The sequence below is a fragment of the Parasteatoda tepidariorum genome, chromosome 1, assembly GCF_982258835.1.
Source record: "Parasteatoda tepidariorum strain Cologne lab strain chromosome 1, Ptep-v5.0, whole genome shotgun sequence".
In the NCBI taxonomy this organism is placed as follows: domain Eukaryota; kingdom Metazoa; phylum Arthropoda; class Arachnida; order Araneae; family Theridiidae; genus Parasteatoda; species Parasteatoda tepidariorum.
This window is the reverse complement of record NC_141755.1, coordinates 108,742,819-108,814,907: the sequence shown is the minus strand read 5'-3', so window position 1 is coordinate 108,814,907 and position 72,089 is coordinate 108,742,819. Positions and strand designations below refer to the sequence as shown.

Genomic DNA, 72,089 nt, shown 5'->3' with positions numbered 1-72,089 from the left:
CGATTTCGGTACTTAGAAAAATTCTGTTGATTTTGGTACTATGAAAATTTCTGACCTTTTCGGTACTTAGAAAATATCTGACGTTTTCGGTACTTAGAAACATTCTGCCGATTTCGGTACTTAGAAAACATTCAGCAGTCTTCGGAAGTTAGAAAATTCCTGACGTTTTTGGTACTTAGAAAAATTCTGTCGATTTCGGTACTTAGAAAAATTCTGTTGATTTTGGTACTATGAAAATTTCTGACCTTTTCGGTACTTAGAAAATATCTGACGTTTTTGGTACTTAGAAAAATTCTGGTGATTTCGGAACTTAGAAAAATTTTGTCGATTTCGGTACTTAGAAAAATTCTGTTGATTTCGGTACTTAGAAAATTTCTGCCTTTTTCGGTACTTTGAAAACTTCAGACGTTTTCGGTACATAGAAAACATTCCGACGATTTCGGTACTTAGAAAATTCTGACGATTTCGGTACTTGGAAAATTTCTGTTGATTTTGGTACTTAGAAAAATTCTGACGATTTCTTTACTTAGAAAAATTCCGACGATTTCGGTGCTTAGAAAATTCTGATGATTTCGGTACTTAGAAAAATTCTGCCTTTTTCGGTACTTTGAAAATTTCAGACGTTTTCGGTACTTAGAAAACATTCCGACGATTTCGGTGCATAGATAAATTCTGTTGATTTCGGTACTTAGAAAAATTCTGTCGATTACGGTATTTAGAAAAATTCTGTTGATTTTGGTACTTTGAAAATTTCTGACCTTTACGGTACTTAGAAAAATTCTGACGATTTCGGTACATAGAAAACAATAAGAAGTTTTCGGTACTTAGATAATTTCTGACGTTTTCGTTATTTAGAAAAATTCTGCCGATTTCGGTACTTAGAAAAATTCTGTTGATTTCGGTACTTAGAAAATTTCTGCCTTTTTCGGTACTTTGAAAATTTCAGACGTTTTCGGTACTTAGAAAACATTCCGACGATTTCGGTGCATAGATAAATTCTGTTGATTTCGGTACTTAGAAAAATTCTGTCGATTACGGTATTTAGAAAAATTCTGTTGATTTTGGTACTTTGAAAATTTCTGACCTTTTCGGTACTTAGAAACTATCTGACGTTTTCGGTACTTAAAAACATTGTGTCGATTTCGGTACTTAGAAAACATTCAGAAGTCTTCGGAACTTAGAATATTTCTGACGTTTTTGGTACTTAGAAAAATTCTGGTGATTTCGGATCTTAGAAAAATTCTGTCGATTTCGGTACTTAGAAAAATTCTGTTGATTTCGGTACTTAGAAAATTTCTGCCTTTTTCGGTACTTTGAAAATTTCAGACGTTTTCGGTACATAGAAAACATTCCGACGATTTCGGTGCTTAGAAAATTCTGATGATTTCGGTACTTAGAAAAATTCTGATGATTTTGGTACTTAGAAAAATTCCGACGATTTCGGTGCTTAGAAAATTCTGATGATTTCGGTCCTTAGAAAAATTCTGATGATTTTGGTACTTAGAAAAATTCTGATGATTTCGGTACTTAGAAAATTTCTGACCTTTTCGGTACTTGGAAAATTTCTGACCGGAAAATTTCTGACCTTTACGGTACTTAGAAAAATTCTGACGATTTCGGTACATAGAAAACAATCAGAAGTTTTCGGTACTTAGATAATTTCTGACGTTTTCGTTACTTAGAAAAATTCTGCCGATTTCGGTACTTAGAAAAATTCTGTTGATTTCGGTACTTAGAAAATTTCTGCCTTTTTCGATACTTTGAAAATTTCAGACGTTTTCGGTGCTTAGAAAACATTCCGACGATTTCGGTGCGTAGATAAATTCTGTTGATTTCGGTACTTAGAAAAATTCTGTCGATTACGGTACTTAGAAAAATTCTGTTGATTTTGGTACTTTGAAAATTTCTGTCCTTTTCGGTATTTAGAAAATATCTGACGTTTTCGGTACTTAGAAAAATTGTGTCGATTTCGGAACTTAGAAAACATTCAGAAGTCTTCGGAACTTAGAAAATTTCTGACGTTTTCGGTACTTAGAAAAATTCTGGTGATTTCGGAACTTTGAAATATTCTGTTGATTTCGGTACTTTGAAAAATTCTGTTGAATTCGGTACTTAGAAAAATTCTGATGATTTCGGTACTTAGAAAAATTCTGTCGATTTCGGTACTTAGAAAAATTCTGTTGATTTTGGTACTATGAAAATTTCTGACCTTTTCGGTACTTAGAAAATATCTGACGTTTTCGGTACTTAGAAACATTCTGCCGATTTCGGTACTTAGAAAACATTCAGCAGTCTTCGGAACTTAGAAAATTTCTGACGTTTTTGGTACTTAGAAAAATTCTGTCGATTTCGGTACTTAGAAAAATTCTGTTGATTTTGGTACTATGAAAATTTCTGACCTTTTCGGTACTTAGAAAATATCTGACGTTTTTGGTACTTAGAAAAATTCTGGTGATTTCGGAACTTAGAAAAATTCTGTCGATTTCGGTACTTAGAAAAATTCTGTTGATTTCGGTACTTAGAAAATTTCTGCCTTTTTCGGTACTTTGAAAATATCTGACGTTTTCGGTACTTAGAAACATTCTGCCGATTTCGGTACTTAGAAAACATTCAGCAGTCTTCGGAACTTAGAAAATTTCTGACGTTTTTGGTACTTAGAAAAATTCTGTCGATTTCGGTACTTAGAAAAATTCTGTTGATTTTGGTACTATGAAAATTTCTGACCTTTTCGGTACTTAGAAAATATCTGACGTTTTTGGTACTTAGAAAAATTCTGGTGATTTCGGTACTTAGAAAACATTCCGACGATTTCGGTGCATAGATAAATTCTGTTGAATTCGGTACTTAGAAAAATTCTGTTGATTTCGGTACTTAGAAAAATTCTGTCGATTTCGGTACTTAGAAAAATTCTGTTGATTTCGGTACTTAGAAAATTTCTGCCTTTTTCGGTACTTTGAAAATTTCAGACGTTTTCGGTACTTAGAAAACATTCCGACGATTTTGGTACTTAGAAAAATTCTGTTGATTTCGGTACTTAGAAAAATTCTGTCGATTTCGGTACTTAGAAAAATTCTGTTGATTTTGGTACTATGAAAATTTCTGACCTTTTCGGTACTTAGAAAATATCTGACGTTTTCGGTACTTAGAAACATTCTGCCGATTTCGGTACTTAGAAAACATTCAGCAGTCTTCGGAACTTAGAAAATTTCTGACGTTTTTGGTACTTAGAAAAATTCTGTCGATTTCGGTACTTAGAAAAATTTTGTTGATTTTGGTACTATGAAAATTTCTGACCTTTTCGGTACTTAGAAAATATCTGACGTTTTTGGTACTTAGAAAAATTCTGGTGATTTCGGTACTTAGAAAACATTCCGACGATTTCGGTGCATAGATAAATTCTGTTGATTTCGGTACTTAGAAAAATTCTGTCGATTACGGTATTTAGAAAAATTCTGTTGATTTTGGTACTTTGAAAATTTCTGACCTTTACGGTACTTAGAAAAATTCTGACGATTTCGGTACATAGAAAACAATAAGAAGTTTTCGGTACTTAGATAATTTCTGACGTTTTCGTTATTTAGAAAAATTCTGCCGATTTCGGTACTTAGAAAAATTCTGTTGATTTCGGTACTTAGAAAATTTCTGCCTTTTTCGGTACTTTGAAAATTTCAGACGTTTTCGGTACTTAGAAAACATTCCGACGATTTCGGTGCATAGATAAATTCTGTTGATTTCGGTACTTAGAAAAATTCTGTCGATTACGGTATTTAGAAAAATTCTGTTGATTTTGGTACTTTGAAAATTTCTGACCTTTTCGGTACTTAGAAACTATCTGACGTTTTCGGTACTTAAAAACATTGTGTCGATTTCGGTACTTAGAAAACATTCAGAAGTCTTCGGAACTTAGAATATTTCTGACGTTTTTGGTACTTAGAAAAATTCTGGTGATTTCGGATCTTAGAAAAATTCTGTCGATTTCGGTACTTAGAAAAATTCTGTTGATTTCGGTACTTAGAAAATTTCTGCCTTTTTCGGTACTTTGAAAATTTCAGACGTTTTCGGTACATAGAAAACATTCCGACGATTTCGGTACTTAGAAAATTCTGACGAATTCGGTACTTGGAAAATTTCTGTTGATTTTGGTACTTAGAAAAATTCTGACGATTTCTTTACTTAGAAAAATTCCGACGATTTCGGTGCTTAGAAAATTCTGATGATTTCGGTACTTAGAAAAATTCTGATGATTTTGGTACTTAGAAAAATTCCGACGATTTCGGTGCTTAGAAAATTCTGATGATTTCGGTCCTTAGAAAAATTCTGATGATTTTGGTACTTAGAAAAATTCTGATGATTTCGGTACTTAGAAAATTTCTGACCTTTTCGGTACTTGGAAAATTTCTGACCGGAAAATTTCTGACCTTTACGGTACTTAGAAAAATTCTGACGATTTCGGTACATAGAAAACAATCAGAAGTTTTCGGTACTTAGATAATTTCTGACGTTTTCGTTACTTAGAAAAATTCTGCCGATTTCGGTACTTAGAAAAATTCTGTTGATTTCGGTACTTAGAAAATTTCTGCCTTTTTCGATACTTTGAAAATTTCAGACGTTTTCGGTGCTTAGAAAACATTCCGACGATTTCGGTGCGTAGATAAATTCTGTTGATTTCGGTACTTAGAAAAATTCTGTCGATTTCGGTACTTAGAAAAATTCTGTTGATTTCGGTACTTAGAAAATTTCTGCCTTTTTCGGTACTTTGAAAACTTCAGACGTTTTCGGTACATAGAAAACATTCCGACGATTTCGGTACTTAGAAAATTCTGACGATTTCGGTACTTGGAAAATTTCTGTTGATTTTGGTACTTAGAAAAATTCTGACGATTTCTTTACTTAGAAAAATTCCGACGATTTCGGTGCTTAGAAAATTCTGATGATTTCGGTACTTAGAAAAATTCTGCCTTTTTCGGTACTTTGAAAATTTCAGACGTTTTCGGTACTTAGAAAACATTCCGACGATTTCGGTGCATAGATAAATTCTGTTGATTTCGGTACTTAGAAAAATTCTGTCGATTACGGTATTTAGAAAAATTCTGTTGATTTTGGTACTTTGAAAATTTCTGACCTTTACGGTACTTAGAAAAATTCTGACGATTTCGGTACATAGAAAACAATAAGAAGTTTTCGGTACTTAGATAATTTCTGACGTTTTCGTTATTTAGAAAAATTCTGCCGATTTCGGTACTTAGAAAAATTCTGTTGATTTCGGTACTTAGAAAATTTCTGCCTTTTTCGGTACTTTGAAAATTTCAGACGTTTTCGGTACTTAGAAAACATTCCGACGATTTCGGTGCATAGATAAATTCTGTTGATTTCGGTACTTAGAAAAATTCTGTCGATTACGGTATTTAGAAAAATTCTGTTGATTTTGGTACTTTGAAAATTTCTGACCTTTTCGGTACTTAGAAACTATCTGACGTTTTCGGTACTTAAAAACATTGTGTCGATTTCGGTACTTAGAAAACATTCAGAAGTCTTCGGAACTTAGAATATTTCTGACGTTTTTGGTACTTAGAAAAATTCTGGTGATTTCGGATCTTAGAAAAATTCTGTCGATTTCGGTACTAAGAAAAATTCTGTTGATTTTGGTACTATGAAAATTTCTGACCTTTTCGGTACTTAGAAAATATCTGACGTTTTCGGTACTTAGAAACATTCTGCCGATTTCGGTACTTAGAAAACATTCAGCAGTCTTCGGAACTTAGAATATTTCTGACGTTTTTGGTACTTAGAAAAATTCTGGTGATTTCGGATCTTAGAAAATTTCTGTCGATTTCGGTACTTAGAAAAATTCTGTTGATTTCGGTACTTAGAAAATTTCTGCCTTTTTCGGTACTTTGAAAATTTCAGACGCTTTCGGTACATAGAAAACATTCCGACGATTTCGGTACTTAGAAAATTCTGACGATTTCGGTACTTGGAAAATTTCTGTTGATTTTGGTACTTAGAAAAATTCTGACGATTTCTTTACTTAGAAAAATTCCGACGATTTCGGTGCTTAGAAAATTCTGATGATTTCGGTACTTAGAAAAATTCTGATGATTTCGGTACTTAGAAAAATTCTGATGATTTCGGTACTTAGAAAATTTCTGACCTTTTCGGTACTTGGAAAATTTCTGACCTTTACGGTACTTAGAAAAATTCTGACGATTTCGGTACATAGAAAACAATAAGAAGTTTTCGGTACTTAGATAATTTCTGACGTTTTCGTTATTTAGAAAAATTCTGCCGATTTCGGTACTTAGAAAAATTCTGTTGATTTCGGTACTTAGAAAATTTCTGCCTTTTTCGGTACTTTGAAAATTTCAGACGTTTTCGGTACTTAGAAAACGTTCCGACGATTTCGGTGCATAGATAAATTCTGATGATTTCGGTACTTAGAAAAATTCTGTCGATTACGGTATTTAGAAAAATTCTGTTGATTTTGGTACTTTGAAAATTTCTGACCTTTTCGGTACTTAGAAACTATCTGACGTTTTCGGTACCTAAAAACATTCTGTCGATTTCGGTACTTAGAAAACATTCAGAAGTCTTCGGAACTTAGAATATTTCTGACGTTTTTGGTACTTAGAAAAATTCTGGTGATTTCGGATCTTAGAAAAATTCTGTCGATTTCGGTACTTAGAAAAATTCTGTTGATTTCGGTACTTAGAAAATTTCTGCCTTTTTCGGTACTTTGAAAATTTCAGACGTTTTCGGTACATAGAAAACATTCCGACGATTTCGGTACTTAGAAAATTCTGACGAATTCGGTACTTGGAAAATTTCTGTTGATTTTGGTACTTAGAAAAATTCTGACGATTTCTTTACTTAGAAAAATTCCGACGATTTCGGTGCTTAGAAAATTCTGATGATTTCGGTACTTAGAAAAATTCTGATGATTTTGGTACTTAGAAAAATTCCGACGATTTCGGTGCTTAGAAAATTCTGATGATTTCGGTCCTTAGAAAAATTCTGATGATTTTGGTACTTAGAAAAATTCTGATGATTTCGGTACTTAGAAAATTTCTGACCTTTTCGGTACTTGGAAAATTTCTGACCTTTACGGTACTTAGAAAAATTCTGACGATTTCGGTACATAGAAAACAATCAGAAGTTTTCGGTACTTAGATAATTTCTGACGTTTTCGTTACTTAGAAAAATTCTGCCGATTTCGGTACTTAGAAAAATTCTGTTGATTTCGGTACTTAGAAAATTTCTGCCTTTTTCGATACTTTGAAAATTTCAGACGTTTTCGGTACTTAGAAAACATTCCGACGATTTCGGTGCATAGATAAATTCTGTTGATTTCGGTACTTATAAAAATTCTGTCGATTACGGTACTTAGAAAAATTCTGTTGATTTTGGTACTTTGAAAATTTCTGTCCTTTTCGGTATTTAGAAAATATCTGACGTTTTCGGTACTTAGAAAAATTGTGTCGATTTCGGAACTTAGAAAACATTCAGAAGTCTTCGGAACTTAGAAAATTTCTGACGTTTTCGGTACTTAGAAAAATTCTGGTGATTTCGGAACTTTGAAATATTCTGTTGATTTCGGTACTTTGAAAAATTCTGTTGAATTCGGTACTTAGAAAAATTCTGTTGATTTCGGTACTTAGAAAAATTCTGTCGATTTCGGTACTTAGAAAAATTCTGTTGATTTCGGTACTTAGAAAATTTCTGCCTTTTTCGGTACTTTGAAAATTTCAGACGTTTTCGGTACTTAGAAAACATTCCGACGATTTTGGTACTTAGAAAAATTCTGTTGATTTCGGTACATAGAAAAATTCTGTCGATTTCGGTACTTAGAAAAATTCTGTTGATTTTGGTACTATGAAAATTTCTGACCTTTTCGGTACTTAGAAAATATCTGACGTTTTCGGTACTTAGAAACATTCTGCCGATTTCGGTACTTAGAAAACATTCAGCAGTCTTCGGAAGTTAGAAAATTCCTGACGTTTTTGGTACTTAGAAAAATTCTGTCGATTTCGGTACTTAGAAAAATTCTGTTGATTTTGGTACTATGAAAATTTCTGACCTTTTCGGTACTTAGAAAATATCTGACGTTTTTGGTACTTAGAAAAATTCTGGTGATTTCGGAACTTAGAAAAATTTTGTCGATTTCGGTACTTAGAAAAATTCTGTTGATTTCGGTACTTAGAAAATTTCTGCCTTTTTCGGTACTTTGAAAACTTCAGACGTTTTCGGTACATAGAAAACATTCCGACGATTTCGGTACTTAGAAAATTCTGACGATTTCGGTACTTGGAAAATTTCTGTTGATTTTGGTACTTAGAAAAATTCTGACGATTTCTTTACTTAGAAAAATTCCGACGATTTCGGTGCTTAGAAAATTCTGATGATTTCGGTACTTAGAAAAATTCTGCCTTTTTCGGTACTTTGAAAATTTCAGACGTTTTCGGTACTTAGAAAACATTCCGACGATTTCGGTGCATAGATAAATTCTGTTGATTTCGGTACTTAGAAAAATTCTGTCGATTACGGTATTTAGAAAAATTCTGTTGATTTTGGTACTTTGAAAATTTCTGACCTTTACGGTACTTAGAAAAATTCTGACGATTTCGGTACATAGAAAACAATAAGAAGTTTTCGGTACTTAGATAATTTCTGACGTTTTCGTTATTTAGAAAAATTCTGCCGATTTCGGTACTTAGAAAAATTCTGTTGATTTCGGTACTTAGAAAATTTCTGCCTTTTTCGGTACTTTGAAAATTTCAGACGTTTTCGGTACTTAGAAAACATTCCGACGATTTCGGTGCATAGATAAATTCTGTTGATTTCGGTACTTAGAAAAATTCTGTCGATTACGGTATTTAGAAAAATTCTGTTGATTTTGGTACTTTGAAAATTTCTGACCTTTTCGGTACTTAGAAACTATCTGACGTTTTCGGTACTTAAAAACATTGTGTCGATTTCGGTACTTAGAAAACATTCAGAAGTCTTCGGAACTTAGAATATTTCTGACGTTTTTGGTACTTAGAAAAATTCTGGTGATTTCGGATCTTAGAAAAATTCTGTCGATTTCGGTACTTAGAAAAATTCTGTTGATTTCGGTACTTAGAAAAATTCCGACGATTTCGGTGCTTAGAAAATTCTGATGATTTCGGTCCTTAGAAAAATTCTGATGATTTTGGTACTTAGAAAAATTCTGATGATTTCGGTACTTAGAAAATTTCTGACCTTTTCGGTACTTGGAAAATTTCTGACCGGAAAATTTCTGACCTTTACGGTACTTAGAAAAATTCTGACGATTTCGGTACATAGAAAACAATCAATAGTTTTCGGTACTTAGATAATTTCTGACGTTTTCGTTACTTAGAAAAATTCTGCCGATTTCGGTACTTAGAAAAATTCTGTTGATTTCGGTACTTAGAAAATTTCTGCCTTTTTCGATACTTTGAAAATTTCAGACGTTTTCGGTGCTTAGAAAACATTCCGACGATTTCGGTGCGTAGATAAATTCTGTTGATTTCGGTACTTAGAAAAATTCTGTCGATTACGGTACTTAGAAAAATTCTGTTGATTTTGGTACTTTGAAAATTTCTGTCCTTTTCGGTATTTAGAAAATATCTGACGTTTTCGGTACTTAGAAAAATTGTGTCGATTTCGGAACTTAGAAAACATTCAGAAGTCTTCGGAACTTAGAAAATTTCTGACGTTTTCGGTACTTAGAAAAATTCTGGTGATTTCGGAACTTTGAAATATTCTGTTGATTTCGGTACTTTGAAAAATTCTGTTGAATTCGGTACTTAGAAAAATTCTGATGATTTCGGTACTTAGAAAAATTCTGTCGATTTCGGTACTTAGAAAAATTCTGTTGATTTTGGTACTATGAAAATTTCTGACCTTTTCGGTACTTAGAAAATATCTGACGTTTTCGGTACTTAGAAACATTCTGCCGATTTCGGTACTTAGAAAACATTCAGCAGTCTTCGGAACTTAGAAAATTTCTGACGTTTTTGGTACTTAGAAAAATTCTGTCGATTTCGGTACTTAGAAAAATTCTGTTGATTTTGGTACTATGAAAATTTCTGACCTTTTCGGTACTTAGAAAATATCTGACGTTTTTGGTACTTAGAAAAATTCTGGTGATTTCGGAACTTAGAAAAATTCTGTCGATTTCGGTACTTAGAAAAATTCTGTTGATTTCGGTACTTAGAAAATTTCTGCCTTTTTCGGTACTTTGAAAATATCTGACGTTTTCGGTACTTAGAAACATTCTGCCGATTTCGGTACTTAGAAAACATTCAGCAGTCTTCGGAACTTAGAAAATTTCTGACGTTTTTGGTACTTAGAAAAATTCTGTCGATTTCGGTACTTAGAAAAATTCTGTTGATTTTGGTACTATGAAAATTTCTGACCTTTTCGGTACTTAGAAAATATCTGACGTTTTTGGTACTTAGAAAAATTCTGGTGATTTCGGTACTTAGAAAACATTCCGACGATTTCGGTGCATAGATAAATTCTGTTGAATTCGGTACTTAGAAAAATTCTGTTGATTTCGGTACTTAGAAAAATTCTGTCGATTTCGGTACTTAGAAAAATTCTGTTGATTTCGGTACTTAGAAAATTTCTGCCTTTTTCGGTACTTTGAAAATTTCAGACGTTTTCGGTACTTAGAAAACATTCCGACGATTTTGGTACTTAGAAAAATTCTGTTGATTTCGGTACTTAGAAAAATTCTGTCGATTTCGGTACTTAGAAAAATTCTGTTGATTTTGGTACTATGAAAATTTCTGACCTTTTCGGTACTTAGAAAATATCTGACGTTTTCGGTACTTAGAAACATTCTGCCGATTTCGGTACTTAGAAAACATTCAGCAGTCTTCGGAACTTAGAAAATTTCTGACGTTTTTGGTACTTAGAAAAATTCTGTCGATTTCGGTACTTAGAAAAATTTTGTTGATTTTGGTACTATGAAAATTTCTGACCTTTTCGGTACTTAGAAAATATCTGACGTTTTTGGTACTTAGAAAAATTCTGGTGATTTCGGTACTTAGAAAACATTCCGACGATTTCGGTGCATAGATAAATTCTGTTGATTTCGGTACTTAGAAAAATTCTGTCGATTACGGTATTTAGAAAAATTCTGTTGATTTTGGTACTTTGAAAATTTCTGACCTTTTCGGTACTTAGAAACTATCTGACGTTTTCGGTACATAGAAAACATTCCGACGATTTCGGTACTTAGAAAATTCTGACGAATTCGGTACTTGGAAAATTTCTGTTGATTTTGGTACTTAGAAAAATTCTGACGATTTCTTTACTTAGAAAAATTCCGACGATTTCGGTGCTTAGAAAATTCTGATGATTTCGGTACTTAGAAAAATTCTGATGATTTTGGTACTTAGAAAAATTCCGACGATTTCGGTGCTTAGAAAATTCTGATGATTTCGGTCCTTAGAAAAATTCTGATGATTTTGGTACTTAGAAAAATTCTGATGATTTCGGTACTTAGAAAATTTCTGACCTTTTCGGTACTTGGAAAATTTCTGACCTTTACGGTACTTAGAAAAATTCTGACGATTTCGGTACATAGAAAACAATCAGAAGTTTTCGGTACTTAGATAATTTCTGACGTTTTCGTTACTTAGAAAAATTCTGCCGATTTCGGTACTTAGAAAAATTCTGTTGATTTCGGTACTTAGAAAAATTCTGTCGATTTCGGTACTTAGAAAAATTCTGTTGATTTCGGTACTTAGAAAATTTCTGCCTTTTTCGGTACTTTGAAAATTTCAGACGTTTTCGGTACTTAGAAAACATTCCGACGATTTTGGTACTTAGAAAAATTCTGTTGATTTCGGTACTTAGAAAAATTCTGTCGATTTCGGTACTTAGAAAAATTCTGTTGATTTTGGTACTATGAAAATTTCTGACCTTTTCGGTACTTAGAAAATATCTGACGTTTTCGGTACTTAGAAACATTCTGCCGATTTCGGTACTTAGAAAACATTCAGCAGTCTTCGGAACTTAGAAAATTTCTGGCGTTTTTGGTACTTAGAAAAATTCTGTCGATTTCGGTACTTAGAAAAATTCTGTTGATTTTGGTACTATGAAAATTTCTGACATTTTCGGTACTTAGAAAATATCTGACGTTTTTGGTACTTAGAAAAATTCTGGTGATTTCGGAACTTAGAAAAATTCTGTCGATTTCGGTACTTAGAAAAATTCTGTTGATTTCGGTACTTAGAAAATTTCTGCCTTTTTCGGTACTTTGAAAACTTCAGACGTTTTCGGTACATAGAAAACATTCCGACGATTTCGGTACTTAGAAAATTCTGACGATTTCGGTACTTGGAAAATTTCTGTTGATTTTGGTACTTAGAAAAATTCTGACGATTTCTTTACTTAGAAAAATTCCGACGATTTCGGTGCTTAGAAAATTCTGATGATTTCGGTACTTAGAAAAATTCTGATGATTTCGGTACTTAGAAAAATTCTGATGATTTCGGTACTTAGAAAATTTCTGACCTTTTCGGTACTTAGAAAATTTCTGACCTTTACGGTACTTAGAAAAATTCTGACGATTTCGGTACATAGAAAACAATCAGAAGTTTTCGGTACTTAGATAATTTCTGACGTTTTCGTTACTTAGAAAAATTCTGCCGATTTCGGTACTTAGAAAAATTCTGTTGATTTCGGTACTTAGAAAATTTCTGTCGTTTTCAGTCCTTAGAAAAATTCTAACGATTTCGGTACTTAGAAAATTCTGGCGATTTCGGTACTTGGAAAATTTCTGACCTTTTCGGTAATTAGAAAAATTCTGACGATTTCGGTACTTAGAAAACATTCAGATGTTATCGATACTTAGAAAATTTCTGACTTTTTCGGTACTTAGAAAAATTCTGGTGATTTCGGAACTTAGAAATATTCTGTTGATTTCGGTACTTAGAAAAATTCTGTTGATTTCGGTACTTAGAAAAATTCTGTCGATTTCGGTACTTAGAAAAATTCTGTTGATTTTGGTACTATGAAAATTTCTGACCTTTTCGGTACTTAGAAAATATCTGACGTTTTCGGTACTTAGAAACATTCTGTCGATTTCGGTACTTAGAAAACATTCAGAAGTCTTCGGAACTTAGAAAATTTCTGACGTTTTTGGTACTTAGAAAAATTCTGGTGATTTCGGAACTTAGAAAAATTCTGTCGATTTCGGTACTTAGAGAAATTCTGTTGATTTCGGTACTTAGAAAATTTCTGCCTTTTTCGGTACTTTGAAAATTTCAGACGTTTTCGGTACATAGAAAACATTCCGACGATTTCGGTACTTAGAAAATTCTGACGAATTCGGTACTTGGAAAATTTCTGTTGATTTCGGTACTTAGAAAAATTCTGATGATTTTGGTACTTAGAAAATTTCTGACCTTTTCGGTACTTGGAAAATTTCTGACCTTTACGGTACTTAGAAAAATTCTGACGATTTCGGTACATAGAAAACAATCAGAAGTTTTCGGTACTTAGATAATTTCTGACGTTTTCGTTACTTAGAAAAATTCTGCCGATTTCGGTACTTAGAAAAATTCTGTTGATTTCGGTACTTAGAAAATTTCTGTCGTTTTCAGTCCTTAGAAAAATTCTAACGATTTCGGTACTTAGAAAATTCTGGCGATTTCGGTACTTGGAAAATTTCTGACCTTTTCGGTAATTAGAAAAATTCTGACGATTTCGGTACTTAGAAAACATTCAGATGTTATCGATACTTAGAAAATTTCTGACTTTTTCGGTACTTAGAAAAATTCTGGTGATTTCGGAACTTAGAAATATTCTGTTGATTTCGGTACTTAGAAAAATTCTGCTGAATTCGGTACTTAGAAAAACTCTGTTGATTTCGGTACTTAGAAAAATTCTGCTGAATTCGGTACTTAGAAAAATTCTGTCGATTTCGGTACTTAGAAAAATTCTGATGATTTCGGTACTTAGAAAATTTCTGACCTTTTCGGTACTTGGAAAATTTCTGACCTTTATGGTACTTAGAAAAATTCTGACGATTTCGGTACATAGAAAACAATCAGAAGTTTTCGGTACTTAGATAATTTCTGACGTTTTCGTTACTTAGAAAAATTCTGCCGATTTCGGTACTTAGAAAAATTCTGTTGATTTCGGTACTTAGAAAATTTCTGCCTTTTTCGGTACTTTGAAAATTTCAGACGCTTTCGGTACATAGAAAACATTCCGACGATTTCGGTACTTAGAAAATTCTGACGATTTCGGTACTTGGAAAATTTCTGTTGATTTTGGTACTTAGAAAAATTCTGACGATTTCTTTACTTAGAAAAATTCCGACGATTTCGGTGCTTAGAAAATTCTGATGATTTCGGTACTTAGAAAAATTCTGATGATTTCGGTACTTAGAAAAATTCTGATGATTTCGGTACTTAGAAAATTTCTGACATTTTCGGTACTTAGAAAAATTCTGCCGATTTCGGTACTTAGAAAAATTCTGTTGATTTCGGTACTTAGAAAAAATCTGTCGATTTCGGTACTTAGAAAAGACTCGGAAGTTTTCGGTACTTACAAAATTTCTGCCTTTTTCGGTACTTAGAAAACGTTCAGAAGTTTTCATTACTTAGAAAAATTCTGTCGATTTCGGTACTTAGAAAAATTCTGTTGATTTCGGTACTTAGAAAATTTCTGCCTTTTTCGGTACTTTGAAAATTTCAGACGTTTTCGGTACTTAGAAAACATTCCGACGATTTTGGTACTTAGAAAAATTCTGTTGATTTCGGTACTTAGAAAAATTCTGTCGATTTCGGTACTTAGAAAAATTCTGTTGATTTTGGTACTATGAAAATTTCTGACCTTTTCGGTACTTAGAAAATATCTGACGTTTTCGGTACTTAGAAACATTCTGCCGATTTCGGTACTTAGAAAACATTCAGCAGTCTTCGGAACTTAGAAAATTTCTGACGTTTTTGGTACTTAGAAAAATTCTGGTGATTTCGGAACTTAGAAAAATTCTGTCGATTTCGGTACTTAGAAAAATTCTGTTGATTTCGGTACATAGAAAATTTCTGCCTTTTTCGGTACTTTGAAAATTTCAGACGTTTTCGGTACATAGAAAACATTCCGACGATTTCGGTACTTAGAAAATTCTGACGATTTCGGTACTAGGAAAATTTCTCTTTATTTTGGTACATAGAAAAATTCTGACGATTTTGGTACTTAGAAAAATTCTGTTGATTTCGGTACTTAGAAAAATTCTGTCGATTTCGGTACTTAGAAAAATTCTGATGATTTCGGTACTTAGAAAATTTCTGACCTTTTCGGTACTTGGAAAATTTCTGACCTTTATGGTACTTAGAAAAATTCTGACGATTTCGGTACATAGAAAACAATCAGAAGTTTTCGGTACTTAGATAATTTCTGACGTTTTCGTTACTTAGAAAAATTCTGCCGATTTCGGTACTTAGAAAAATTCTGTTGATTTCGGTACTTAGAAAATTTCTGTCGATTTCGGTACTTAGAAAAATTCTGTTGATTTCGGTACTTAGAAAATTTCTGCCTTTTTCGGTACTTTGAAAATTTCAGACGTTTTCGGTACTTAGAAAACATTCCGACGATTTTGGTACTTAGAAAAATTCTGTTGATTTCGGTACTTAGAAAAATTCTGTCGATTTCGGTACTTAGAAAAATTCTGTTGATTTTGGTACTATGAAAATTTCTGACCTTTTCGGTACTTAGAAAATATCTGACGTTTTCGGTACTTAGAAACATTCTGCCGATTTCGGTACTTAGAAAACATTCAGCAGTCTTCGGAACTTAGAAAATTTCTGACGTTTTTGGTACTTAGAAAAATTCTGGTGATTTCGGAACTTAGAAAAATTCTGTCGATTTCGGTACTTAGAAAAATTCTGTTGATTTCGGTACTTAGAAAATTTCTGCCTTTTTCGGTACTTTGAAAATTTCAGACGTTTTCGGTACATAGAAAACATTCCGACGATTTCGGTACTTAGAAAATTCTGACGATTTCGGTACTTGGAAAATTTCTCTTTATTTTGGTACATAGAAAAATTCTGACGATTTTGGTACTTAGAAAAATTCTGTTGATTTCGGTACTTAGAAAAATTCTGTCGATTTCGGTACTTAGAAAAATTCTGTTGATTTCGGTACTTAGAAAATTTCTGCCTTTTTCGGTACTTGGAAAATTTCTGTTGATTTTGGTACTTAGAAAAATTCTGACGATTTCTTTACTTAGAAAAATTCCGACGATTTCGGTGCTTGGAAAATTCTGATGATTTCGGTACTTAGAAAAATTCTGATGATTTCGGTACTTAGAAAATTTCTGATGATTTCGGTACTTAGAAAATTTCTGACCTTTTCGGTACTTGGAAAATTTCTGACCTTTACGGTACTTAGAAAAATTCTGACGATTTCGGTACATAGAAAACAATCAGAAGTTTTCGGTACTTAGATAATTTCTGACGTTTTCGTTACTTAGAAAAATTCTGCCGATTTCGGTACTTAGAAAAATTCTGTTGATTTCGGTACTTTGAAAAATTCCGTTGATTTTGGTACTAAGAAAATTTCTGCCTTTTTCGGTACTTTGAAAATTTCAGACGTTTTCGGTACTTAGAAAACATTCCGACGATTTCGGTGCATAGATAAATTCTGTTGATTTCGGTACTTAGAAAAATTCTGTCGATTACGGTACTTAGAAAAATTCTGTTGATTTTGGTACTTTGAAAATTTCTGTCCTTTTCGGTACTTAGAAAATATCTGACGTTTTCGGTACTTAGAAAAAATGTGTCGATTTCGGAACTTAGAAAACATTCAGAAGTCTTCGGTACTTAGAAAATTTCTGACGTTTTCGGAACTTAGAAAAATTCTGATGATTTCGGTACTCAGAAAATTTCTGACCTTTTCGGTATTTAGAAAATTTCAAACGATTTCGGTACTTAGAAAAATTCAGACGATTTCGGTACTTAGAAAAATTCCGACGATTTCGGTACTTAGAAAATTTCTGTCTTATTCGGTACTTAGAAAACATTCAGAAGTTTTCGGTACTTAGAAAATTTCTGACGTTATCGGTACTAAGAAAAATTCTGACGATTTCGGTACTTAGAAGAATTCTGGTAATTTCGGAACTTAGAAATATTCTGTTGATTTCGGTACTTAGAAAAATTCTGTCGAATTCGGTACTTGGAAAAATTCTGTTGATTTCGGTACTTAGAAAAATTCTGTCGATTTCGGTACTTAGAAAAATTCTGTTGATTTCGGTACTTAGAAAAATTCTGTCGATTTCGGTACTTAGAAAAATTCTGTTGATTTCGGTACTTAGAAAAATTCTGACGATTTCTTTACTTAGAAAAATTCCGACGATTTCAGTACTTAGAAAATTCTGACGATTTCGGTACTTAGAAAAATTCTGACGATTTCGGTACTTAGAAAAATTCCGACGATTTCGGTACTTAGAAAAATTCTGTCGATTTAGGTACTTAGAAAAATTCTGTTGATTTTGGTACTTAGAAAAATTCTGACGATTTCTTTACTTAGAAAAATTCCGACGATTTCGGTACTTAGAAAATTCTGACGATTTCGGTACTTAGAATATTCTGACGATTTCGGAACTTGGAAAATTTCTGACCTTTTCGGTACTTAGAAAAATTCTGACGATCTCGGTACTTAGAAAACAATCAGAAGTTTTCGGTACTTAGAAAATTTCAGTCGTTTTCGGTACTTTGAAAAATTCTGATGATTTCGGTACTTCGAAAACATTCAGACGATTTCGGTACTTAGAAAAATTCTGTTGATTTCGGTACTTTGAAAAATTCCGTTGATTTTGGTACTTTGAAAATTTCTGACCTTTTCGGTACTTAGAAAAATTCTGTCGATTTCGGTACTTAGAAAAATTCTGTTGATTTCGGTACTTAGAAAATTTCTGCCTTTTTCGGTACTTTGAAAATTTCAGACGTTTTCGGTACTTAGAAAACATTCCGACGATTTCGGTACTTAGAAAAATTCTGTTGATTTCGGTACTTTGAAAAATTCCGTTGATTTTGGTACTAAGAAAATTTCTGCCTTTTTCGGTACTTTGAAAATTTCAGACGTTTTCGGTACTTAGAAAACATTCCGACGATTTCGGAGCATAGATAAATTCTGTTGATTTCGGTACTTAGAAAAATTCTGTCGATTACGGTACTTAGAAAAATTCTGTTGATTTTGGTACTATGAAAATTTCTGACCTTTTCGGTACTTAGAAAATATCTGACGTTTTTGGTACTTAGAAAAATTCTGGTGATTTCGGAACTTAGAAAAATTCTGTCGATTTCGGTACTTAGAAAAATTCTGTTGATTTCGGTACTTAGAAAATTTCTGCCTTTTTCGGTACTTGAAAAATTTCTGTTGATTTTGGTACTTAGAAAAATTCTGACGATTTCTTTACTTAGAAAAATTCCGACGATTTCGGTGCTTGGAAAATTCTGATGATTTCGGTACTTAGAAAAATTCTGCCGATTTCGGTACTTAGAAAAATTCTGTTGATTTCGGTACTTAGAAAATTTCTGCCTTTTTCGGTACTTTGAAAATTTCAGACGTTTTCGGTACTTAGAAAACATTCCGACGATTTCGGTGCATAGATAAATTCTGTTGATTTCGGTACTTAGAAAAATTCTGTCGATTACGGTACTTAGAAAAATTCTGTTGATTTTGGTACTTTGAAAATTTCTGTCCTTTTCGGTACTTAGAAAATATCTGACGTTTTCGGTACTTAGAAAAAATGTGTCGATTTCGGAACTTAGAAAACATTCAGAAGTCTTCGGTACTTAGAAAATTTCTGACGTTTTCGGAACTTAGAAAAATTCTGATGATTTCGGTACTCAGAAAATTTCTGACCTTTTCGGTATTTAGAAAATTTCAAACGATTTCGGTACTTAGAAAAATTCAGACGATTTCGGTACTTAGAAAAATTCCGACGATTTCGGTACTTAGAAAATTTCTGTCTTATTCGGTACTTAGAAAACATTCAGAAGTTTTCGGTACTTAGAAAATTTCTGACGTTATCGGTACTAAGAAAAATTCTGACGATTTCGGTACTTAGAAGAATTCTGGTAATTTCGGAACTTAGAAATATTCTGTTGATTTCGGTACTTAGAAAAATTCTGTCGAATTCGGTACTTGGAAAAATTCTGTTGATTTCGGTACTTAGAAAAATTCTGTCGATTTCGGTACTTAGAAAAATTCTGTTGATTTCGGTTCTTAGAAAATTTCTGCCTTTTTCGGTACTTAGAAAATTTCTGACTTTTTCGGTACTTAGGAAAATTCTGCCGATTTCGGTACTTAGAAAAATTCTAATGATTTCGGTACTTAGAAAAATTCTGTTGATTTCGGTACTTAGAAAAATTCTGTCGATTTCGGTACTTAGAAAAATTCTGTTGATTTCGGTACTTAGAAAAATTCTGTCGATTTCGGTACTTAGAAAAATTCTGTTGATTTCGGTACTTAGAAAAATTCTGACGATTTCTTTACTTAGAAAAATTCCGACGATTTCGGTACTTAGAAAATTCTGACGATTTCGGTACTTAGAAAAATTCTGACGATTTCGGTACTTAGAAAAATTCCGACGATTTCGGTACTTAGAAAAATTCTGTCGATTTAGGTACTTAGAAAAATTCTGTTGATTTTGGTACTTAGAAAAATTCCGACGATTTCGGTACTTAGAAAATTCTGACGATTTCGGTACTTAGAAAATTCTGACGATTTCGGTACTTAGAAAAATTCTGACGATTTCGGAGCATAGATAAATTCTGTTGATTTCGGTACTTAGAAAAATTCTGTCGATTACGGTACTTAGAAAAATTCTGTTGATTTTGGTACTTTGAAAATTTCTGACCTTTTCGGTACTTAGAAAATATCTGACGTTATCGGTACTTAAAAAAATTCTGACGTTTTCTGTACATAGAAAAGACTCGGAAGTTTTCGGTACTTAGAAAATTTCGGACGTTAACGGTACTTAGAAAAATTCTGACGATTTCGGTACTTAAAAAAATTCTGGTGATTTCGGTACTTAGAAAAATTCTGTCGATTTCGGTACTTAGAAACTTTCTGACGATTTCGGTACTTAGAAAAATTCAGACGATTTCGGTACTTAGAAAACATTCAGAAGTTTTCGATACTTAGAAAATTTCTGACGTTTTCGGTACTTAGAAAAATTCTGACGATTTCGGTACTTAGAAAAATTCTAATGATTTCGGTACTTAGAAAAATTCTGACGATTTCGGTACTTAGAAAATTTCTGACCTTTTCGGTACTTGGAAAATTTCTGACCTTTTCGGTACTTAGAAAATTTCTGACCTTTACGGTACTTAGAAAAATTCTGACGATTTCGGTACTTAGAAAACAATCAGAATTTTTCGGTACTTAGATAATTTCTTACGTTTTCGTTACCTAGAAAAATTCTGCCGAATTCGGTACTTAGAAAAGACTCGGAAGTTTTCGGTACTTAGAAAATTTCTGACGTTTTCGGCACTTAGAAAAATTCTGATGATTTCGGTACTCAGAAAATTTCTGACCTTTTCGGTATTTAGAAAATTTCTGTCGATTTCGGTACTTAGAAAAATTCAGACGATTTCGGTACTTAGAAAAATTCCGACGATTTCGGTACTTAGAAAATTTCTGCCTTATTCGGTACTTAGAAAACATTCAGAAGTTTTCGGTACTTAGAAAATTTCTGACGTTATCGGTACTAAGAAAAATTCTGACGATTTCGGTACTTAGAAGAATTCTGGTAATTTCGGAACTTAGAAATATTCTGTTGATTTCGGTACTTAGAAAAATTCTGTCGATTTCGGTACTTAGAAAAGACTCGGAAGTTTTCGGTACTCAGAAAATTTCTGACGTTTTCGGTACTTAGAAAAATTCTGACCCTTTCGGTACTTAGAAAACATTCAGAAGTCTTCGGTACTTAGAAAATTTCTGACGTTTTCGGTACTTAGAAAAATTCTTACGATTTCGATACTTATTAAACATTCAGAAGTTTTCGGTTCTTAGAAAAATTCTGCCGATTTCGGTACTTAAAAAAATTCTGTTGATTTCGGTACTTAGAAAAATTCTGTCGATTTCGGTACTTGGAAAATTTCTGCCTTTTGCATTTGTAGTTGGCAGAGGAAGAGAAATTTTTACATTTTGAATTCATAATTTCAAGTTAAAAACCCAGATTGTTGATAGTCAACCAGTCTTATCACAATTTGTTTACGTATAATCTTTATCTCGAAGCCAATTTTGAATTAAAAAAAGTATTCTAAAATGATCCGTCAGAGAATTTATGACTTACTTTATTTTTGATGTCGTTCACTTATTATAATAAGTGATATACCTTAACGCTATAGCGTTAAGGTATCCTACTAGTTTCGACAACTTTTTTTAAAAATATTTACATAATATTTTAAAAACTAGTTTATTTGTTCTATGTGTAAAAACATATAAAACTGGGGAAAAAATATTATTTTTATATGGCTATTTTTAGGTAAAAATAAAGCATTTTTTCTTCATATTCGCTAAACAGTGTAAAGAAATCGCCTAAAACCAAAATCCTTTGAGGATTTTATTTAGAATGTTATAAACTGTTTAGAACTATTATCTTAGAAAGTGCATACACTACTGAATTAAAGATCAATGTTGTTAAAAAAGCAAAACATTTTTGAGTGAAGACATGCATAAAAAATGAAATTCTTCTTTTTTCTTAGTATGTAGTTCAAAACATGCGAGATACGGTCTCCCTAAGGGACATCACAAAAGTGACCTTCTAAGCGGGGTGACCTTTTTACTGATTCATTAGCAGTTCGTAACTAAGCACGTAAATAGTACACATTATGATTTTTTAAAAATTGTAATACAAATGAAAACGATCGGCCATAAATTAAATATTTAAGTCAATAAATTTTAACAGAATTAGTAAAGAATTAAAGAAAATAGATTTTTTAAGAAAATTTAATTTGAAATAAAGCTGTTTACAAATTTCCTCAAAGTGTACCTACATACATTACATCTCGTTTTTGGTTTCATTTTTCGAACAATGTGTTCTAGATTTTGTAACTTCTCAAAATGTTCCTCAGCTCCCTCATGGTTTGTAAAAAAAATTCGTATGACATTTATTGCATTGAAGGCTTCCGCTTGGGTTACAGCTACAGTCTGGGGGTCATTGTCCTCACTGTGAAACAATTTCTGAAATTGAGCTTGTTTGTTGGTTGCAAAATTTTCATAGAACTCGAGAGGGGTAATTGCCTTGTAAAGAAGTTAAATACGCTTTTGTCAGGAAAGAGCTCCCCTCGCCTCAGATAAAAATGACCTTATAAGCGATAACGATTTTTAAAACTTGACCATATATCCGATAATCTGTAACAAAAAATTTCCAATTCAGTGAGCCGGGACTTTGGAAAAGTGACCTTATATTCGGATAACCTTATTATATTTGACAGTATAATCATAAGCACTCATTAAAAATTAGTTTAAAAACATGAGATATCGTGCTTAACGTGATGCTAAAACTAAACTCAGTGGCGCGACAGCCCATAGAGGGCCAAGGCCTACTGTGCCCATCTCAGTTTTCTTGACCTTGGGCTCTGGGGTGCAGGAGCAGATGTTCCGGTCAGGTGGTCTGCCGAACGCGGAACCCCCAGTGTTTAGTTCCCAAGCATGCTTGGTACTCATTTATCGACCCACTGAAGGGATGAAAGGCTGAGTCAACCCTGCCCGGCCCGAGGATCGAACCAGGGACCTGTGGCACGACAGCGCGAAGCGCTACCGCTCAGCCACCGGGCGTCGCTTAACGTGATGCAACATGTGAAAAAAATATCTGATTTTGAGATAAACACATGAAAGGCTTCAAATAATTAGTCTATCCACTGTTATCATCTTATACAAGCACTGCTATAATTTTTGTAAATAAGTGTAAAAGTAAAGTATTTTTAGAAAGCTAAGAGTGCATGAATTCTAAATTAACAATAATCTCAATTTCAAAAATTTTGTCCAAAATGTTTTTGCACTAGTCTTGCCTTAAATCCCGGCTGACCAAACGGTGATTCTAATCAAATATTTTAAGAAAGTAACCCCAGCTTAGATCAAATTATTCACAGGAAACTTCTTATGTAGTGTGCAAATTAGCTTTTAAATTAATCGTTTTTGAATTCTGAGTCATTGTATCAGCATGGTTAATAAAAATGCAGGTTAATTCCATCAAAATCCTCAAATGCAAGTTAGTTCCATCGTTTCGGGTCCATAAAAAAGTCCTGCATGAAGACATACTTTCTCCAGGGTGCGTAGCCAAATCTTTGAGTCAAAAATAAGCACTTTTTAAAAACTTTTCAAGCACTTTACAAAAATTTTCAAGCACTCAAAAAATTCACATTCAATCAATGAAATAAAAAAGTAATCTAGCACACAAAAAAATTTATAATTTTTATTTATATTTTTAAAAAAATTTCTAGTCCATTTAACAATCTTACACTACAATAAACCCTTTCTTTCCAAGATAATTAAAAAAAAAAAGGTTACTAACCAGTTTTCAGCAATGTGGAGTTTGCCAGCTCTACTCTTAAAATGAATTACAATTGATTCAATCACATAAAACAAAGATTTATAATAACAATTTCACTTAAATGCAAAAAAGTATATAAACATACATAAGGCATATTTATTTTCCATACAGTTTCATATGTAGTTTTCATGTTATTTCTTATCAACAAATAGTTAAATAAATGACAGGAACATTATTTTTTATCTGATAATTTGTTTTTTAGATCCAACAGTTCTTTCTGCTTTTTATTAATATCAATTCGTATAGCATTAGATTTTTTCAAAAATGAAAATTTTCTGCCTGGTGAGCCAGCTCGCTTGCTTCAGGTTTATTATATATTTCTCTAAATATATTATTTTCTTTTTAATGCAGAACATTTCTTCTTCTTTCCTTTTCTCTAGCCTTTTGAACTTCTAGATACACTCTATACTTAGCATGTGCGCTGCAACATGAAACACGCATTTCTCTCGTTATTTCAACTTTATGGAGCCCCCCACATTTTTTTACATTATCGTAAATAATTCTCTGTGAAATATAGGAACTCAATTTCAAGGTTCACACTGAATCCTCTTTCCACTGTCCATGACTCAAAATAATTTCCTACAACTTAGGAAATTTATCACTCTCAAAATAAGGGATAATCATCTAATCTTGTTTTCTTATGGTCAAAGTTTCTGAAGGCGTCAGGTATGACCACTTGTTTGTGAAAGTCTGAAAATACCGACGCACATTCTTTTTCTTCAGTCTAATTCAGCCGATATAAAGTTAAAAGAACATTTTTCACCCAAAAAGAAACGGCTGTAAATCGAAACAATCAGTACTTTCCTACATCATTGGTCCAATCCAAATGAATTCAACTTGACCCTGAAGTCAGAACAAAAGTACCCTTACCCCCTACGTCAAAAAAGTGGTCGAAGTAAAATAAAATAAACAAGAATAAAATTAAAGTAAATTAAAAAGAAAAACATGATCTGATATTCTCTATCCGAATTGGAGCACTCCTGTTTCAGTTTCAAGTGTATGCGCAAGTCACAACGTGGGTACGACATGAAGATTGCGTGAATGATTCCATAGCAAACACCCTATTTTTCGTGAAATGCATGGGATCCACCAGATATCACAGAAGAAAAAAAATATTCATGAAAAAAAAGTACTTTTTAAAAACGTCAGCTGAAAAAAGCACCTTTAAAAGCTTTTAAAAACGAAATCCCCAAAAAAGCACCTTTAAGTACTTTTTACATACGCTACGCACCTTGTTCTCCCAACGCTTGATCAAGGAGTCCCCTTGTCTTCTAGTTCAAGATTTGAACATTAGTAGACCCTAAAGAATGCTGTTCAACGACGTCCTAAAACTGTTACCTAACAAATGTTTTATATCTGAGTCGAATAATGACTAAACAGAGTTGGTAAGTGTAATTAATTAATTAGCATGAAACAAAGTTGAGCATCTTTCCCTTGTTTTCAAAATTAAGAGACTTCTGTGTAGAACATAAGCCGCAGATCCAATATTGAACAAAGATAATAAAGCAAAGGTTAAAAGTTCTACCCATGACAATATTGGACCGTGTTATCGTTCAGATTTGCATTATCTGATGCGTGTCAAAATTGAGCCCATATCGTGCTAAACTCGATTGTGTTTATCAAATAAAAAAGGCTAATTCATAAGGTTGCAGGCTCGATATCATGGTTCTTCTACACCGGAACTAATGAAATGGTTCTAAAATTTTAGTTTTCAAATTTATTTTTTGTAAAGTATACTCTCGATATCTCGAAAAACCCTATGTCAAAAAATATTCATCCCTTGGCATTATATGTCTAAGTAATGTTAATTTGAATTCCTTTGTCGAAGAGTTTTTTCTCAAAACCTTTGTCGAATTTTTTTCGAAATAGAAGTTCAATTTTTTCAGAAGAATCACATGTAAAATTATTGTATATCGATTCATTTCTGTTTAATGTATATTTGTCTTAGTTTTAAAAATAAAATTATCATTGTTGTATTTAGACTTCTAATAATCTATCACCATATACAGATTTAATAATAGTTATTCTTCTGTTTCATTACTCTACTTTATAGTCATGTTTTAGAACATATTTAGTTCTTGTTATTTTGAACTCGCTATCTCTAAATCATTTTAACCTTCTACTTTAAGTTATCGAGAGTTTACTGTATAATATTAGATCAGCATTTTTAAATTTGATTTTTAATCATGATTGCAAAAATATAAAATTTTATTTTTAGGTTTGCGAGTGTTGAATTTTATTGTTAGTTCATCAAGGAATCACCAATGAGTTGAAAAAGATGAATTACCATTTGATGTGTTGAATCTTGAAACGCTTGATGAAGGGAATTGATTAACTTTGGAAAAACTTCTAATTACAAGTTATGTGAATTAATTTAATTTTACACTAAATTGCTAAAGATCTAAAATTTAAGCATATTCGTAATTAGTTATTTAAAGATTTCTAGCACTAAAACTTTTTAGAAGTAACTAGAAGTTCTTCACTTCATAATACTGACCCTTAGATTAAAGCATTTACAAATTTAATAAAGAGGAATTTTAAGAAGAAAAAGTTTTTAATATTATATATTTATAATTTTTTGCATTCTGATGGTGGCTTTATTAGCAATACTGAAAGATAATAAGTATCTTTTGAAGTATTAAAGTGACCTGCGTTATAGTGATTTAAAAAAGTCTCGTAATATTTGCATTTTCTAGTAATCGTTCGTGAACCTTATTAGATTTCCATAATTTTATTTTGTAATTTCGGACTTATAATGAGGAACCTGCATGCGTAGGGTAATCTTGATGATTTTGAATAGTCTATAACATAAAACTCTCAAAAATCAAATCAGTATGTTAAAATTGACCTGTATTTTTTAAAATCATAACTCAAAATTAACTAGCTTAAAACGAAACTAACCTTCAAGGGACTCAAAAAAAGCGGGGATTGCTTATGACGTCAGTATATAGTACCTAGTTAAGCGGTTTTGATAAATGAAGTTATAGCAGGTTCAAGCACCTAGAGAAGAGTAGTGGATTCGAAATGGGATTGATTAAATTTTAGCAGAATTAGCCTCCTATAGAAAGATAGTGGGCACGAAAACAATTTTCTTGATAGTTCGAGTATGGATGGTGTTTTCAGTTGAAATGTAAACAATAACAATCTCGAGCTGTATGCCTGCTCTAGTTCCGGTTAGAAAGTTTGCAGCTGCTTACTACATGTTATTCTGCGAGGCGATATTTTCAAACTGATAATTTTGTTTTCAATAAAATAAATAAATTAGATAATTTCTGAGCTCAAATCTGCCGTATTTCATAAGATATTAATGTTATTATGTAATTCTGGTGAGTTTGAAGTGGAAATTTGTTTTAGTTATTTAGAGATATATTATTAAAAAAAGGTGACATGGTTGCTAGATTTTGATTAACTCGCTTTTTTGGCAGTCTTGATATGGCCTCTTTTCATAAGTTTATTACTGTTTGCTCTTGTTGCAAGCTGTGCAACATCTTACGTTAGCACTTTTAGCATTGTAAACACAAGTAATCAAATACAATGTTTGCAAGAATCTCAAAACACAATGATGCCAAATGGTTTTAAAATACAACGGAAACAGTAACCCGGAAATTTAGGCGGTACCGAGCTTGCAGCGTTCCCTAGTGTAGAAAACACCATCCATTGATTAAAATAAAAGATAAAAATTACCCTTTCGATTAACCAATATTTTTCTATCGATATTCCAGCTTGCTATAATTTGATAAGTTACTAAAAATCAATCTGTCTTGACCAATACTGGAATTATCTTTTTGTCCGTTGGTTAATCCACTAATATTAAAACAGTTTTTGAACCTTTTTTTAAAAAATTAAATCATTTATCTTTCTTTCTATCGATAATCAATTTGCTGTAATTTTTATAACTCTACCCACCTTTGGGACGATTTAAATTCACTAGTATTAATCACATATATATCGGCATTAGAGCATGTTGTGACTTGATTAACAACCAGACTTTTTATAAATATAGATTACTATTGTTTTAACCTGACCTTCCTTTAATTTGAATAGTTTTTTAATCCAATCTCGACTCGAACCTAATATTTTTCTAGCCTTACTCGAAGATGCACAACATTGGGATTGAAGGTAACGAGGAGGCGGATCAGCAAGCCAAAAACGATGCTCCCAATGGAAAGAACTTTCATTATTAGATACATAAAACAAGCCACAATGAATAAATGGATTGGAGTGAATCAGCAAAGGGCAGGCAGACATATAATTTCTTTAAAGATCCCACACTAACTCGCCTGCAGTCAAACTTCTATTTAAATCAATTCTTAACTGGCCACGGGGTTTTCGGAATATATCAACAGAAATTCTTCAATAAAAGAGCAACTTGTAAATTATGTGGGGTATTTCTCATTAATTTTCCCTTTTGAATACATAATTTTTTTTTCTTTTTCATTACCATTGGTTTTAAATGAGTATTTTTTTTAGAAACACGTTTAAAAGAATTAATATAAATAAAATAAAATTGCGTAGCAACAGACGAAGTATAAATTTAATGACGTAAACCATGCGTGCTACCACGTAATGTTCTTTGAATTCATCTGACATAGCGAATATAAAATAATTAAATACTTGCAATAAATTATTTTTTTGTTTAAACAGAGTTATAAGCTAGCAATTATCACTGATGTTATCTTTAAAATATGTGAAAATTGAATAGCTAAATTTAAAGCAATGGCTAACGCTTAACCAATCATAAAATTCCATTTCGTTTTCCGCTCATTCTGCAAGAACGATTTGGCGCACAATGTTCTGATGTTGACAGTGACCTTCCTCCTGCTTGAAACCATCTGTAACTCAAATTTCAACGCTGTCTGTCGGATGGTATAGGAGTCTATAAAGGACACACATTCATTTATATATAGATAACTGGCGTTGGACAGCCGAGTTTTACATTTCTGTAACCCGATTCTGAGTTAATAACTATCAATGATCAACTACGTAACCTTCTAATTTTGAACTCAGCCCAAAAAATAATGGAACTCTTGGATTGAGACAAGGACTCTTTGATGGAACTAGCGCGCATTAGCATCACATGGAAAGGAAAACCTCGAAAACATCCCACCGTCAGCATGGGGTCTCTAACCAATGATCCGTCTTCCACTGGGCATTTTTAGTTGAGCCCATTTCCTTAAATGCGCATTTAGACCTGCGTCCATTATTTAAACATACATTATGAGCTATGTCCAGATCAAAAAGCTCACTATCAAACTGTTTTTATATTTTATTTGTAATGTTATGCCATAACTGATTTTGTTTTTAAATTTTTCAGACAATTGATACAGCTTATCAGTTAATCGGATCTAATGTTGCTGTATGAACGCTTGTGTGTCTACAGATTCATCAGCAAAACATTTTATAGACATGAGTTTTTGTAATATATTTTATGTTAAAACTTATTGATACTGTTAAACTATTTCATTGAATTTACTTGTAAAAAAAAGGAATAAAAAATAAATGTTAAAACTGCTTCTTTCTTTTTTTTAAAAAAAAAATATTTTTATAATTTTGATTCCTTGTTAAGTATAATAAAGGTGCATGCCCATTTAAGATATTCCGCTTATATTTTATCGCTTTTTTACTTTTGCTACTTGAGATTTACTTGAAACTGATTTCTAAGAGAATAGGCAATTTATTTTCTGGAGATTTAAATTTGTCAAAATACCCTAAAATCGGTAAATATTTTGAGTGGGCATATTAGAAATTTTCATTGCATCCCGTTATTCGCGATTGCAACGCTCGAAAACGATATCGGGAAGGGGACAGTTGTGTAGGAATTACAACAATATTATCCCTTTTCTTAATATTTTTTGTATTTAATTGTCAAAAATATATTTTTCAAATTTCCAGGCCTCTTTCTTTTAGAACTATGTTTAATGTAGTTTTTAGTTCCATTTAGTTTTTTAACTTAAAAGTTTTTAGTCTATTTGAAAGTCAAGATAGAAATTAACTTTTATTTTCCTATGAGTCTACTCTCTAATGCAGAAAGCATGTGAAGTGTGGCTATAGGTAGAGATCGAGCAAATAAAAAAAAAAGTGATTTTATACCTTTATTATTTACACCTGCTTGGGTTGGCCCCTCCTTCGCGGATTTACTGCGGCTCATTTTTACATCAGCTTACTAATACTAACTTTAACAAATTACTAACCACTAATTAATTATTTTGTTAACCTAAATAAAAAAAATGGTTCCTCCTAACCGACTGCTGAGGTGAACTGTTGATGTGGCAGAAGTCGAATTCAGGCCGTAGATGGCGCCACTGAACAACAGGAACAATCGCACCCCCGCTGCCAAAACAGGCATACGATAATAAAAAAAAGTGAACTGTTTGCTTGTGTTGTTACATGCTTATGTTATACCTGTTTTGTGCTGTCCTTTCTCTCTTCTTTTCTTTCACTATTATCTAACTACTTAACTCACAAATTATGCCAAAATTGATAAGGAATATATGGGGGGAAAAAAGAGAATTCTTCGATGCCTGCTCCTCATATGGCTTCCCTGTCACCTTTTTAAGAAAGGGAGACGAGACACCATCTTACACCACCCTATATGTTTTCCCTAGCCTCTACCTAAACAGATGAGATGGGGAGAAATGCAGAGAAAAATATTCGTAGAAAATTTTCATGAAGTCCTTATAAAATCGTAATTACAATAAACCTTATTGTAAAAATAGTTTTTAAGATTCTCAACTGAGATAATTTTGTGATATAAATAGTGTGCAATAGTTGCTGTAGTACACACATAAATTTTTATGTAATAGAATATAGCGCCCTATAAAATCGAGTGTTAAATACGAATAATAGTATAATTCTCTTTGTATATCAGATTTAAAATTCTTTGGCTTCGTGAAGAAAAAAAAAATAGCGAAATTTTTTAAAATTAAAGTTGCTTAAATAATAGATGTGTTTACAGATTTCAAAATACATCTAAATTGCTCATGTTATTCTTTAAACTTTTATGGTAATGGTTAAGATATTTTAGAATTTTGTGCTTTTTTATTTAATGTGTGGTGTGGTTTTTTTAATTTAAATGTCATGTTTGCAATATGATATTTTCATTTGATTTCCCTTTTAATCGAATTCTATCAAGAAAACACACTGCATCATAAAAACAGGTTTCCCCCCCCCAGTATTGAAGAAATAAATATTTATAGAACATTTTGAAAATGAGGGTATGAAACCGTAACTTCTTATCGGTATTTTAACCTGCTCTAATTTTATCAGTTTTTATAACTCTTTTAATCGATTCTAGTATGTGTTATCATTTGAACAGTTTTCGAACCCGCTATAATTTGATCAGTTTTAAAAAATAAGTCTCCTGACCAATACTTGAACTCACTAAATTTCTATTAGTATTTGAACCTGCTAAAATTTGGTCGTTTTTCAAAATAATTATCTTTTCATTAATACTCACATCTACTTCCTACCTCTCGGTACTTGAAGAAGGTAGTGGGTTCGAATACGGCTAAAAATTAGTGAGTTCATGAATTGGCCGAAAAAAACTTTATTTGAAAACTAACCGAGTTATGGTCAGGTTGCGCACCAAGAAGAGTGTTGTGGGTTCGGGTATCGAAGTAAAAAATTTTATCTTTAAAAAATGACTGAATAATAAGGCTACGATAGAAACTAAATAGGTTTTAGTATAGAATTAAAGTTACTGTTTTGAAAACTGATGAAATAAACAGGTTCGAGTATCGAATGAAATATAACGAATTTGAGTACTTATCTAAATAGAATGGGATAGTGGATTCATGTACTAGACAGAATTTTAATTTTTAAAAACGGATCAGATAGGTTCGTGTAACGATAGAAAGTCAATGGGTTTAAGTATTGAATTAAAGAGACTGGTTTCGAAAATTTATCAATAAAAAGTGGGTTCGAGCATCAAATGAATTATAGTGAGTTCCTGTACTGTTCTAAAAATGACTTCTATTCGACATAGTTCTTTTGTGAACCAAATATACACATATATTTTTAACGGTAGGTACCGTACTCTAGTTCTTCACACGGAAAATGTTCTCATTTAGCGTTATCCAGTGGATACTGTCAACCTTAGTCACGGATTCGTGTAACTTTACCAAACAATTACCGAATTATTCGGGTATTGAAGTAAAGATACTAGTTTTAAAAAGTGATCAAATAATCGCAGGTTAGAGTACCGATGTAAAGTTATTGGGTTACAAGTATTGATCGAAAGGGATTGGTTTTGAATACCGGTAGACCCATGGTAGATTCGAGTTCGGACAAAAGAGACTGACTGAAATTGAAAATTGCTCTAAGGATAGTAGGTTCGAGTACTGAAGAATATAATCGAGGAACTAATAGGTTCCAGTATCGAATTGAAGAAAATGGTTTTTAAAACTGAACAATTAATTGCAGTTGCGAAGAAAATAAATGGGTTCAAGGAATTAATTAAATTGAATTAAAGATACTGAGTTTGAAAACTGAATATAGCGATTATAATAGAATGGGATGGTGGAAAACAAACGTATTGGCCAAAATGTTGATTTTTGAAAACTAATGAAACAATAGTCGGTCCGTGTATCGAAAGTTAATGGGTTCGAGTAGAAAATATAAGATGACTGGTTACTAAAGGTGATAAATTCGATAGCCAGATAGTGGATTTGATCAAAAGAAACTGCATTTGAAAACTGTTCATATGATAGTAGGTTCGAGTACTGAAGTAAAGTTTATAAGTTAGAGTATTAAAATGGAGTTATTAGTTTCGAAAACTGAATTGCAGGTTGCGATAGAAACATTGTAGGTTTGAGTAATTGTCTAAAAAGAATTTTGGTAAAAAAATAGATAGTAGGTATTGTTCATTAGAGAGTGATTTCAACTAAAGTTTTAATGTTAGTGGTAACCGATATAATTTAGTGAGCAGTGTGGTCAAAGGATATTGATTTTTAAAAATTACCAAATTATATGAGGTTCAACCTATAGAAAGTTAGTCGGTTCGCAATATCGGTCAGAAGACTTATTTCTTAGAGCTGCTCAGCGGTGACCAATACTTGATCACACTATTTTTCTATCGGTACACGAACTTGGTATTATTTGATCAGTTTTCGTAAATCAACTTGCTATCCTTCATTCAAACTAGTTATTTACTTTTAATCAGTCCCATTTGCTTCGAAATCTATGTTTCTATCAGTAATTATTTCAGCAAAACGCGCGCGTTAATTTAATAGTAAAACCTATTTACTTTACTTCTGTACTTGAAAATCTACTGTGTTAAAATCCAATACTTTACTCTAGGAATTTGACCATGTTATAATTTTGCCATTGTGCATTACCATGCAAACTTACTAATTTAAATCTGTACTTTAATCTATTATCATTAAATTATTTTCCGAACACACTCTTTTGATTTTTTTTACTATCAAGATTGGTTCTAACCCGTTAAAATTTGAGAAGTTTTTATAATCGAGTTGTTGCGAAAAGTTTGTATACTCCAATATCATTCATGCACTTATCTAACATACCTTCATTTGTTCAATACTTGAAACCTTAATATTTATATCGGTAGCCTAACCTACTATCATTATCAATATTGAGGAACTCAGTTGCCTTGACAGTCCGCGAGTTAAAGTTTGGTGCGGTGCTGCATATTAAAATAAATGAGATAATGTGGAAATTAATTTTCTTATAATTATATTTTTGAACTTATTTGTTTTTAGCATATACAGAATTTGTAAACTTATTTAGTTGTAGCTTACTTTTACAATTCCGTCTAAAAAATAGATTTCAACAGAAAGTAACTTACTGAACGAGCTGCTGTTTTCAGGGGACGGCAGTCCATCCCTGTACTCAATTATTAATTTTATTTGAAATATTAAATTTATTTGCTGAGAGAAAATTCAGCATGCGATTGAATAATTTATTTACTTCGTATTTTCTATTTACCTTAAAAATAGAGAATTTATGGAATAAAACTGAAATTTTTACTACAGTTTTCAACATTAGATTTCAGAAACTGTATATCTTACTCCCTAACCTACCATCTTATTTTGGCGAATATATTTTTCAAATTTTATCCGAATTAAATTTTGCACTAGAAACTAACTCAACTAACTTTGTCTAACTTGATCAATCTTCTGCTCAGCTAAAATGTTATTATTGGTTGTAAATATGACACACACACTAAATAGTCTTTTAATTACATCACTGGCTTAGCCATATTCGTATTAAATATAATATAAATATAAGATCAGTTGAATCCATATACTTAAGAAATATTTTTGGGAATTAGGAGATTTAACTTCAATAGGGGGAGTAGGGGGAGGGGGGTTAACGTTGAGCAATCATATATGATTAATGTTATACACATATACAGCATGTTTTTGTATTGCATTAAAAATATACAAAATATTAGACTGTTACAGATAAAAATGCTAAAAGTATATTTTAGAAAAATTCTTGACAAGGTTCTAAATTGTCCTATCTTCTCCATTTGTTCTCACTTCCAAGAGTCTTTTCTTCTATATCCTTGGCGATGATGATGAAGATTAGAGGGGTACAAGGCTTCACCAAGATACTTTCATCCCTCCCTGTAAAACATCTGACGAAAAGATTTAACTGATGGTGCCCTTTCAACTCCGCTTGCGATTTCCCTCAATGTTCCTCTGAGATTATTTTACGTTTTTCAAAGTTGTAACGTCTTTCTACTCTCGAACCCTCTGCAGCACTGTCAAATTTTTGAGGTTGCCAGTCTCCACCCACTCTACCCTTCTGTTGTTAATCTGTAGTTCTGAGGTAAAAAAAGGCTTTTCCAGGCATTCGTTCAACTGATATACTCTCAATTTTTGTCGGATCAGATCAAATTTAATATTCTCCCAGGGTTGAGTCTAGAATTAGTAAATAAGGAGACTTGGTAGGTGAATGAAACAGATATATGCTTGTTTTCCATTTACTTTCATTGTAGTGATGCTTAATATTTGGCAATTAAGGATGATTCATTGTATCAGTAAGACCTTAAGTCTGAACCATACAACCCATCTCAGGTCCTAATATTTTTCACTGATAGTAGTAGATTGCACTGCGGTAGGTTTGGCAACTGTGTCTACGCTAAATTAGAGGTTGGTTTGAATTTTCATCGCAGGTTTCGCAACACAGACAACTGTTCGAATGTTAGCTCAAATCTTGCCATCAGAGAGGCTTTGAATTTCGCCCTCCATTATGAACTTACTGACACTTATATTCTGATGGACGGCAATTGTTCAATCAAATACTTACAAAACTGGACAAAAAAGAATTGCACAAGATGTAATTTTCAAAATTTTTATACTTTCACAGTCAAGTTTGCTTCCAATGAATCTCTTCCCACTTCGGGGTCTATGAAAATGAGAAGGTGGATATGGGGCGAGTGTTACCGGCATTGTCAACCGTCATCGATGAAAAGGTATCCCATCATAGAATCGAGTTAACAAGTCCTATATATTAGTGAATTAGAATTGTATTTTTGTAGTGGTAGATACACTACAGTACTCCCCCACCAGAACTATATCTGATAGAATTCGAATGCCAGTACTTGACTCATTGCTGTTTTGTGAGATGCCGGGAAAACTGTATTAAGTTCACCGTCATGGTTGCTCCTATGTTGCTATTAGCAGTCGAGTGTATACAGGCCGACGTTGTGTGTGTAATTGAGACCTAGTAGCAGTAGCGTGAAGAGGTGAAAAATGCCGCAGTCACAAGTTGCAAGTCAACTGTTCAATGTGGACCATCCATTAAAGTAGTTGGTTCGAGGTGGGAGTTTCTGTCAAGATAGGGGTGTTCATATCAAAGTGGGAGTTTCTATCAAGGTATGCATTTTCACATCACGTCCGGGTCACCAAAGTGGGGTCACCAAAGTTATCAACCATGTCAAACTTGATCTATGAAAAGGCACCCCACCACAGAATTGAGTTAACATGTCTTATATACAAGTGAATTGGAATTATATTTTTGTAGTGGTAGAATTGTCTCTGCAATTTGATGATCTGCAGCACAAACTGCATTAGCCAGTTTACGAAGCGGCTACATATAATGTTTGAAATTCGTCGTAATCACATGTATTAAATAATTAATTTGGCATCATATGACATTTTTTTCACTCATCACTTCTTATTGAATTCATATCTGTGTGAGCAACGTATCAAACTATTCAACAGATTGACTCTACAGATCCTGAAACAAGAAGTACATTTTTAATGTCTTTTCATAGCATGTTATTACAATTATAAAAATTATAACTACTGTCAAAACAACATTTCTCTCTAACAACTTACTGTAATATCTGAAAATGAGCAACGACTGACTTTGTTGTTTAAACTATTCTCTCGATCATTTGAAGGCTAAATTAAAACTTGTGGTTTTATTGTCAAAAATTATGCAAGACTCGTTTTATCCATTGCGTTTTATTTAAGGTTAAAGTAATAAAAGTTGTTGGTTGAGGGGATGACATTTTGAGGCAAAATATTGATTACTAGATCATATCAACTAAAATGTTTCAAGACAAAATTCATTCTTGCATATGTGCTAACGGTATCGTACTATACATTAATGCTTGGAACCAAATTAAAAATTTTAGTTTGTAGGTCAAAAATGGGCTAACCTTTGTCCCAATCACGAAATGTTTTAGAGGGTTAGCTAACTAACATTTTTGATGGGTTTTTAATTTCCCAGCATGGGTCAACAAATGGCGGTGAAATTCATACTTTTGGTTTTATAGTTAAAAATTCTCGAAGTTATGTTTTGGTCGTAACTTTTTTCGGCGATCCAGCTAAGGAAATGGCAATGTGAGCCAAAAATTTTTTTATTAGACTAACAAATCGGATTAAATGTCTGAAACTGTTTGAAAATTGATTAGATTTATTAAAAACTAGTGGGCTGCGCCTCTTGCTCGCTAACGCTCGCCAACCCCCGAAAATTGTTACGCAATCTTATATGGTTTGCTTCGCTCGCTACTAACTTAGAATTTTGTGCATTTGCAATGTACCTATGAATTCAAAACAATCATTCAAATTCATAAAAAAATTTTTTTTAAAAATTACATCTTTTTAGTAAATACTAAGTCATTAAAATAAATTTGAATTCAAATAAATGACATGTAATTCGTTAAACCTATTAGAAATGTGCTGTAGTATAATTCGTGATATAAATCAAAAATCGTCAAATAAATTCGTAATGTATAAATTCGTGAAGAAAAGCGTTTTCGAAGAAATACTAAAATAGAGATCTATCGACAAAGACTACTCACTTCTGCCTAGCTTAATAGTATGAGATTGCCGCAGCTGATGCTCTCTGGTTACTTCAGCTTCCGTTTTTAAAAGCGCTATATGTTGAGCCACCTCAGCTAGATTTGGCATGTGACATTTTTAGCGGCAATCATTGGTCGATTCGCGGTGTAAGAGAAACAGTAACGTAAACAAAACAAAGCAAACGTTGCCACCGGCGGAAAAGAAATACAGCCAAAATTTGGGAGCCACGTAAGAGAATCTTATTATATAAAACGCTAATAGGTATGTATCAATAAAACCGATGATATTTCTTTTCTCGCCTTGGCAACAGTTTTCATTTTTATTTAATAGGCTTCGGCGCGCAAGAGCACGTAGTGAGCATCATATGGCTAATCTATATTACATAAAACGCTAATACGTTTTAATTGATAGGCTTCGGCACGCAAGAGCACGTAGTGAGCATATCATATGTCTAATCGGGTGAATTCTCACCGAATTATCAAAAAAATTCTCACAAAATTATCTTCATCGAAGCGGATGCTTTACATCCGGCGTTCAGTACTATTTCATATTGTTTTACGACACATGGTTTTAGCCCTCTGGTGGGAAAGACATTAGAAATCATTAAACAAAAAAAGATTAAGCATTAAACAAAGATTAATCATTAAACAAAACTTACAACAGTTACTTTTCTCAACAACTGAAATTTTAGAATAGTGTGATTAAGAAAAATATGTGAACTGTTTGCAATTTCAAATTAATATTGAAATGCACAGGTTTAGAATTTTCTACAGTGAAACGTTTTCGGAACTTCAGTGTTCAAAAAAGTACACAAAAGCTAGACGTTAAGAACGTATCCAATGCGCGAGCAAAGAGAGCATCAGATTGCGAAGCAATCCGAAATTAACTGCGAAAGCAGTTCCGGGGTTTGGCGAGCGCCAGCGAGCAGGGGGCGAAGCCTCCTAGTTATATAAGATTAAGAAACCTAGATTAAGAAAAAGTTATTTTGAATGTAATTTTTTTGGGTCAGGTTGCCTACTGTAGGTAAAAAAACTTCTGCAATAAGGCGAATGTTATGAAGAAAGATTTAAATTTCCTTTAGTCTCAATATATTTTTATTTATCTTTTGGCTAGAGGAATAATCATTTCCTGCAACGGACTAACGCTTGGAGGTAAAATTCTAGCTTCGGTTATTGTCCAAGTCAAAAATGGGCTAAACTTATTTTTGCCTTAACTTTTGTTTAGGTGATTATCTAACGATGCTTTCTTGTGAGTGAACGAGGGCTACGTTTTAAAGCAGATTTCAAAATTATGTTTATCATCTTCATAATTTGCCACAACTTTTTTTTGGAACGTTTTCTACCTACAATAGGAATGTTTATTCAATTCGATTATGTGCGAGACAGTGTCTCAGAGGATAAAGTGCTTGCCCCCCAGTGGGGGGGGATGCGGGTTTAATTCCCAGCAATGCCTAATATTTACGAATTCTGCTCCCGATTAGTACAGACCAGATGTGGTATATCCTCAATGTTAGACGGATCTTGGGTTCAAATCCCCTTGCCAACGGGTTAACAGTGGGAGTTTTTCCTCACTCGGTAACGCAAATGCAGGTGAGTTCCTTCAAAACGTTTTCCAAGAAGGTTACATTTATCCACGAGTTCAAACGCCGTTTGACGCCGGTTATAATATAGAATGGAGCAATTTTCTTTGAAGAGAGGGCTAACGAAATTTAGATAAATTTCACACCAACTAACAGTTCCGAGCAAAATTCGATAATTTGTTGAAAAGTTAACTTAAGCTGATAAGATGTTTTAGCCAAAAATTACTTATAAGCAGGTTAAAAATAGCAACAGCATAATAGGTTCTAGGGAAAGAATCAAGAGAGCATCATGCATTGACCGCCTTTACTCTGAAGACGAGCTGGTACAACTGGATTTGAAGCTGGTGGACCTAAAAACTTTGAGGATCGAACCCCGGTTCTCCCAAACACACTTTAGTGCCTTCTCATAGTGGCTCTTTCTTTATCGTGTCCAAGAGAAAAAAAAAATCTTGTCGTCTAACAATTTTTTTAGAGGAAAACAAGGACTTCCGATATCAGCTTTAAAATTGTCAGTTTCTTTAAAAGCTAATAAAATGCTGTTTTAACCGTTTTTCTTATTTTGATTAAAGATTTGTTCTTACAAACTTTTGGAGGTCAAATACAGATCCTTGGTTTCTAGTTCAAAAATTACGTGAAACTTGTAATTTTAAAATATTTTAGCTGTCTGGAATGATGAACGAAAATGAAGACAGAAATATTTTGATGGGTTATGCAGGGATGGACAATACGTGAGACAAATTGCTTGCTTAGTAATTCTGAGTATAACGTCACTGATGAAAATGATGAAACGTATGAATAAAGTAGTAGTTATAATGTAGCACGTATAAAGTAGTACTTCTATCATTTTATTTTATAACGTAGTCATAGATTACGGCATAAAAAAATCAAAAGCAAAATTAAATTAATAGCAAAATACATTAATTTGTCATTTTAAGATTTCAACAAAGTAAATTGGAAAAAAGTATAAAGTCGGTACAATTGTTACATCAGTAACCAACGTGAGATCCCTTTGTATTCAATTACATTTTCCAATCTCACATTCATGGACCCAGATAGCGTTCGTAAAATTTTGATATCAATATTTTTTTCCAAATATCTTGATTGCATAAATCGAATAAGAGTTGTTCTTGAATTGTCTATCCAATCTGTAAAAGTGTCTTACTAATATCGTTCAAAGATTTTCTACCGGATTCAGATGTGGGCTACGTGATGGCCACTTAACCGCTTTCCTGATCATCCCGAGTTAATTCGGGTATGTATATATTGCAAATATTGACTATCCCGAGAAAACTCGGGAGTAGTAGAATTTGTCAGTACGTTTTGTTTTATCCCATTTTTACACGGCCCGAAGAAAAAATATAATATGATGCGATTGGTTTGGAAGTTTGACAAGTTTTGTTTAGAATTTTTGCTGTTTGATTTTATTTTATTTTATAACCGTCGTTGAACAGCCGACCCAATTTCATGGATTTATGAATACTAATGTTCAACTCCGCAGCCTTGTAATTTTGAACCCAATCCAGAGGACAAGGGAATTCCTGGATCAAGTATTGGGAGAAATTTGTCTTCGTGGAGGACTTTTTGATGGAGCTAACCCGCATTTGCGCTACACGGAGAGGAAGACCACGAGAACCTCTCACGGTTAGCCTGACGGCAAGGGGACTCTAACCCATGATCCATCTATCACTGAGGATATTTCACGTCAGCACTGTGGTCGGTGGAAGCCGGATCGATTGGGATTCGGACCCGGTTTGGCTCATTGGAAGGAGAACGCTCTATCTCCTGAGCCATCGCGGTTTGCTGTTGGATTGTGGAACTGCACACGTCTTTTGTACGATTGTACATACGATGGTTGCTAGAAGAAAAAAAAAGAGTAGAAGGAAATGGCATCACTGGCGTTTAGAAAGTATCACTTTGTATATATTTTAGACAAGGGACAACACAAAGACTAATATATAAGTTTTTTTCATTTGCCCGAGATAACTGGGGATAGTAAACTGATGGTAATTTAAATGTGTTTCACACATAAAAAAAATTAAAATTTCAACTTAAAACTTGCATACTATGTTTTGTTTTAGTTCCTTCATTTATTACTGAAATAAAAAATCTATAGATTTTTTGCATTTAAAAAAAATGGTAAGGGAAGCGTTTAAGTGATTTCATGCGGTGTTTAGTTGAATATGAAGTACGGCATTGCTTCAGGAAAGTACGGCATTGCTTCAGGAAACGTACAACTTCGGAATATACATATATCTTTTTCGATGAGTTCAAATTCTTTGCGGTCGAAAGTATGGATCCATTTATGCTAGTTTCACTCTTTGCTTATTTCGTTGTATTTCGTGAACTTTTAAAGCGAATCGAGAACATTCCTTTTAATCCAAGTCCCAGCAATGGTTGGAAGAATAGGCCGAAAACCAGTTTCAAGATCATCACCGGCTCAGCCCCTAAATGCTGCCTTTTCCCTTATACGCAGGTCCCGTGCCCACTTTTCGGAAAGCGGTTTACATTATGTCTATGGAAGTTAGCCTTCTTCCCTTAGTTCTTTGGAAATAGATTTCTATTTCTCAGGAAGCATTCGACCCATTTCGTTCAAATTTTACATTTTGCCATATACATTAGTTAAAACAAATGATAAGAAAAATAGTTCGTTTTTTATGCAATAAAAAAACTGACAAGACAAATAAAGCCAAACCTGGTCAAAATAAATGAGAAAAAAATGGGCACAATCTGTATTCTAAATTTAAAAAAACTAGTCACTTGTCCAGGGCAGAAGCTGACCGATATCCTGTCAGAGAAAAACATATCTAATAGGGTGTATAATCGCCCCAACAGCTACACAACTCTCGCACAGCTACATCAACTCTCGCTACATACTGTTTATCAGGGTAGATATCAATGACTATGGCAACCACACCCGCTCCTGCCCCAAGTTAACCTTTAGCTCACCGATGGTCATTGGAGTTGGTCTTTAAGCTGCAATGAAGCATCCATGGATGTTTCATACCTGTTCGATGGGATTCAGTTCAGGGGACGTCGTAATTCAATCGTTGAATATTACCCGATTAAAGGCAATCATCCCGAACTGAGCCCTGTATGGGGAAGCGTTATCGAACAAGAGGTTGAAATTCGGTCCACATGATCCGCGGAAAAGTATCACATAGAGTGCAAGGATTTCGTTCCTGTATGGCTGACCTGTCAGAGGACCTCAATCGAACACATAAAGATCGGTATGCTTGCCTATCATGATGCCTGCCCAGACCATCAGACCACCTCGATCATAGTGGTCCTTTTCGACAATGTTAAAGGACCCATATCGACTCCCCGGATCTCTTTAGATGAGAATGCGTCTCGAGTAGGTGTCCAGGCTGAATCTCAACACATCGCTGAAGAAAAGCCACTCTCAATCATCCTTCGTTTCCGGAACCATTGTGGTTCACGGTAAACGGGACGCTGGGTTCAGGACGCCTGGCATACGGGGCACCTGTATTAAGCCTCTAGTCGACTGTTATCCGTAACATAATAAATTTCTGCTGCATTATGCAGATTGCGAGGCTTTCACGGGGCTACCCCTTTTGGCTAGAACTGGGTAATAAAAATCTTGAGACAGCGTTGTTGCCCTTTTGTCGCTTTGATCAGGCTGACGAACTGCTGCTCCTCTCCCCCTCTCTCTGTGGACTTTCTCGAAACCTAGAGGTTCTTTCAACAAGTAGGCTGTTGGTAGGACACTGAGCCCGTGTCCAAGAGATCGTGGGTTCTAACCCCGCCGGCCGAAGACTCCCCGTGTTTTCAATGGTGACTGTTGCACTCTAAATCTGTTGAGTCACCAAATCCTCCATGTTGCCATAACAAATCCTTCCTGTGGGGGTACTGATCCAGAAGTTTCTTTGTCTTCTATATTGGTTCAGAATTACAAGGCTACGGAGTTGAACGTTAGTAGTCATAAACCCAAAATTGGGTCGGCTGTTCAAAGACGGATATAAGATATAAAAACCAAGTAGCCTGTGATTGGCCCACTTTGTGTCTTTCAACTCCCCGTCATCGTGCTGCATTGACTAGACTATAAAGACTGGCGATACTAAAGGTGGGTAAAAAAAATGTCAAAAAAAAAAGATTGAACTAAGCTACGATGTTTCAGAACGTCTTTACGCTACAATCTTAGGCGAGCAAATGAGGTACCACTACAATGTGATCATAGCACTACGACCATAAGATGTCACAGACTACTGCGTGGCAAGGTGTGCGAGAAGAGCTTAGCTATCATCTCATAACTCATTTGCATATAGGTGTTGCTTTTTATTTATTTATTTTTTAAAAAAAAAACGTTCTTTCCTTAATTGGTTTTATCAAAGTAAAGTTATATTCTTTGAAGTGACGTAGAAATTAGAATACCATACTATTCAATTTTTTTCCCTAATCATTAAAGAAAATAAAACATGATAAATAATTATTAAAAGTCATTTTTTGCATGGAATTATCTTCGGATAAATATATTTTATAATTATGCACAAAATATTTTCAATTCGCTTAAAAAGTTCTCTAGATATTGGGGATTACGCAAAAGGTAAAATTAACATAAAAGGGTCAAAACTTTGGGAACCATATTTTACAGATTGCTGCTATTTCTTACATTTTGAGGGTCAGAAAAAGTACGTTTATTTGTCCGATTTTGTAACTTTATATATCGTCTGCGCTAATTAATTAGCTTATTTAATCCTCGAACCATTAAGATCTAGACCGAATACTTGAAGATCCAATCATGAAATTAAAACTATTTAGGTTGATTTGTTTTTCTTCTTTTATGCACTGTTCATCAAAATAAAATTTTATTGCGGAAATAGCTTTAAAGAAGTCTCATTTCAGTTGAAATGAGCAGATTTGAGAAAAAAAGCCAACAAAAGAAATTGGTAGTAATATTAACAAAAAGGAGTGATACTTTTTGAAAAAAAGCATAAAAGTATTTCTACTGCAACTAAAATGATGAACTGGTGAAGTTGTTTCAGAAACTTTACTGTTGTCATTATAGTTCATTTACGTCGCATTAGAGCTGCACAATGGGCCATTGGCGACGGGTCTAAGAAGCATCCCTGAGGATGATCCGACCATCAGAATTTTGATCCTCTGTAGAGGGGATGGCAACCCAACGACCTGCGCGCGAAGTCCAGCACTTCACGGTAGAACAGTTTAACGAGTACCCATACCGCACACCCTCGGGTCCCTATGCAGAGTGATTCAAGTGGTCACCCACCCGCACACTGACCACAGCCAGTGATGCCTGACTACGGTGATCTGCTGAATGATCAGTCCACTTGCGGGGCCAGAAACTTTACTGAGAAGTGAAAGTTTGAAAACTTAATTTTTGGTAAAAACATGTGTAGACATGTGTGTTACAAAAGTGATAAATCATGAGAAGGATATTCTTACCTGACATATAGTGTACGTCATTATACAGCTAATTTAAAGCCGCAACTCTTCCCTATCAGAAAAATAGTTACTTTAGTAGAACCATAACTCCAAAAAAGCAGACTAAATAATGTAATCAGAATTGAAGGGTGTGTCACAATTCCGCCCGGAATTGGAAATAAAGTTGGTTTGATCGCCAAATTTAAATCCCTGAGATATTTTTTATGGGGTTACATCAAAGATTTTATATTGATTTCATAGAATTACGAACATGGACCACATCCGCCACCATTGATCGTAATATCTTGCAGCAAGTGTGTGCAAGAATTTTAATTCCGCATCACCAAAGATTCTCATATTGAACGTTTTTGGAGAGAAAAAATGTTCCTTTATCAAGTGAAAGTAAAATTTGTAGATGTATTGATAGTATTTTGTTTGTTATAAATCTTCGAAGCACTGAATGAAATTGTGACACTCCCTGCATATAATTGTAGCCTTGAATAATAAAAGTAAGACACTAGTTAAAAGATATACATATAATAAACAGTTTATTGGGTTCATTATTGGATAAGTTTGCAAAGCGCTGTTTGAATTTGGTATAAGAAAGTTCCACACTACATGCTCTTTAATCCCGATCATGTGCTCTTCTACAGTTCCAAAAACGCATGGTACATATGTTAGTAAGCATAAATCACCATACAATCCATGATCCTTACGCAAGTTGCTAGAGGGTGCCTCCCAGCGACCCCCATAAAAAGCCTGTTTACATTAACTGTTTTCATTTGCTCTGTAGATCTCCGATCAGATGGATGCGTTACTCAAATCGGCGGAGATGCATTGCATGCACGGAACTACGTACGACAATGCAAGGGAAGTTCCAAAGATTGCACGGATGTCGTTTTCCAACATGTCCATGTTGCAAGAATATTTCAACGACTGAATCAACAACTATGCGAAAGGGGTTCTTTTTCAAGTTGCACGCAGTTCTTTTTCAAGTTGCAGTAAATTTTGCAAGTACATAAAAGTAGTTTTGTTTTATATTTTGACATTACTTTAAATGATAAACAAATTTTATGATTTGCATTTAATCTTTTTTGTACGTAACTGTATATTTGTTAGTATTCGCCGAATTAAAATGTAGTTTTTTTTTTTTCAATTACTTTGCTCTTTCTATAGTTCCGATAAGATTATACTAGCAATTATTCTAGAGTTATTACTGAATTCAGTAATTTTGAATATTTTTTTACAAAGGAAAAAATTGCGTTGTAAAAAGTAAACTTTTCTGAAAACTTACTCATGACTAAACAATAAGCTGACAGAATTAATTTCTTTGTATTATTTTATTTTTAAATTGTATATTTGTCAGGATTCGCGGGATAAAAATTTGTTTTTTTCCAATTACTTTGCACTTTCTATCAGGGTTCGACAAGTGGGCCCACCTTAAAAAGACCTACTTGGGACGCTAATTGGGTTTTATTAAAAAAAAAATGTTTTCATTAAAACTTATTGATTCCCATTTAATTTTATGTAACTTATTCTGTAGCATAAGTTTGTCAAATAGATTTGCATGCTTTATATGATTAAGTTTTTAATATTTATAAAGTTGAAGAAACTTGAATCTGTAATTTTATATTACTATTAAAAACTTTAAGCGGGTTTTTTCAAAAAGTAATATTTAATGAAATTAAATTAGATAGAAATTTAAATAACATAGTCTGTAAGGATCAATTTTTCAAATATTATTATAAGCAGGTTTTGAATAAATTATGAAGGAAGTTGAAAATATTTTTTTACCCGTTAAAGCACTTAACAGGTTTTTTCAAGGTAATATTTTTTATAAAAAAATATTAACACACGTTTAACTTTAAATATACTAATATGTAGGTACTTTTTATATCTGCTTTTTTCATAATTTAATAGAATAATTTATTTTTTGAAATTAAAGATAAAGTTAAAATTATTTATCTAAAAATGAAGTCTTTTTCTTACAGTTAAATATTCGAAAAAATGGGGCAAGTAACTGATACTCCTAGTAATTATACATAATTTTAATTTCACTTTCTATTAATCTTATTATAAAAACATGGAAGACCATTAAAAATTTATTTCAGTTTTTACTGATTATAAACAACTTACTCATACCTTAACAATATGCTGACAGAATTAATTGGTTGGTATTATTTTATTTTTAATGACTGTTCCTTATTGTCTGTTGCCTTAAATATACTCGCTTCACCTTTCTTAATAAAATTTTTTACTTGTATTGCAGCAAAGATGAGTCAAAATTTTGAACAAGCGCCCGTTGGGGAAACTTTTAAATTGAGCATCGAAATGGAGAGCACATTTATTGAACTCTTGAAGAAAAAAGAGAACATTTGGAATGTAACATCCCGCCACCACAAGAAACATCATTTAAGAGCTCATAAAAAATTTATCGAAACTGCTTTTACATTTCTTTTGGAATAAATTGTTCACTTTTATCAGTTCCTGTTTTTCCTAATTTTTAAACAGTTTGTGTTTATTCATGTTGAACCTTTAACAAAATAGTGCCGTTTAATAGCTTTCTTTTTTTTTTAAAATTCAGTTTCACATAAACTTTTAATTTTCTATAAATAGCACAATTTTTTTCAAACTAGAGCATTTCACTAAACATATATATAATAGTACTTATCGAACTCTTAAAAAACTATTTTAATAATTTTTCAAAAACTTAAAGTCAACATTAAAAAAATAATTGTTATTGCATTAATTTGGTGCAAAAATTTATCAAACTCTTAAATTTTGTTCTTACTGTTTATTTTTACTTTTATAATTTATATTAAATTTTGTTTTCTCCGTTGTAAAATATACATAGTAAATATAAATTGCAAAAAGCTATATTATGTTATTAAATATATGAAAAACTTAAAGGTAATTTATTTGAATAATTTAAAATAAGCATATGACTAAAGGTAAAAAATAATCTAAAAATATCTTTATTAACTAAAGATAAAAATCCATTGCGACTTATGAGTTTAATTTATGATAATAAGTGAAATTAATACAGCATGCAACGAATATATTTATAACAAAATGGTGATTTTTTTCTTCCTAAATTACTTTTCCAATATTAAAACTTATTATATATTTTTAACATTTATGTCTAAGATTTCACAAATGAAAACAAACAGTTCTCTCAATTAATTTTCATAACAGCCTAATATCTGTCCTCGTAAGCGCCATGCTTTACTCCAAAGTGTCCTTCTCTTATCTTTTTTTTTCTTTATCAAACTGTAAATGATCAAGCTTGAAATTGCTAAGGAAGGATCCATTGCCGTCGATTAAATTAAATTTAACTAACACACGAGCTGAGTCTTTCGATGAAAAATTTTATCCGTCTATGTATAAAGTGCTAAATCGCCTAAAGAGAAAGAAATCACTCGTTTACCAATGGTCAACTCTTTTCAACCGTATGGCAACCATAGTTCAACTGTTTCAGGTGGTTGTTGAACACATGGAGTAATTGAACGAATTTTCGCTATGTGTGATATGGCCTCAAGAATGCCATTTGTAACGGACGAATTTGTGCACCATATTTTGACGTGCGAAATTAAGTTTCGATCGTAAAACTACGTTGTTTCAATCTCTTTTTTTTCAACCATGGTTTTTGACACTCCACTATTTTCAACCTATTACGATACTCGAATTCCGAATTGTAAAATAATCACATTCTAACAAGCTTAATTTAGCGACTATTCTATCGTGAATCCATGTCGTTTTTTAATCATTTCCTCTTTTTAACAATCCGATATTTTTTGTAAGAGATTAAGACGTTGAAATTCGAATTACAAAGTAAGCACATTCTGATGCATTCACTAATAAATCGACGTCGTTTACATTGTTTATTTCTGTTTTGGTTTTCTTTTAGTATAAGATTCTGATATATGATATTTCGACGCAAATTATCACTTTTCTGAATTATCACTTTTTGATTCACGACGCTTTTAATACAAATTTGTTTCCGTGCATTTTTTTATCAATTTATCCTTTGCTTTTCAGTCATTTCATATGATTTTCTTAAAATCTGATATTTTATACAAATTTGTTTATATATTATGACGCAACTTACTAGTTTGGCAATAATAATTTCCTTAAATTAATCTTTCTTTTAAAGTTTTCTTTTTTCTGTTAATTCTAACTTTTTAGCTATTTTTTGTTAAAATAGTAGGTATAGTTACCTCTCATTGAACTTAGTAGCAAATAGTTGCCATTACAGGCTTTCTCTTCTCTCTTACAAAAAATAAACCTAAAATTGAAATGAAAACAATTAGAAATCGAATATAATAATATATAGTATATAATAAGCATTACAATATATGTTAAGGACGGGGTTACATTTAAAGCTTTTAGTATTAAGAAAACACTTAAAGACAATACAAAATAAATAATTATAGCTAGAACATCTTCCAGAGCTGTCTCCCCGTTGCCGTTTCGAGAGTGAGCGTTTGAAGGGAGTCTACTTTACTACAGATGGCGCTGCACTGCGTACGCAACATATACACTGGTTATCATAAATTAAGGAAAATTCACAAAAATCGCGATAACTCAAGAAATTACACATGGAATTTTATGAAACTTACCCACAATATACAACACATAGTAAGGTATTAAACAACATAAAAAGAAATTATCAGACATTAATAGTAGTATAGAAATTAGCACATGTATAAAATAAACAAATTGGAAGTATCGGTTTGCAATAGAAAAAGTACCTTTAATATGGAATATGATTGCCTCTAGAAGCAATACAGCACAAACAGCGATGTGTGATGCTTTCAATTATGCGGTCTATCAGTTCAATAGGAAGTGAGAGCCATTGCTCTTGTAAAGCAGTTGCAAGCGTGGCAAGGGTCTGAGGGGGCGGATTGATGGCAGATACACGCCTCCCTAGAGCATCCCAAACGTGCTCGATAGGATTCAAGTCCGGGGATCGAGCTGGCCACTCCATGCGAGTAATTGTTTCCTGTTGAAGATAATCATCAACAATGCGAGCTCTGTGTGGTCTTGCATTATCGTCCTGTAACAGGAAGCAATCACCAATTGCCCCGGCATATGGGCGCACATAAGCATCAAGGATGTTGTCTCGATAAACCTGAGCATTCACGGTTCCCCTTGGAAAGACATGGAGGTATGTGCGCCCTCCTAAGGATATGCCTCCCCAAACACAGACACTGCCTCTTCCGTATGCATCTCTTTCACGGATGTTTGATGGATGATAACGGGTCCCAGGTTCTCTCCATATCAAAAAACGTCTACTGTCACTTTCTAGACTAAACCTGGACTCATCCGTAAAGAGAACAGGCCTCCATTGATCTGACGTCCAGTGGACATGTTGTCGGGCCCACTGCAAACGGTCTCTGCTATGGCGTGATGTGAGCTGCACGCAAATGGCTGGTCGTCTCGCATACAGACCACCTTCGTGGAGCCTTCTGCGCACAGTTGACGTTGACACCAACCTTCCGGTGGCTGCAGCAAGAGAGGATCTAAGATGTGTCGGAGTAGCGGTTCTATTCCTGCGTGCACTTAATGTCAAATATCGGTCATCGGCACTGGTCGTAACAGTTGGCCGTCCTTGACTGAACCTCCTAGATGCCGAATCTGTGGTTTGAAATTGCCTCCAAAGTCTATGAACCACAGATGGACTCACATTTAGCCATCTGGCCACTTCTGATTGACTCTGCCCTGCCTCTAGTCTCCCGATGGCTCTCCATCGTAGTTCTTCAGGCAAATGATGCCTAGAGGTCATTATTACGAATTGGCTATCTCAGATTTTCAATGTCGCAATCACAGTAAAATTTGTGTGCTTTCTCTCAAACTTGGACTTTTATGCTCCAGGCAGATGACGTAAGCTGAGTGCAGCGCCACTAATTTGCATATTGCAATTTTACTCAGCTACTCTTAGTGGACAACATATGCAAATTTTGCACGGTTTGGCTTACTTTTGAAAGAGTTATCGCTATTTTTGTGATTTTTCCTTAATTTATGATAACCAGTGTATAATAAGTACTTTAAAGCACACAAGTTCGGAAAATAACTCAATCACAGGAAACTCAAAAGAGATGGATAAAATTCTCAATACTTTTTTGTCTGATAGGCTTACAAAAAATTTGGTTGGTTAACGATTTTCTACAAAAGTTTAACGTTTCTATTCGATTTCTTTTTTGACGGTTTGGCAAACGAAAATAGCAAGTGAGCTCAGCTAATAAATTAGTTAGACTACAGTTTCTGTTTTAACAATTGTAATTGTTTTTAAATGTAGTGAATATCTATAAAAAATTAGGAAAAAGTAGCCATAATGATAATTTTCTTTTCAAAAGGTTGTCTATCGCAGGATAAACTTTTTGTACAACAGGTCTACGATAGGAGACAAAATTTAAACTTTAAGTTATTGTTAAAAAGTTAAAACTGGTTTTAGTCATACTCTATTTTTTGACACGTGGAAAAACTATTTCACACAACAGTCTGAAGCTTGGTGATAAAATTAAAACTTGTGGTATTTAAGTCAAAAATTCGGTAGAACTTATTTTGGCCACAATTTTAGGGTGAGCGATGAGCTAACGAAAATATTTTGAGGGAGAACGTAAGTTAACGATTAATATGGATTACGTTTGTTCGCAGATTTTGAAATTGCGAGTGGAACAATTTTCAAAACATTTTTTTTTTTGGAACTTACAATGGGTAGGATTATTTATTTAGACAATAAGAGTCGCGGGAGACAGAGAGCTTCTCGTCCTAAAGGGGTGCCCTAGGTTGAAATCCCAGAGGAAGCTGGTCTTAAATAATTCTACTCCTGGCTCTCACCGACAACACTGGCGACGAAAAATACCCTCGATGGCAGATGGATCATGAGTTCGAACCCCTTGCAGTCGGACTTAATGGGAGAGGCTTTCGTGGTTTTTCTCTCCATGTTTCGCGCTTTTCCTTACCTTGTTATCCACTTCTGATTTGTTTCTTCAAAAAATCCTTCACGAAGGCTAGTTTTATTCCAATACTTGATCCAGGAGTTTCCCTGTCTTCTGAGATGGTTTCAAAATTACAAGGCTATGGAGTTGGACATTGAGAGTCATGAACTCAGGAGTGGATTGGCTGTTCGACGCTAGGTATGAATTGGTAAACGTATTGAGATGAGACAAAGATCAGAACTATTCTTTCCTGACCAAAAATCAGTTCAAACTTGTTGTTGAAGCTCTTTTTTTTAATGGCTGGACTGGCGAAAGTATTTGGCGGATCAATATAAGATTAATTTCACACGTGCTAACAGTTCCAAACAAAATTCGTAAATTCGGTCCAAAAATAAGCTTAATCAGCTATGAAAGTTGTTATGGCTTCAAAATACATGCAAGCATGTTAAAAGCAAGCATTCCTGCTATAGCCTAAACTGTTATAGACTGAGGGGGTAATGGAGGTTAATGGTTAATTATTTCATGGACCAATGCACTGTGGGCCAGAAGACTATCATCTTTGGCCAAAAGTTAAAAGTTAAATTTTGAACTAAAATAAGTGTAGGCAGTTTTAATATAGCCCAAATTAAGTATTCATAATTAAAACATTATAATTTAATTAAAACATTATTTATCATTATCATTCCAAACATTATAATTTACTTTTTGAACCGACGAGAGTAAAATGTAATGAGAAATATGTTAAAATTGTTTTTTAAATTTTTATTTCAGAAACATGTATGGGAATTTCACCTTACTGTTACATTTTTATCAGAATAATTAGTCTGAAATTATAGTACAACTTTTCAATTTGTTGGATTAGTTAATACTCTTGACAAACTTATAGTTTGTATCTTATCATTTGACATTTTACAATGTTTGAATGACATTCAAAACTTAGTTCCAAAAAGTTTTACCAGGTAATTAGCTAATTTTTTTTGTTGTCTTCTTTGATGTTTCTTCTTTCGATAAAACCTGCCCATTTGGCCCGTATTGCACAGGTGAACTAAATATACCAAAAAACAAAAATAATTTTTTTTTTCCTGTTTTCGCGTTATTTTGTAATATTACCTCGGAAATATAATTTGCTTTTCATTTTTAATATAAAATTATGAAAATTATTATATTTTCATTGCTATATTTAATTATTTAAACGTACTATATTATTATTTTTATTTTTGCTCGCCATATTTCAGCCGCCATTTTGGGGGGGGGGTATTTTCAGTGTATTTCAAAATTTTAGTTATGAATTCAATTTACCTGCACATAAAAGCCCCTAAATACCCCCCCCCTCATTGCTATATATAATAATTTTGAAACAAAGTTTATCGAAATACTAATTTTGGCCACGAAACCTTGGATGCTGGTCCACTGCGCAATGGCATGATGGTGATGTAGTAGCCGATCTCATTGAAATCGATCTGAAGACTGCAAGAAGGTCATCGAACCTCAGTTCTTCCCAAAGACCCACTGAGAGACATCGGGGGATCTTTCCTTATCGTGGTAAAAAAATTTAAGCTAGTTGGCTAATGAAAAGTTCGCTGTTGTTATAAGCTTACGATATCCTCATATACACTAATTATTGCTGGTAAAAGTTTAAATTTTACTTCCAAATTATCAGAATTTTTAAAACTTAACAAAACTCTTATTTCGGCCGTAATTCTTATGTTCGAACAAAATATTTATTTTGCTAATGATATCCAATTATAAATTTAAATTTGGAGGTAAAATTCATTCTTTTGAAGTTCTCTGTCAAAAACTTATTAAAATTTGCCTCAGCTATATTTTTTTAAATTTATTTAAATTTTTTTTTTTGCTGTTTAGCATACGAAACTTTTTCATGGGATAAAATTTTACTAATTGGCTTAAGTTCGATAGAAAAATTCAATTTTCTCGTTTAATGATCAAAAAATATCTAGAGATTGTTTTTGAAATAACTTTTTATTGGAAAGAAAATTTTTGGTGGTCAAATGTAGGGCTAATAATTTCTTGCAATGAGCTAATTTTTAAATACGATGTTCACTTTTTTAAACTTTGGTAATGAACTTGATTCATTTTTTATTGCGAAATTCATTTCCTTGCAAATGATTTTTAAAATGAAAAGGCGAATTTACACCTATCCCTAAACTAACGCAAGCTGTTTCCTGCAATGGGCTTAAACTTCGACGCAAAAATTTAAACATGCGGTTTAAAATCCGATAAATATTTGTCACTGTCATATTTTTATGACATCTTGGCCAGAAAAAACGTTAAGGGGCTAACGATTTCTTTTAATAAGCTTCTGTTTCATGGTGAATGGGCTATCAGTATCAAGCAATGGTTTATTAATTTTAATGGATTATCATTTCGAGTGGGCTAATATTCGTTCAACTTTTTGTTTTAAACATATCTTTGTATTATCTTTTTATTGAATTTCCGAATGAAAACTTTTGAAGGACTAAAGTAGAGAAACAAAATTTCTACGAGCAGCTAACATTTTGAATAAAAATTAAATATTGTGTTTTCTAAAATTCTAAGATTTACTTCATCTTACTATTTATGCAGTTACATCAAATATTTGTTGCATATTTTAACTTATAATCTCTGTATAACCCCCTCGAGTGTGTTGCGGGTTTACATATCTTTCTAAAATTCTAAATAAAAGATTAATTAAAACTTGTTACTGCTTTTTTTAACGGTAGGTTTATAGATCACTAAATTTGTAAAACCAATTTCAGCCATAACTACATTTTAGCAAGTGAGCTAACGTACAGGGTTGCCGGATTTGAGCCAGATAGAACAAAGCTGGTCGCTTTTTGTTCAGACCACAGGGATCTGTTTAGAAGAAATTTGGGTCCGTTAACGGACCCTTCACAAAATATTTCAACTTAAAAAAGGACTCTTCACAAAATGATTTTTCTTTTAATCGAACCGTTCCCTAATTTGTTTATCCTCATTATTGTTTTGTTAATCGAATACAGAAATCAAGAAAGATGGATGTAAACGAATTAAGTTTTGTCTCCAGCTGACGATTCTGCCATTATTCGTCGGAAATGAATATTCTGCTTTCAGCAGGTATAGGCTAAATACCATATATTTTCATGTTTAAGGGTGATTGTGAGCAAAATTCCGGAAAATTTCGTGAGTTAAAAAAAGGTTTAAATTGAAAAAAATTTAAAAAGTTTATTTTTCCCTTTTCTCAATATTTCTTAGTTTACTTAAAATATATTTACAATTTTACACATACCTATGATGACCTGGAGAAGTAATTAAAATTTACAAATATGTCTTTTTTTTCTTGAGTTTATAATTATAACAACTATTTACTGATAAAAAATTAATATTAATCATGATTACATGCTTATAAAGTATCTCTCTGGCTCTCCCTTACAAACAAATAAAATAAACTGTGTTTTTAAGTTCCACCTTTGAAAATTTGATTTCCGGAAATTTCTATGATTAATGATTTTTTTTAAAAGTCTGGACCTTCAATCTCCGGAAACTTCCGGATCACTGTTAGCGAAAAATCCGGAAATACTGATTTTTTCCGGAGCACAATCAGCCCTGTATGTTGCATCTCTAATTTAGAAGCAGCAATTGCTGTTTATTTTTGAAAATATAATTTTTTTTTTATTATAATTTTACAGTGCCGAGCATAATCTTGTATGTATCTACAATTTAAAAACTCCTTGAAAAAGTTTTTTGCAATAACTGGACCCTATTTGCACAAATTCGTAAAAGCGGACCCTGGTTCAAAGAATGTGAGTAATTTTTCATATATATCTAATAGGGTGTATAATCGCCCCAAACAGCTACACAACGTTCGCATCGGCGTTTCATACTGTTTATCAGGGTAGATATCAATGACTATGGCAACCACACCCGCTCCTGCCCCAAGTTAACCTTTAGCTCACCGATGGTCATTGGAATTGGTCTTTAAGCTGCAATGAAGCATCCAAGGATGTTTCATACCTGTTCGATGGGATTCAGTTCAGGGGACGTCGTAATTCAATCGTTGAATATTACCCGATTAAAGGCAATCATCCCGAACTGAGCCCTGTATGGGGAAGCGTTATCGAACAAGAGGTTGAAATTTGGTCCGCGAAAAAGTGTCACATAGAGTGCAAGGATTGTGTCCCTGTATCCTGTCAGAGTACCTCAATCGAACAGACCGGTATGTTTGCCTACCATGACGCCTGCCCAGACCATCAGACCACCTCGATCTTAGTGGTCCTTTTCGACAATGTTAAAGGACGAATATCGAGTCCCGGGACCTCTCTAGATGAGAATACGTCTCAGGTCGGTGTCCAGATTTAAACTCAACACATCGCTGAAGAAAACCCACTCCCCAGAGGTGTTTTTGGAAACATGCTAGACAGTTTTTTTTGTGGTTCACGGTAAACAGGATGCAGGCTTCAGGACGCCTGGCATACGGGCCAACTGTATTGGTCTCCAGTTGACTTATCCGTAAAATAGATTTCTCTGCTGTATTATGCCGGTTGCGAGGCTTTCACGAGGCGATACCTTTCGGCTAGAAATGGCTAATAATTGTCTTGAGACAGCGTTGTTCCTCTTTTGTGGTCTTGATCAGGTTGGCGAACTGCTTCTCATCTCTCTCTCTATCTCTATGAACTTTCTCGAAACCTAGAGGTCTTTACAGCAAGTAGCCTGTTTGTAGGGAACTGGGCCTGCGTCCAAGAGGTCATGGGTTCGATCTCCGCCTGCCGAAGACTCCTTGTGTAGTAAATAGTGACAGATGCACCATAAATCTGTCGAGTAACAAAGTCCACCATGTTGCCATAACAAATCATACCTCTGGGGGTACTGATCCAGGAGTTTCCTTGTCTTCTGGATTGGTTCAAAATTACAAGGGTCCAGAGTTAACGTTAGTAGTCGTAAACGCAAAATTTGTTCGACGGCGGATATAAGATATAAAACACAAGTAGCCTGCGATTGGCTTGCTTTGTGTCTTCCAACTCTCCGCCACAGTGTTGCATTGTCTAAACGATGAAGACTGGCGATACTGAAGATGGGTAAACAAAAAAATGTTAAAAACAAATATTGGGCTAAGCTACGATGTTTCAGAACGCTATTACGCTACAATATTCGGCGAGAAAATTCGACGAGGTACCACTACATAAATGCGATCATAGCGCCACTGCCATAAGATGTCACAAGCTACTGCTTGTCAAGGTGTGCGCGAAGAGCTTAGCTATCATCTCATAATTCATTTGCATTTAGGTGTTGCTTTTTATTTATTTATTTATTTTTTAAAAAAAACCGTTCTTTCCTTTAATTGGTTTCATCAAACTAAAGTGATATTCTTTGAAGTGACGCAGAAATTAGAATACCATAATATTAAAAAAAAATTCCTGTCATTAAGGAAACTAAAACATAATAAATAATTATTAAAAGTCATTTATTGCATGGAATTATCGGATAAATGAATTTTATAATTATGTACAAAATATTTTCAATTCGTTTAAAAAATTCTCGAGATATGGCGAAATGCGCAAAAAGTGAAATTAACATTAAAGGGTCCAAACTTTAAACCACTCCTCTGATCAAACTTTGGGAATCATATTTTCCAAATTCCCGGTACTCCTCATATCTTGAGGGTCAGACATCCGAATACGTAGGAAAAAAGTATGTTTATTCAGAGAAAGTACGTTTTTGTGTCTGATTTCGTAACTTCATATATTGTCTGTGTTAATAATTAGCTTATTTAAGTTTCTACCTTCGAACTATTAAGATTTAGACCGAATACCTGAAGATCTAATCATTCAATCAAAAGTATTCAGGCTGATTTGTGTTTTTTCTTTTATGCACTGTTCATCAAAATGTAATTTTATTACAGAAGTAGTTTTAAAGATCTCCCATTTCAGTTGAAATCTGCAATTCTGAGAATAAAACCAACAAAAGAAACAGGCAGCAATATTAACAAAAAGGAGTGATAGTTTTCGAAAAAGAACAACATAAAAGTTTTTCTACTGCAACTAGACTGATGAACTGAAAATTGTTTCAAAAACTTTACTGAGAAGTGAAAGCTGAAAAACTCAATTTTTTCTCAAAACATGTGAAGATTACAAAACTAACAAATCATGAAAAGGACATTCTTACCTGACGTATAGTGTACATCATTATACTGCTCATTTAAAGCCAGAACTCTTCCCTATCAGAAAAATAGTTACTTTAGTAGTATCATAGCTCCAAAAAAGCAGTCTAAATAGTATCATCAGAATTGCAGGGTGTGTTACAATTCCTTCCGGAATTTGAAATAAAATCGGTTTGATCTCTAAATTTAAATCCCTGAGATATTTTTTTATAGGGTTACCACAAAGATTTTGTATTGATATTCCCTAGATAACGTGATTTCGTAGAATTACGCCCACGGATCACATCTGCTACCATTGATCGTGATATATTACAGCGGCAAGAATTCTAATTCTTGCCGCATCAAAGATTCACATATGGAACGTTTTTGGAAGAAAAAAAAGTTTCTTTATCAAGTGAAAGTAAAATTTGTAGATGCATTGATAGTATTTTGTTTGCTATAAATCTTCCAAACACTGGATAAAATTGTGACACTCTCTGCATATAATAGTTGCCTTGAGTAATAAAAGTAACACACAAGTTAAAAAAAAATATAATAAAGAGTTAATTGGGTTCATTATTGGATAAGTTTGAAAAGCGCTTATTCGATATAAGAAAATTCCCCTCCACATGCTCTTCAATCCTGATCATGTACAGGTCCAAAAACGCATGGAACATATGTTAGGGAATGATAGAACGCACCTAAACAACCATAAATCACCTTACAATCCATGGTCCAAACGCAAGCAGCAACGAGGGAACCTAACAGCGATTGCTGTTCACAGTAACTGCTTTTATTTGCTCTGTGGATTCAGAAGAATACGTACTCAAGTCAGAGGAGAAGGTGGAGATGCATAGCATGGAACTACATACGACAATGCAAGGGAAGCTCAAAGAGGGCATCGAGAGCGTTTTCCAACATGACAGTCCCTGATGCAAGAATATTTCAACGACTGAACCAACAAATTCTTTTTCAAGTTGCACGCAAGATATCGGACGTGGCAGGTGTAAAAGAATGCAATTTATATCGGACGAAATTTTGCATCATATCAGCGAAAGGCCTGTATCTAGCACGCAGACGATGTCACAAGCAGTTTCCCGATTCATGCGAAATGAAAGAATACATCACTACCATGCGCTGAGAGTTTAGAGCATGGAAGCATCGGATTATCAGACACACGTCAATTTTATCACGTGGTTTTGATAGAACAAGTCTTAAAGATGACTGCGAACACAAAAATTTGTGCACACGTGTTGTTCATTGACGAATGCACATTCACACGGAAGAGTATTTCGGATACCTACAACTATCGTGAGGGCAACCGAAAAGCCGTACGCAATGCACCCACGTTTGTTCCATCAACGTTTCGAGCTAAATGTTTGGCGGAATCATGCACAGTCATCTGATCATCATACCTACCAACACGACTGGAGGGAAATTCCCTTGTATATGCAAGAGGTGTTGACAGAACTATTAAACCGTGCTCCAGCACACATCACGCAACGCATGTGCTTCCAACACTACGGGACACCAGCCCATTACATTGTGGATGGGTGCAAGATATATGGGTCGTGGCTGCCCAATTAACTGGCCTTCACCCGATTTGTCATGTATGGACTTTTTCTTCTGGTGTCATCTGAAGAGCTTCATCTACTACGATGGTCCTATGGATTCTGCTGAAGACCTTGCTTCTCGGATATTCGAAGTTGCTGACACTATGGTGTTTTCACCAATGTGCGACGGCCAAGCATTGAACAGAGTACGTTAATTTTGTCGACTGCAAATTTGAACAGTTTCTGTGATGGGAGACAGTGTTGTGTTTAATTCCATTTTCATGTATAAAATGATTTTCTTCTTCTTATCGGTTTCTTTTCAGTCCATCTCCAGTGACGTATCTAGGGTGTGGCAAGTATGGCGAATGCCATATACGCACTATTTCAGAAAGGAGCCAAATCGATCAACGCAAATGAGTTTTTTTTTTTTACTTTAAAAAAATATGAAATAAAATTCTTAAGATAGGGCAGAATTTAAAATAAAAAATTCCACGGCATTCAAAAGAAAAACCAGAATGCAGAGAATCACTGACTAAATTTTTATTTTACTTAATGTTCCACAACCACAAGCAAAGAGATGCTAGCAAATCTTATCAGGGGTGAAATCTCCTTGAAAAACATTTTCGGAATCTGTTGAATAGATTTCAAATAGATCCCCTGTTGTTGTAGCGTAAATCCCTCCACAGAATATTTTTGCCTCCAATGGTGGGAATAGTCTCCACAAAACTGTGAAATACTAAAAATAGGAGGTACCTCTGCCTCGCTCAATAATTAATTTGAACCCATGAAGTGATTTAACAATGAATACAAACCACTTTTTGGAAAAATAAAGACAGACCTAACTGCAAATTGTTAGGAGCTCAGGCTTATATAAAAAAAATTCTACTCTTATAATCGAAAGTAATAATTGAAGAAATATGGTAACAATGTAATATTAAGGCCATAATATGTAGTTTGTAACCAACCATTGCAACAGTTAAGTTTCTCAAAAAAAGTATCATTAAAGTGACAATAACAGTATTTTTTTTTCATTAAATAATTATCTTTATCTTAACCTTCCGTTAGTCGCGCGCACCTCACAGGTGCATCCCTACTGCATTTCCACCTCCTTTGCCGTCAAAAGATTTTTCCGGGGGTCGAGTCTAATGTTATGTTCCTAACTTTGGATTACTCAAATGTCCGTGTAAAACCGACCTTAGAACATGTCGATGGAGAGTTGGAACCGCTCAAATCACCCCTCTGGTGCAGCGCGACCATTGACGCAAGTATTATGGATATAATATTTTTATGAATTAAATATATATATTTTATCTCATTTTCTGTCCTACTCAACGTAGCAGGTATAAATGGTCAAGTTATATACGAAGAAAATGGTTACGGAGTAAAAAACCACAGAACCTTCTTGCGTCAATTGGTTGATTATCTTGGGATGGAGGAAGAGATCCGACGCGGGAGCAAGAAAAATTCATCTTCGGTACTTCGCTAAATAAATTTTTTGATATTTATCTCTGTAAAGAGTCTTAAATTGGAAACAATTAACTATTTAAACTAGACTAAATTTCATTTGGCTTTCAAAAAATCAGAAACACCTCATAGGTGCAACGCGATTAACCATGTCGGAAACAAGTGCGCGACTAACGGAAGGTTAAGAATATAAAAAAGTAATAAGCATCTTATGCATAGAAAAATCAGAGCTTGTTTAATTATGAATCATGCAAATTCATATAATGTATTTTCATAAAGATATAAAAAGCCCTCTTTTCCCCTAATATTCCAATGATTTATATTGCACTTTTTCTTCAAAACAACTTTTAAAACTAATTAAATTTAATTAATTAAAAAAATTTTTTTAAGAAAAGACTTGTGATGCAGGTTGGTTTAAATTCATATAGTTCAAATACGGTGCTAGGATTCTTGAGAAATCTACTTTTAAAAAAAAATCATTTATTAAAAATTTGATTTCTCAGGAACTATTCGAACAATTTCACTCAAATTTTGTATTTTTTCCATGTTAAATTACCTTCTTTTAAAACGATTAAAAAAAGTATACCTTCGCATTTTTTCTGACTATTATTAAATAAAATAATAAATACTTACTAACAGTTAGTTTCAGACAATTTTTGTCAATATAACTGAGAGCAAAAAGTTTCAATTCGCTTAAAAAGCTCTCGGGCTATTTATCAGATTGCAATTAACCTTTACATTCCGGGGTTCAGTAATTCGAATCCATTGAAAAAATGCCATGTTTATTCAGAGAAAGTACGTTTTAGTGTATGATTTCGTAACTTAAAATATCGCCTCTGCACTTTTGAAGTCGCATATTTGAAATAATCCCCTTGAACTTTTAAGGCCTGGTTAGACGATCCAATTTCTTGGACAGAGATTGATTGATATTGATGAAAACTTGTTTTGCTTTGAGCTTGGATCGTGTAAATAAACATCCAAGAACTTGGTCCAACTTCTTGGACGATAGTAGAGCATGTTCTACTTTCCATCCAAGTTTTTTATCCCTTAACCAATCAGCGTCTTAGGTTTTGTGACGTCAACAATCAGGCAGCAAATTATGTCATCTTCTTGTCTGTTTTCATGTATTTTAGTCCAAATAAATTGATCTGTTGCTGTTTATTTGTGTTATCATGATTTTATATGAATTTATTCAGTAATTTTAAAGTCATATAAGTATGATTTTATAATGTTGAATATGAACAATGCGCATGCGCAAGTGTTTCTCCCGTCCAATCAGTGACATTCAAGAACTTGGATAGTGTCAACGAATCATCAAATTTCTTGGACAGAGAAATCCGTCCAATTTCTCGGATACAAGAAATTGGACCGTGTAAACAGGCCTTTAGGAATGAGTCACAGAATGTGAAGATCTAATCTTTAGATCAAAAGTTAACAGAATGATTCGTTTATTTATTTATTTTTTTTTGCACCCTGAACGACTAAAAGTTTATAATTCAAATCCGTTTAATTTTGAAAAGGTTTTGTAGGTATTTATGTGCACATTTTTTTATTATCTGTTATTACTAAGGCCCGGATTTTGATGACATTTGCATCTTTGGACATTTTTTGTCTTTTAGAGCATTTTTTTAGATTTATAGGGCATTTTTCTTTAAATTTTAGGGCGTATTTTGCATTTTAATGCATTTTTTAAGTTTTTTTGTTAATCTTTTCCAATTTTCATTATTTTTTATCAATTTTCATTATTACACTGGCTTCCAAACAATGAAGAAAATCTATAGGATATTAACAGGTGAAGCAAAATCTTTTCAAATTGAAGAAGAATTGTCAGTAAGTGAGACCGTCTTTCTCAAGTACGCACCTATAACATCAGTAGATGTTGAAAGAAGCTTCTGCAGGAATGAAAATTTACTTTCAGACAAGAGATGCTCGTTTACATTTCAAATTATCAAAAAACATTTAATAATCCAATATAATTCTGATATTTAGTAATATTATGAGATGGAAGTTGTTATATCCGTTAAAGTTTCTATACAAAATAAAAATATTTTGGTGTCAATATATTTTCCTTTTTTTGTTATTTTAGGATATAAAACATATTTTTCAAAATTTAATGAATGTAGAACAAGTATTGAATTGCTTTATATTTTTTAAATGACTTATAATAATTTTAAAGAACAAAAAAAAATTTTTAATTCAATATTTTTACTTTATTTAAGGCATTTTTTGCATTTTTAAGGGCATTTTTTGCCCTTCTGAAGGGCATTTTTTGCACTTTTTAAGGGCATTAGTTGAGATTTTTTAGGTCATCAAAATCCGGGCTCTAGTTATTACATAATGTTTGTAAAACTTGATTATATTCAGAGCATCGATTTTTTTTTTTGCACAGGAAAGAAACTAACCAAAATATATCATTTGATTGTAGCTATTTTATTCATAATTGTCGAAACTTGTTATAGTCATTTACACTGTAATCTTTACTGAATTTATAACATCACGAAGATTTTATTGTTTTGATGTTAGAAAAGCATAATTATCTCTAAAAAAATTTCCTTTAGCTTTAATTTTAAAAATATTGGGTTATAATCCGCTTATGTTTTAGTTCTTTTTTAATCCATAGCTACATTTGCTGCGTGTGCATATTTTTGATATCAAATTATATTTGTAAAAGTTAAAATATAATTGTGCTTAAACAAATTGTCAGAATTTTTATTGACAACTGAAAAAATGCCATTTCTGCAAGATTTAGTTAAATTTCCAATATTTTGATGTGATATTATTACGAAACGCAAATTTCGAATTTGAGTGATCACATATTGATGTGTGAAAATCAAGTTTCGATCGTAAACCTACGTTGTTTCAATCTCTCTTTTCTTTCGACCATGTTTTTTGAAACTCCATTATTTTCAACATATTACGATACTTGAATTCCAAGTTATAAAATAATCACATTCTATCACGCTTAATTAGCGACTATTCTGTTGTGAATCCAAGTCATTTTCTGATCATTTCCTTTTAAGTTTTTCTCATTGCGATATTTTTTGCATGAGATTAAGACACCTGAAATTCGAATTATGAAATAGGCACATTCTGACTCTTTAATTTGCGCATTCATTAATAAATCGACTCTGTTTACTGATCACTTTTTAGTCCCGCTTCGTTTTTTTTTAAATACAAGATTCTGACATATGATATTACGACACTCGATAAAAAAACTGAATTATCACTTTTTGATATTGCTCAAAAACTGATATTGCGCTTTTAATACAAATTCAAATTTGTTTCCGAGCATTTTATTTTTTATAAATTTATCCATTGCTTTCCAGCCATTGATTTTTTAAAATCTGATCTCTTTCTGATCAAATTATCAATATCAGATATCAGATCAGAAAAATTTCAATTTTTCTGATCTGATCAAATTTGTTAATAAGATATTATGGCACAACCTTCTAGTTTGGTAATAACAATTTTTTAAAAATTAATCTTTTTTGAAAGTTACTTTTCTGAAAATTGTTTCTTTTTAGTTATTTTTTTGCAAAAATAGTAACCATAGTTACCTTGCATGGAACTTAGCAGCAAATAGTCGCATTTTAGTTTCCATTAGGGCTTTCTCTTCTCTCTTGCAAAAATAAGCCTAAAAAAAAAACAATTAGAAATTAAATTTAATATGTAATAATATATAGTATATAATAAGTATTACAGTATACAATATATTGGCATTCAAAGCACACGAAATCGAATATTCACAAGAACAGGAAGAAAGAATGTAACTCAAAAGAGATGGATTAAGTTCTCAAATCATTTTGATTTAGAGTTTTTGATTTTTGTCTGATAGGTCAACAAAAAATTTGGTGTTTTAACGATTTCCTATAAAAGTTTAACGTTTGCAGGGAAAATTCGAATTCGTAGTTTCTTGGTCAAAAATAAACTTTAAACTATTTCTGTATTTTTTAGCGGATGGAATAAGTATTAAAACACAAGGGGCTATTGTTTAAAGGAAAATTTTAATCGTGTTTTCTAGGTCAAAAATAATACCTTTCTTGGTCATATTTTTTTGGTGAAAAGGTTAACGATTTTTTTTCTTCTGTTTTGCTAGAAAAAATTCAGCTTTGTTTTTTTTACTTGTTTTGGTTGTAACCTAGTCTCGGTCGGTGCCCCGCAGGATAACGATTTTTTTATAGGTTAAGGTTTGGAGGTCAAATTTGAACTTGTTTACAGTTTAAAAAGTAGCTAATATTTGTCTTAACCGTAATGATTAAGACGAATGAATTTTTTGAGCGGGTTAGAATAATGATTTCTGAGTACGGAATAACGGTGGCCTAATTGAAACCTCCAGTTTTTTGATAAACTTTCAGTAATCTTGTTTAGTTGTATAGTTTAAGTGGGCAAATGATTTCCTTAGTTGGGCGTTTTAATGTTTGAAATTAAAAAAATGCTTAGATTTATCAAGTGTTTACAAAAATCTGTTTTGGCCACTATTTTTCTACCGGAATCGTGGTGGCTCAGAGTATAGAGAGCTTGCCTTTCGATGAGGTAAACCGGATTCGAATCCCAGTAATGGCTGGTTGAGTCGATGTTGACCTAAAATATCCTCAGTGGTTGACGGATCATGGGTTAGAGTCCCCTTGCAGTCCGGCTAACCGTGGAAGGTTTACATGATTCTCCTCTTCATGTAACGCAAATGAGGGTTAGTTCCATCAAAAAATCTTCCAATACTTGATCCAGGAGTTTACTTGTCTTCTGGATTGCGTTCAAAATTACAAGGTTACGGAATTGAACATTAGTAGGCGTATATCCGACATCGGTTGGCTGTTCAGCGATGGTTATAAAATATTTTTCTACCGTGGGCTGTCTTAATACTTACTTAAAGGCAATATTGAAATTTTCATATTTTAATTAGCCAAAACATACTTTAGTCAGCATAACTTTCGTTTGATTGAATAGCTAACGAAAAGTATCGAGCATGGGCTCACGATTTCTTACAATAGGCTAATGTTTTCGGACAAAACTTCTGAATTTTTTTGGCTAAAGATCAGTTTTTGTCGTAGTTTCTTTTTTTTAATCTTATAATTTTTTTTAATCGGCTGAGAAACCTTTTTTACCGGAGTCTCAATAAACTATCACTTCGAAATAAAAAAATTGCAAATTTAGTTCAAAAATTATCTGTAAGCAGCAAAAACATGTCAAAAAATGTCAGCAGGCTGTATGAAACTGTAGTGCACAGTAGAAACTGTAGTGCAAAAGTTAGTGCATACGAGTTAACATTACGTGGTGCAATTTCGAACTGAGTTTCAAAGTGGCAGATTTTTTTTAAGAATTAACTAAAAGCTGTTTCGGCAGTAATTTTTATTTTGAATGAAGTTTTTTTTCACTAACCATTCCATAGAATGGATCAAGGTTTTGGGGCAAGCTCAAACTTGTGACTTGCAGGTCAAAAATTAGCTCACATTTGTTTTGGCCATAATATTGTTTGGTGCATGAGCTAACGAAAATCTGATATTTTAATATAGGCTAACGATGTCTTAAAACGGGCATGGTTGATTCTGACAATAAAAACAATTGGTTTTTATTGTCAGAAATGAGATGGTTTTGCCAATTTTTTTCTTCTCCAGATTGGGAAAACAATACTTTCAAATAACTTAACGCAGAGGTGACCAAAGCGTGCAACGAATGACATGCCAAAGCAAAGTAAAAAGCGAACAATATTAAAATGTAAAAGGTTTTCCAAAATATTTCTTCGTTTTTTCAATCGAGGAATATGCATTAAGTTTCCTATTGCTCTCATGTAATAAATTTTGTGAAAAACCAATATCGTTTATCACGATCAGATGGAAAGTTTAGAAGCTTTTAACTGCCGATAATTTCTCATTCATCACTGTATATTAGAGAACTGCCCATAACTTTTTTTAACTAATGGGCTAGCGAAAATATTTGGTAAGTTAATGATTTTCAACAATGAGCTAATATTTAGAGGCAAAATTCAAACTTTTGATTTTCAGATTATGAATTAACTGACATTTCAGTTTTATTACTTTTTGGCGAGTGATATAACGATGTTCCAAAATTTGTTAACATTTGAATCAAAATTCCAGCTTGAAATATTTCAAACAGAAATTCGATAACTTGGTTGGGTCATTTTTTAACGTTCTAAAAAACGTAAAGTTTTGATGGATTGACGATATCTTATCTATTGTTGTAATTAACTTGTCATTACTGCTTAAATAAGATTCTTCTTTATCAAAATCATTGTAAGTTTTAGAGAATAATCTTCGATATTGTGTTCGGAATATAGAAGAACAGATGATAAACACTTACATGGCAAATATAATTTCGTGAAAATAACTCAATGAAGTGGTATATTAGCTCAAATGATGCTTCTCCAATAAACTATTATAGTAAATTACTCATTTATCACATTAAACTCGAAAAATACTTGGCCTCGGTAATATAATAACTTACTCTAAACATTGAAGCATTTAGAACACCAAAAACAATCGTTGCTATGAGAAGAAAAAAATGAACGAGTCATTTAAACTTGCATAAAAAGTAAATCTCGTTTATGTGAAAGAAAAGCAGCAATTTTAACATTAATTTTCTTTCCTAATTTTGGAATTGCCTTTTAATGTTCTTTTTTTTATCTTGTTTTTTTTGCAGTACGCATCATAAATATTTGACGCCAAATTTAACTAAAACCCATTATATGTATAAATTATAAATAAATGTAAATAGTGGCTATTAAATGTGTTTATTCATTAAGCTATTCATTTCGGTTCAATCCTACGTCTAAATTTAGACTACGAGAAACCTTTTAAGAGACGTTTTTTGATAGTTGTTTCATAGACGTCGCCTAAGGTCCACATCGTGTTTTAGCCATATTACGTCTACCATAGTTATCTATAAGATGTCTATACTTAAGTCATTGTGGATTACTAACAAATAAGTTATTAGAAAACGTCTAGTAGACGTCTATGTTCGATCCACGACGCGTTATACATGATGTGGACGAATTCTGGACTTCTGCTGGACAAAAGTTAGCTATCATTTATTTAGGATGTAACTTATCCTAGTGATCTTTTGTCGGCTAAAGTTAACCCACGAAATTATTTGGTGGGCTAGCGATTTCCTTGCATGGGTAACGTATGAAGCCGAATTTCAATTTCTGTCAAAAATTCTTTAAATCTCGTTTTGATAAGAATTTTTTTCTATTGTTCGCTAACGAAAATAGTGAGCTCAGCTAATTCCTTTGTTAGACTACAGTTTCAGTTTTAACAATTGTAATTGTATTTAAATTTAGGGAATGTCTATCAAAAAATTAGGAAAAGTAGACATAGTGATAATTTTCTTTTCAGAAGATAGTCTATCGAGGATAAACTTTTCTACAATACGTTTGGAGACAAAATTTAAGCTATTAGCTATTGTTAAAAAGTAAAAACTAGTTTTAGTCATAATATACTTTTTTACGTGTCTATAAACTACTTCATACAACTGTCTGACACTTGGAGATAAAATTAAAACTTGTGGTATTTAAGTCAAAAATTCGGTAGAACTTATTTGGGCCACAATTTCAGTGTGAGCGATGAGCTAACGAAAATATTTTGTGGGAGAACATGAGCTAACGATTAATATGGGTTTGTTTGCAGATTTTGTAATTGTGTGTGGAACAATTTTTGAAACATTTTTTTGAAACTTTCAATGGGTAGGATTATTCATTTAGACAGATGGCTTCTCGTCCTGGTTGAAATCCCAAGGTTGCCCAAGGTTGAAATCCCAGAGGAGGCTGGTCTTAAATAATTCTACGCTCACAGACTAAAAATATCCTCGAAGGCAGATGGATCATGAGTTCGAACTCCCTTGCCGTCGGACTTAGCGTGAGAGGCTTTATCTCCATGCTTTGCGCTTTTCTTTTCCTTGTTTTCCGCTTCTGATTAGCTTCTTCAAGAAAATCCTTCACAAAGGCTAGTTTTATCCCAATACTTGATCCAGGACTTTCCCTGCCTTCTGAGATGGTTTCAAAATTACAAGGGTATGGAGTTGGACTTTGAGAATCATAAACTCAAAAATGGATTAGCTGTTCGATGCCAGTTATGAATCGGTAAACGTATAGAAACAAAGATCAAAACTCTGCTTTCCTGAACAAAAATCAGTTAAAACTTGTTGTTGAAACTTTTTTTTAATGGGTGGGCTGACGAAAATATTTGGCGGATAAGATTAATTTCACACCTGCTAACAATTCCAAAGAAAATTCGTAAATTCAGTCCAAAAATAAGCTCAATCAGCTATGAAAGTTGTTATGGCTTCGAAATACATGTAAGCAGGTCAAAAGCAGGCATTTCTGCTGTAGCCTAAACTGTTATACGCTGGGGGGGGGGATGGAGGTTAATTATTTCGTGAACCAATGACATGATGGTGGCAATGTAGTCAGCATTCCACACCGGTCGCCTTTTTCCCCGGTGATCTCATGGAAATCGCTCTGAAGCTGTTATGAGCTTTAAGAATCAGCCCTGTCATCGAACCCAAGTTTTTGCCAAAGACAGTTCAGTACTTTACCCACTGAGACATAGGGAATCTTTCTTATCGTGGTAAAAAAATTAAGGAATTTGGCTAATGAAAAGCTTGATAAGCTGTTGTTATAAGCTCACGATATCCTCATACACACTAATTCTGCATTGTAAAAGTTTAAATTTTGCTTCCAAAAAATCTCAGAATTTTTAAAACTTAACAAAACGCTATTTAGGCCGTAATTCTTATTTTAGAACAAAATATTTGTTTGGCTAATTATAGATTTAAATTTTGTGGTAAAATTCATTCTTTTGAAGTTCGCTGTCAAAAACGTATTAAAATTTGCCTTAGCTATATTTTTTTATTTATATTTTTTTCTGCTGTTTAGCATACGAAACTTTTTCATGGGATAAAGTTTTACTAATTGGCTTAAATTCGATAGAAAAATTCACTTTTCTCGTTTAATGATCAAAAATTATCTAGCGACAGTTTTTAAATAACTTTTTATTGAATTTTTATAGGAAAGAAAATTTTTGGTGGTCAAATGTAGGGTTATTAACTTCTTTTTTAACACGATGTTCACTTTGATTTTTATGTCAGGCTAAAACTTGTTTTTGCCATAAAATTATCAGACAAATGAAACTTTTTTAAGGATTAATGCAGAGGTGGGCAAACTCACGCCACAAATGATAGGCATTCTGAGTGACCTGCGATTCTGTTAGCAACATTGTGATGGATAGCACTATACAACGTTAAAAAATTATTCTAACGTTTATTACATATTTATTCTATGATATTTCAGTTTATGTGTTACCTACCTATTTTTATTCTGTAATAAATATTGTTTAAAAACAAGTACCGTTCATTGCCTTCTGATGAACATCTTAAAAACAATTAACCAATTTCAAATTTACAACTAGCAATCGAATAACTGACGAAAATTTATCAAATTTAATTAACTGGCTAAAATTTAATTAAACTAAGTGTCATCGCTGTAAATTTTTCAATGTTATAATTTGTGTATGTAAAATTACAGCGAAAATGTAAAAAAAAAATTGGCTCTGAAATATGTCTGTGAAGCTCATTTTCTTGCTTGTAAATGATTTCTATACTCATTTTATAATATTCTTACTTCCATCATAGTTCAAAAATTTAGTAATAAAACAGAAATTTGTCTTTTTCAAATATAGATAAATTTTTTTAAAATTCCTACTGCACATTATAATTTCTTAAACTTTGGTAATGAACTTGATTCATTTTTTATTGCAAATGACTTTAGTGGTTAAAATGAAAAGGCGAATCCAAAATTTTTTACATCTATCCCTAGATTAACGTAATCTGTTTCCTGCAATGGGCTTAAAATTCGATGTAAAAATTAAAATTTGTGGTTTAAAATCCGATAAATACTTGTCAGTGTTTGACAGGTTGGCCAGAAAAAAACGTTAAGGGCATTCTTTTCATAAGCTTCTGTTTCATGGTAAATGAACTATTAGAGGAGTGAGCTAACAAGCAATGGATTATCAATTTTAATGGTTTATTATTTCGAGTTGGGTTAATATAAGTTCAATTTATTTTCCAAACACATCTTTGTATTATCTTTTTATTGGATTTCCGGACGAAATTTTTTGAAGGATTAAAGTAGAGTAACGAAATTTCTACAAGAAGTTAACATTTTGAGCAGGGTTGGGTTTTTGACGTCAAAAAGTGGTTTTTGACATGACAAGGGTATAATACTGGTTTAAACCGTCAAAAACTCGTCAAAAATGTCAAAAACTGAAGTTTGCCAAGAAAATATATAAACTTCAAAACTACCAACAGTTGCCATGCATTATATTGAAAATTAATTATACTATAGGTAATCAGCAGGTTTTAAAATATTTTTTAATTAAAATTAAGGTAAAATAACAGATTTAAAATCTCAGAAATTGATATTCAAATGCATGTGCAGAAAAATTTTGCAAAATTTTTTTAAATATTTATATTTTGAAAAAAAAATTTTTTTTTGATACTTAAGAAAATTAAAAGTTTATTACTATGCATTTTTGACATATAAGGAACATATAACTAATATTTATAAGGAACTTACAAGTTATGTTGTATAAATACAAACTTGATACAAGTCTATGAAAAAAATTTTTAATGTTATACCGAATATCTTTATTATCCAGTATGTTAATTTGAATTTAAAAGTAGTTATATTTGGGAATAATGATAAATATATTTCATATTGTTTATTATATTTATTTATAATTATTACACTTATTATTTTAAAACAATTTTAACCCCTTAATTTTTCCCCCCACTTGTATTAAGAATACAAATAATGCATATCTTGAAAGCAAGAAGTAATTATTCAACAGCTGAATATTTAGATATTCAACAAAACTATATAGTATTCAGTAAAATGAAATTCACAAGTATTTGGATAAACTAAATTTCCAGCATAGTAAATGAATAGACTGAATATACTGTAAATCGACACTAACTACTCTGTGTATTTAACAGAAAGCACTTAAATTTGTATTGTCTTATGTTAAAAAGATTATTAAGAAGATTTAAAAGAATATTAAAAAGATTTTTCTTTAAAAGATGTCTAATGTACAAAACTGCTAATGTTTATCTTTAAAAATGTCTAATTTTTAGTATAATCTATACTATACACTAAATTTGGTTATAAGTAAATTTCTTAATAATATCACTGCAGATTTTCAATAACACATGAAAATGAATACATAATATTACAAAAGATGTGAGCTTTCAAAAGTACAAGATTTTGGTTACTATTCAAAATATAAGTGTTTTCTTCAAAATTTTAAATTTATTTTTTCTAGAACATATTTAGAAACGCTATCCTTTATAAAAAATATATAAATTTTATGTATTAATTAAATTTCACATATAAATATAGGTTTTTACATTTTCGACATTTTTGACAGTGAGGTTTTTGACGTGACGGTTTAAACCATTGTTTAAACCGTCAAAAACTGTCACATGTCAAAAACCTGCCAACCCTGATTTTGAGTGAAAATTCAATATTCTGTTTTCGAAAATTCTAACATTTACTTCATCTTACAATTTATGCTGTAATCAACAAATATTTAATGTAATATTTTAATTTTTAATCCTCCGTATACACCCCTTGGAGGGAGTCCGGGTTCTACTTATCTTTCTAAAATTCCGAATAAAACATTAGTTAACACCTGTTACTGCTTTTTTAAACGGTAGGTTTATAGAAAATTTGTAAAACCAATTTCTGCCATGACTACGTTTTAGCTAGTGAGCTGACGAACAGGGTTGCCGGATTTAAGCCAAGATAATACAAAGCTGGTGCGTTTTTTTGTTCAAACCACTAAAATAAGATCGACTAAAATAAATAAAGCACACCCTTTTACGAAAACAAAATATTTTTCAAAAAACCAGATGACGTAAAAGAAGCTTGATAGTTTTAATTAAATGATACAGTGCTCAAAAAAATATATCACCCTCAATAACTTTCCTTCTAACGATCATATTTTCTCGCACTAAGTGTCAATCATAATGGTTCCTGGGGGGTGAGCTCAAATATGCTAATTATTTAATGACAACTATTAAGTTACGAAATCAGAAACGTAACTTTCTCTGAATTAATATATATATATATTTTACGTATTTGGATTCTTAACCTTCAAAATATA

At 32.8% G+C, this 72,089-nt stretch overlaps 1 long non-coding RNA gene across 1 annotated transcript; it reads right to left on the bottom strand.

Moving 5' to 3' along the window:
- Nucleotides 1–34,892: 34,892 nt before the first annotated feature.
- Nucleotides 34,893–57,061, bottom strand: LOC147816693 (uncharacterized). The gene is made up of 4 exons (XR_015428750.1): nucleotides 56,926–57,061; nucleotides 48,064–48,131; nucleotides 43,868–43,919; nucleotides 34,893–35,794 (listed from the first exon to the last, which is right to left on the bottom strand). It is a non-coding gene; the product is annotated as an uncharacterized LOC147816693 (long non-coding RNA).
- Nucleotides 57,062–72,089: the final 15,028 nt, after the last annotated feature.